The sequence below is a fragment of the Populus trichocarpa genome, chromosome 14, assembly GCF_000002775.5.
Source record: "Populus trichocarpa isolate Nisqually-1 chromosome 14, P.trichocarpa_v4.1, whole genome shotgun sequence".
NCBI classification, from domain to species: domain Eukaryota; kingdom Viridiplantae; phylum Streptophyta; class Magnoliopsida; order Malpighiales; family Salicaceae; genus Populus; species Populus trichocarpa.
Window position 1 is genome coordinate 908,261 of NC_037298.2, and position 60,824 is coordinate 969,084.

Consider the following 60,824-nt stretch of genomic DNA (forward strand, 5'->3'; position numbering starts at 1 on the left):
ATATTTAATTGTTTTTATTGAAAAAAAATTATTTGACCCGCAACGAAGTGGGGTCAAATAACTATTTGTTTTCTATTTCATTACAAGTATCATATGTAAACTAATCATTTTATTAATCAAAACTAAATTATATTTTCAGTAAAAAAATTTAGTTGTATCATCACAGCTAACTTTTATGAACGTATTGTATTAAATTCTAATTGATTAAATTCTTGGTGAAATCATGATCCTAAAAAATTACCTAATTTTAATTGTAAATTTTATAAAAAAAGGTCATTGCTCATTAAAAAAGTATTAGATAATTTTATTTATGCTTAGTTTTAGATTGAATAAAAATCTTTTTGATACAAAAGATAAAAACACTATCAATACATTTTCTAGCTTGAAGAATTTATTTTTTGAATATAAAAGTTGTCGCTTGTATTTGATCAAAAAATATATACATAAATAATTATATCCTTCATTTTTTTTAATGTTTTATATTGTGGTATTGTTTTTTTTAATCTTATCTTTCCACTATAATTTAAAACTTTATTTTATAAAACTAGATCACAGAAACATTAAAATAAACAAGAACAAAAAAAATATATATGAATCACATATTTAAGAACAAGATATTTTTATAAAAAAAAATTAATTAAGAAAATATTAATATTTTTTAATTTTTAATATTAACATATAAAATATATATAAAACAATTCCTAAAATACATATGAAATTTTTTTTTTAATCTTTAACCAGTACCACACAAGGCAGTATGAAAGACTCGCACATACATGTGCGTGCTCTGTCGGATTCAAAGCATATCATATATAAGCCTTGCTTGTTTGTAGGAAAATAATTTTATTTTGAAAAATAGTTTATTTGAAAAATGAATTTCAGAAAAGTAAATTATTTTTTTTATATTTGGTAATGTAATGAAAAATAAGTTGGAAAACACTTTTCAGTATTTGGTTATGTTATGGAAAATGAGCTGAAAAATAACTTATTAATGTTTTTTTTTTTAAGTTTATTAAAATAATAAGGAATAAATCTTATAAATTAAAAGGTTGAATAAGAATAGAATTGAAAAAAATCTAATTTATAAATTATTTTAAATAAAATAAATAATAATCAAGATAATAGATATCAAATCTAACAGATAAAAAAATTGAAAGATGATGAAATTAAAATAATAATAATTAAAATTTCATAAATTATTTTAAATAAAATAAGTCAAAATCAAAAGAATAAGAACTAAATTTGATAGATATAAAAATTTCAATTAAAAAAATATAAGAGAAAAATAAATAACAATCATAAAAATAATGGTCACAGTTAATATAAAATCAAATTAAATTAAATTTTAAGGGATAAAATTAAAAAAAATTCAAATAAAATATATAGCAATCAAAAGTTTGAGGACCAAATTTGACATAATCAACAAATAATATGATATTTTAAAAAATTTTATAATTTCTGAAAAGTGTTTTCTGCTCAAAATAAAAAAAAATATTTTTTTAGAAATTAAACTAAATTTTTTTTAATAATAAATTATATTTTATTGACCGGATAATATAATTTTTTTACTAACAAACAACAAACAGAAAAGAAAATTAAAAATGATTTTGCAAAAAACACTTTTCCAAAAACAAACGTAAACTATATAGATATAAACGGGGTTCAGCAAATAATTGCCATTTTCCCGTGGTTTTGCTCCTTCTTGATCCCTGCGCTTAACTGGTATCTATCTGTCTCTGAACCCTGATGTAAACGTACGTTCTCTACTACCAGCTCCTGTGCCGTCTAGGCTTTTCACCCGGGTTTTCTCTTAGCACAGATACGCCTGCATCAACTGCGATATTTTTATGGACAGAGTACTGATGAGATCGTACGGCCATTGTTGACGAATCTTTGATTCTTTTATGCACTGACGAGTGATGATTATGTGTGCGTAGGGGAAAGATCTTTTTACTTGGAGAGCGAGCCAGCCAACAAAGTAGTTCGATTTCAAACCACTCATTAATGTTTCAGAACATAGTAAATATATACAAGTGTCATTTCCCCAAGCAGCGGCAGTAGGAGAACATTACCTTAATGGGGTAGGTAGGACTGCGAGTTGAGCGATAGGTGGTGCCCTACCGACCTTCGTACCCTCTAGGATCTGCGTCCTGACTTCTTCTTTACCAAAATGATCATACTATGCATTGATAATATTCAGAAAGATATGTTTTTTTAGACTTTAGATTCACTGCATAGATTTAGGATGACGACGAGTCTCTAGTTGAGCAAGTTTTAAAATATTTAATGCAGAGAATGTGATGTTATTTTGAACACAATCTTTAATGATAAACATAGATTGTGTGTGTATATATTATTTTTTTTTGGTTCGGTTTTTATAAAAAAATAATTAAACTGAATTTTTTTTTTAAAAAAAAAACCGAAACCGAACCGAAACCGGGTCAAACCGACCGGTTTCTGTTCGGTTCGGTTTTTTAGGGCAAAAACCGGTTCAAACCGGTTTGACTCGGTTTTTTTGGTTTGGCTCGGTTTTTTTTTCGGTTTTTTGTCGGTTTCGATTCGGTTCAGTTTTTTTGGTTATAAAACCGAAACCAAACCGGCCAGTTTTTTCAAAAATTTAATCGGTTTGATTGGTTTTTTTTTTCGGTTCGGTTTTTTCGGTTATTTTTTTTTCGGTTTTCTCGGTTTAATCGGTTTTCCGGTTTTTTTGCTCACCCCTAATATATATATATATATATATATATATATATATATATATATATATATGTTTATTTTGTTATATTTTTAATTTTAGTTGTTTCATGTATTTTTTTTTACATGTTCAAAATATACATACAAAATTGTATTTTTAATATGATGGGGGCATCATAGCGGTTTTGTGTTAATTGGAAAAAAATTTAATGTGTTATTATAAAAATATCATAATAATAAAATATAAACAAAATTATATTATTAGTATTGAAATTATATATATCAGCAAGATAAAAAAAATTCAAAGAAATAAAAAAAAGTTCAAAAAATTATCATGAATTAAAAAAATATAATTATACTACTTATCATTGAAAAAAATTATAAAATTACCTTTTCTATGGTGTTTTACTATTTTTTTTTATATATTGTATAATCTCTCAGCGCCAATCACAAAACCAGCTTTTATTTTTACTTTCAAAACCATCCTTTTAATCATAGATAATACAACCTAATCCAAACTTTCTAACCCATTTTCACTTTCTCGAGCTCCTTCTCCTACTCTCGCTCCACTTTCTTGAACTACTCCTGATTTGGCTTCACATCCAGTTACATCCAGTTACATCTCAAGTAATAGCTCCAAATCAGATGTCAGTTCCTGACCCGACCCCAAACCCAACACAAGTTTATAAACCGACCCCAAACCCAGCTACCATAATTCCTACCATTAGTCTCATGCCTAATCTTATTTTACAACAAATAACGAGTTTTAGTATATACACCTATACCCATAGAGGAATTCATTGGCTACAGAACAAGGTGATGCTTGATTCAGAGGAATTGCATCAGTAGGAAACCTGCATGTTGCACAAAAACGAGCTTCAAAGAAATGAATGAAAGTACAAAGGTGTTCATTCAATATGAATGAAATGATAAACTGAAATAAATCAGCCTTGTAAGTTTAATAGAAGTACATTCCCCTACAAAAAATCAGTTTACTTCCAGAAAAACAAAATTTCAGAGATGGAAGGTGATCCTTTTGTATCAACATTATCTTCGGGTTTGCTTCCAGAAGATTTGTTCTTAGCAAACTGCACAGATTGATCGTGTAAAGATGAATTATGGAAGTTGGTTTATTCACTAAATTGTCAAACCCATAAAGCATTTAGAAAACACATTAACATGCAAATTCAGAAGAAGAATTCAACATATGATCCATCACAAGCAAAAGATCACAGCAGCAAGCGCAGAAAAAGATATTAAAACTTACTGGGTATCAGCTTCTTTGTTAGCCTTTTTCTTGTTCTTCCTCCTCTTTTTGGCTGAACTAGAACCAAAGTCAACACCCAGAGACTGTTCTGAAACAGGGTGCAGATCTGGTCTTGGTCTCTTGGAGTCCTGGTGGGAAGGATGCATTCCTGAAGCTGCAGGTGGAATTGCACTCACTGGTACAGCATCCCTAACAACAGCAGTGCTTACCTCTTGCTCTTGATCGACTGTGGCTTCAGAGCAATGTCCAACTCTTACTGCCACGGCTTGGGTCCTTGACCCTATCCAATGCAGCATAGGATTAGACATGAGACTAATGGTAGGAACTATGATAGCTGGGTTTGAGGTGGATTCATAAACTGGCGTTTGATTTGGAGCTATTACTTGAGATGTAACTGAATGTGGAGCCAAATCAGGAGTAGAAGGAGGTGGAGCCAGAGTTGGAGGAGCTGGAGAAGGTGAAGGTGGGTTAGAAAATTCGAATTAGATCATATTATCCATGGTTAAAAGAGAGTTTTGAAAGTACAAATAAAAACTGGTTTTGTGACTAGTGCTGGAAAGATTATATAATATATAAAAAAAACGGTAAAACACAATAGAAAAGGTAATTTTATAAATTTTTTCAATGATAAGTAGTAAAATTATATTTTTTTAATTTATGATAACTTTTTGAACTTTTTTTTATTTCTTTGAAATTTTTTTTCTTGCTGATATATATATATATATATAATTCCAATACTAATAATATAATTTTGTTTCTATTTTCTTATTATGATATTTTTATAATAACACATTAAAAAAAAATTTCAATTAACACAAAACCGCTATGATGCCCCCATCATGTTAAAAAATACAATTATATATATATATATATATATATATATATATATATATAATCTATGTTTATCATTAAAGATTGTGTTCAAAATAACATCACATTCTCTGCATTAAACTAGATACATAACCAGCTCTGCATTAAACTCAATGTGATGGGTTAATTTTTTTTTCGCATAAAAAATATTAATAAAAGTTAAGATCTAAAAATATTAGGTGTTTTTACAAAGTTATACCGAAGTGTTTTAGGTTTAGCTGCAACATCTGATGCAAGAGTAATATTTATAACATTAATAATAACATTAAATTTGTCTAACCTAAGTTTAAATAGGTCTGGATGCAATATCAGACCTAATAATCTTGGATATAGATTGTAGGTCTGGTTGCAAGGTCGTGTCATAAAAGTATGATAGTTAAATAGATTAATTAAAAAAATATATGATAATTAAATAGATTAACTAAAAAAAAAAACAACAGGAAAAAAAAACTAATTAAGAAAAAGGAAAAAAATCTAAATTAACTAGGTTAACCCTTCAAATCAGGTTAACCCGTCAAATCTTGGATTTGTGTCTTGAAAGTTTGATAACTAAATAGAAAAAAAAATGACGGGTTATCCCAGAATTAACTGGGCTAACCCGTCAAACCAGGTTAACTTGTCAAACTCGAGATCCTTGTCGTGAAAGTTTGATAACTAAATAGAAAAAAATTAAACATTAACAAACTAAATTAAACAAAAAAATTAATTAAAAAGGAAAAAAAACAAACAAAAGGCATCAATCTTTTCACCGCACTGTGCAGTCCATAGTTAAAGGCATAAAAACAGCAAAAAAGAAAAAAAACTAAAAGCATCAGCCCATAACTAAATAGAAAAAAAATTAATATTAATGAACTAAATTAAATAGAAAAAATATTAATTAAAAATAAAAAATAAAAAAAGCAAAAAAAACCTGAGATCCGTGTTATGAAAGTCTGATAACTAAATAGAAAAAAATTTAATATCAACAAACTAAATAAAAAAATTAATTAAAAAAAGCATCAGCCTTTTCACCGTGGACTGCACTATGCAGTCCAAAGTGAAAAGCATAAAAAGAAAAAAAAACAAAAAAAAAATTAAAGGCGTCAGCTCACTGTGGATTGTATACAATATTAAAAGATTAAACTGGAAGAAAAAAACTAGTGAGGAAAAAGAAAAAAAAATCTGAATCAACTAGGTTAACCTGTCAAACCTGAGATTCGTATCATGAAAGTGTGATAACTAAATAGAAAAAAGATTTAATATTAATGAACTAAATTAAAAAAAAAAGATTAATTAAAAAGAAAAAAACAAAGAGAAAAAAACCTACAGGAAGAAAAAAACTAATGAAAAAAAGAAAAAAAATCTGAATCAATTGGGTTAACCTGTTAAACCAGAGATTCGTATCATGAAAGTCTGATAATTAAACAAAAAAAATTTAATATTATGAAAGTAAATTAAAAAAAATAATTAAAAAACAAAAAAAACAAAGATAAAAGACAAAAAAAGAAATTAAAGGTATCAGTTTTTTCACTGTGGACTGCACTGTGCAGTCCACAGTAAAAGGCTTAAAAAAAACAAAAACAAAGACATATCCCATGGGTTAATTTTTTTTCTTGCATAAAAAATATTAAAAAAGGCTAAGATCTAAGAGTGTTAGGTCTTTCTGCAAAGATATACTCAAGAGCCTTGGGTCTAGCTGCAACGCTTGATCCAGGAATAATATTTATAATATTAATAATAATATTAAACTTACATGACTCAAGTTTAAGTGAGTCTGGTTGCAACACCAAACCCAAGAGTCTTGGATGTGGGTCTGACTGTAAGATTGTGTCATAAAACTGTGATAATTAAATATATTAATTAAATAGAAAAAAACAAAGAAAAAAAACCAACAGGAAGAAAAAAACTAATGAAGAAAAAAAATATATGAATTAACTGGGTTAACCCGTCAAGCCCGGGATAAGTGTCATGAAAGTTTGATAATTAAATAGAAAGAAATTTAACATTAACAAACTAAACCAAACGAAAAAAATTTATTAAAAAGAAAAAAAGCAAAAAAAAAAAATTCGGGTTAACTCGTCAAACCAGGTTAAACCGTCAAGCTCGGGATCCGTGTCATGAAAGTCTGATAACTAAATAAATAAAAAAATTAACATTAAAAACTAAATTAAACAAAAAAAATTCATTAAAAAAAAACACAAAAAAAAACCCAATAAAAACATCAAAAAAAAAATTAGCGTTTTAATATTAACTGCACTATACAATGTCTGATGCGTTTGTTTTAGTATATGTTATAATATAATATAATATTTTTAAAAATTCACAATATTCATCCTGATGTTTGGCTCCCAAATAATCAATTATTTTCTTATTCGCCCCTCCAACCTAATCTGAGGTTTCACCCCTAATTGTAATTATAGTAATAGAACCCGAAAGGGCTTGGGAAGTCGACTTGAGACGTGGCCGAACTAAAATGTAGATTAGTCAGAGTTAAAAAGTTAAAAAAAGAAAAAAACTTAATTAATCTTGTTAAAAATAAGAGTTGATTCTTTAATCCGATCTGAACTTGACTTCAAATCATCAACTCTTTTTATATTTTAAATCAACCTTCTGATTCATGATCCAAATGTAGACTAGTCAGAGTTAAATAAAGAAAAAAACTTAATTAATCTTGTTAAAAATAAGAGTTGATTCTTTAATCCGATCTGAACTTGACTTCAAACCATTAACTCTTTTTATATTTTAAATCAACCTTCTGATTCATGATCCAAGGCCCCGGTTTTGCAATGGTTGCAACTACTAACTATTCGTAATATTAAGAATGCCAACTTTGATGATGATGGCATCTGGGTGATTTGTTGGCAAATTTCCAGGTGTTGCCTTCGATTGGTAAGAGGGCAGAAAGAATGTAGTCGCTTCATGCCTGGCCCATTGCCATCCCTGGAGCCAAGCTGTAACTGATGAAGGAAGTTGGTTTCTTTCCTCCATGGCTCTATCTGGGACAGCAACAAGGTTAGCTGCTGATATAACACAGAAACTAGGATGATTGTGAAGGATATCATGATTTCATTACGCATGTTGTCAAAACTAAATTAAATATAATTATCAGACCGCGGTACGAGTCTTCATCCAAAAAAGAGAATTATGTTGGTGGATCATAGTTATCTTTCCGGATCATAAGTTCACCTGAATCTATTATTTTTGTTCAAAATAAAATCATTATAAAAAAAAAATCTTAAAAATTTCTGTAACCATGTTTAATAACTACAGAAACACATTTTCGGAACTGGTAAGCACAAATAAAAACTTGTTTTTTTATAGTATTTGACTGCGATGTTGGTGTGTTCTACAAAGAACTATTCTCTTTTCTTGTTAACCAATAACCGTAACACTTGTCTATTAGCCCGTTACCCGTGAGAGTGTCCCAAAAGCTGCAAACAGGTGTGTTCACAAAACAAGCTTTCAATAGCCATGGGTGCAGAATAATGTCGAGTCAACAGCTGGCGGGGATTCAAAAGCACACCGGCTGTATATTCCTAGTTTTACTTCTCTCCATTTGTCAGCTTCCCATCAGCTTATGCCAGTTTTTATTTAGGTAGCATCGAGAGCTACTCTCCAAATTAATCACTGTTCGTCCTCTTCGTTACTCCCTTTATGCTTTGTCATTGATCAAATAGCCCAGAGAACCTCCCATCCCAGCATACTATAAACTAGTAACCACTTGTCTTTTTCTCTGTCTGTGAATATCAAGCTCATTAATGGCACTCCATGAAGAGGATTCATTGATATCCGAGCTGAATTTAGCATGTTCTGATTTGAAAACACTGCTTCAAGCCTCTTCCAAGATCGAAGATACCTTAGAAAAAATAGATAAAAAGTTCGATGTTATAGATGAAAGTCTCTCAACATCCTCAAGAAGAGTAGCTCCTTTGCATTCTTTGGCCATGGCTGCAAAAGCCCTTGAAACCAGAATCAATAGAGCTGTCTCTCCCGCCCTTGCCCTCCTGGACAGCTTCAAGCTCTGTGAGTCTCTCCAACAGAAGCTCCTCGAGGTTTCCTCCCAATTATCTGCAGATAAAAATCCCAAGAAACGGCTAAAGCTCTTGCTTAAACTTGTTGATTGTGTTGATAAGCTAAATGCAGTCATAAACACAATTAGTGAAGATGGTGAGCCAGTGATTCAAAAGCTGCAAGAGGTGGTGGAATTCTTGAGCAGGACCAAAGCCACGGATCAGTACAGGGCGTATAGATTAAGAGAGACTTTGGTCACACTCAAGATTCTTTACGAGACAGAGATTGATGCAATGAAGTTTGATGGGTTGCTTGACGAGGCTTTACTCCATTTGCAAGATGAGCATGAGAGCATACTGCAGAAACTGAAGCACCATAATATTGATGAATCCCAGGGGGGTAATAAACTTGACATGGCTGATTCTGATCTGGGAACAGAGCTGGATATTGAAGTCCTCAGACGAATTTCAGAAACTCTAGCCGCCAATGATTGCCTGGACATATGCATTGATATCTACGTCAAGGTATGTGACGAATAAACTTCTTTTCTTAAAAAGGATATCTACGTCAAGGTATGTGACGAATAAACTTCTTTTCTTAAAAAGTTTGCTGACCTCTAGAAAGCATAGCAGAGAAATATGAAGCCATGCTTACTTCTAACTCGAACACATCAAATTCAAACAATTCGATGTTTTAATAAATCATTCATAAGATATCACGGTTTTAATATATAACGCAAATTGCTAAAGATCTAGCAACTGAAGTCTTATATATTTCTTCTTCTTCGATAGGTGAGATATGTAAGAGCAGCGAAAGCATTGATGCGGCTAAACCCAGATTATTTGAAGACATACACTCCTGAAGAAATTGATGAAATGGAGTGGGGGACTTTAGAGACAGCGATAAGCCTTTGGATTCAACATTTTGAACTTGCATTGAGAACAGTATTTGTGTCCGAAAAGAAGCTTTCAAACCAAATCCTGGGAGGGATTTTGGATGGAGCTGTCTGGCTAGAATGCTTTGTCAAGATTGCAGATAAAATCATGGCAGTCTTCTTTCGATTTGGAGAAGGTGTTGCAAGGAGCAATAAAGAGCCCCAGAAGCTTTTTAAGCTCTTAGACATGTTTGACTCCTTAGAAAAGCTTAAAACGGAGTTCTCTGAGATTTTTGAAGGCGAAGCTGGTGCTGATATATGTACAAGATTTAGGGAACTAGAAAAACTCCTCGTCCATTCTTCAAGCAAAGTGTTTTGGGAGTTTGGTCTCCAAATTGAAGGCAATTCAGATGGTTTCCCTCCACCACAAGATGGTTCAGTCCCAAAACTTGTAAGATATGCCATTAACTATCTTAAATACCTTGCCTCAGAAACTTATAGTGCACCTATGGCCAAAGTTCTCCTCACAGAAAAAATATGGAAAGCTGGAATTTTATCGAAACCCGAACCTGAAGAGAACTTACTCAGAGATGCAATTGCCAACATCATGGAGGCACTTCAAAGGAATGTCGAATCGAAAAAACTGCGTTACAAGGACAGAATCCTGCCCCAAGTATTTGCCATGAACACATATTGGTACATTTACATGAGAACAAGAAACACAGAACTTGGGAAGCTATTGGGAGAGCAGTACTTGAAAATGAATTACAAGGTTGTTGCCGAGGAATCAGCTTACATGTATCAAAGGCAAGCTTGGAAACCTCTTGTGAGATTGCTTGACAAGGAAGAATTGAAAAGAGAAAACAAAAGTGACAATGAGGATACGAGGGCTTTGATCAGAGAGAAAATGGAAGGTTTCTTGAAGGGCGTTAGCGAGGTTTCACATAGGCATAGATCAGGGTCTTACACAATTCATGATGTTGATCTGAGAGAGCAGATCAAAGAAGCCACTGTGAAGCTAGTGGTTCCTGCTTACATTGAGTTCTTGAATGCTTATTCAAGTGCTTTGCCATCTAAATCATATGTTAAACCTGAGGCAGTCCAGGGATTGTTGGATCAGATTTTCAACGGCAGCGATGGCAAATTGAAGCGTCGTGATTCAAAGCACTGGACACGTGGAGGGACTTCATCTTCCTTTGACGGTGAGAGCAAGGATTTGAGAAGGTTAAGGTCATACACTAGCGACATGTAGCTCTTTGTTGGGAATAGGATTCCCTTGTGTTCTGTTTTGAGTGTGAATTTATAGCATATTCAAACGTTAATGTACCAAAAAACACAAAAAAAAGCATATTAAAATATGAAGCACCATCTCTTACAACTGGAACTAGTCTCTAATTAAGAGATGTTCCGAGAAGAGTTGACCTGGTAAAGTGGGTGATTCGGTAGGTTAACTTTCATATTTTTTTTATTTTGTCTAAAATAATGTTTTTTAAGTTTTTTTTTTAAATTAAAATTATATTTTCTGGGTTAGAGCCGAGTTGAACTGCTAACCTATGAATTGACTTAACAAACACACGATCCAAGCTAGACCATGTCTGATAACTATGCAAAATAATTCTATGCTTTCTACGAATGTAAGGGAGCACTACAACGGCGCAGTTTGTTGCTATGCATTGCCGTTCGAAAGGAAATAACAATGCCATGTTTCAACGAAAGCACCAATCCATTATTTGTGGCCTTGTCAAGTAAAAGATTTGCCATTAGATAAAACTTCAATTTTGGAATCGAAGTTCAAGTTGAATGGGAAACTTGACCCAATTTGGTGTTGCTGGTTAGCCTAATTTTGATTTCTTTATGGTTGCGGTGATTGTGGTATGACCAATTGTCTTCCGTCCCTGCATTCCGCCATCTTTCAATTTGTTTCCTGCCATATTGCTTGGAAGATGATGGAGATACGAATGCTTTTCTCACAGCACTCTTCACATTCTCTCCTGCTTCTCACTGAAGGGAATTTGTGAGGACAGGAAGTTGGAATATTATCTTGTGGCATATGATGATACAGCATAATTGTAGTTGTGTGCTCAAATCCAGCTTTGCCAAATTATAAGCTTGATAGCGTTGTCTTTGCTAGCAGTTATACTGAATTGTCTTTGCTTTGCCCCCTAAATTCAAGTGATGAGACATGCATAAATGCGGGTGTTCAGTCAAGTCCAGCCTGACTTGGGAACCTTGCATCTAAATGGACAAAAACCAGCGATAACTAAGAGACTCTAGAGGGTCAAATAATGATGATCATCGGCATCTATTGGAAGTCAATAGATAGCAATAAGAATCCACAAATTACACGAGTTTAGCTCACCATATCACATACTATAACCATACAAGTCTTCTCATCTCATGCGAGCATCCATAATAGCATAACAAAATCCAAATACAACAACAAAAAAAAGCTCACACACTTCAATGAGAAATATGAAATATCATGATTTTAATCTAGCTCATAAGCATAAAGACATTTGGACTGCAGGGAAAGTGTGAACCATGAGGGTGACAGCAACATCATAAGGCAGGAAAATGCAGGATGAACATGTATCGTTCAGCAGATTATGACTCGGCAGCAACTTCTCTTCCATTAGTTTTGTTGTTCATGGAGTCCTTCTCAATATCACCCTCAAGTTGGCTCAAGTTTCCCTTTTCCTTGATAAGTTGGTTGTGGTGGTGTTTGCAGTAGAGGCGACCTTCATGTGCAATGTAGTTTGATGGGCTAATTGTACATCCTCCGTGGATGCATTTGAAGCAGCTTTTGTGGTAAGGAGTTCCATTCACCGAAACCTTTTAACGGAAAATTTTAGTACATGATGATTAAGAAAAAGAAAAGTATAGAACATGGAAATAAGTTGCGTCTGCTCGTTTTGTGAGTTGGGTATTTTTGAAATGTGGCAATCTTTACCTTCTCAGTTGGATAGACAGTGTTCTTGCAGCCGAAACACTTTTCTCTGGTTCCAGCGAACATGGTCGAGACTTTAGTTGACACAGGTTTCTGTTCAAGACAAATCATGTTCAAAACCAAAGAGAGGTGGTAGAAACTCAATTGTAAGCCATAGAAAGCATCTAAATGTCAGGAATATAGGCAAAAGAAATTACCTCACCATCAACAGGTTTCTCTGGCTTTACAATTTTTGGTGTCCCTGCAAAGGAAGTTAAATGCGAGTAAATCAGTTTGAATTCGAAAGGGAAATGAAGAACTTATGCAACACTGGCTTCCTAAAAGATTTTCTTTATCTTTTACCCTCAAAGCTTTTGTCAAGACTGCCAGTTCTTTTGAACAGTTGATCAAAATGTGGCCTGCAGTAGAGAACCCCTTCAAAGGAATTGTAGTTGCCAAGCTGCAAATAGAAACATCTGTCAACAGATTGCATATAAGAACTACAACTTGATTGATTATCTTCAACCATCTCTCTCTCAATAAGAACTGCTGACTTCGCTTAACAGTGGACAGATCAGTGAGAATGCATCAAAAGAAGAACAGCTGAAAGAAATCATGTCACTTCAGAACAGTAGAAAAATCAGTTCACTGTACCCTATAAGGAGCTCCTCCACCTGAAATGTTCGCTTCAGTGAATTGAATTTAGAATTGTTGGCTGATCTATTTTTGGCACTGTTAATTTCTGCAGGGTTTTGGTATCTAAAAGGTGATATCGCACTGCTCATAATATTGCAGGGGTTTGAATTTGAACATTAACATGATAATCCAGTCATCCATGATACAGGACAAGTCGAGGTCGGTATGCAATTATGAAGGGTGGATAGCTAAGACCGGGAGGACAAAACTAGAACCAAGAAGCTACAGAAATGCTGGTAATACATGGAGCTCAATCTGTATTTAGTAGAAACAACTAGGCATCCAACTTAATTAACATTTGCTAAAATACATGGATCTACCAAGTTTTTGATCTCTTATCAAAATTCTTACAGCTTACCTTGAGGGTTCCTTTGCAATGATGGCATCGGAAGCAAGCCTTATGGTACGCACGGTTATCGGCTGTTAACTTGTCGACAAGATAGACAGTCTTGTCACATGCCATACACTTCTGGGTTGTTCCTGCAAATGCCATGGCTTCAGAATTCTCACCCAGATGCAACTTTAGTCTCTATGCTTCTATCTCCTCCCTTTGTTTTGTTTCTGTTTAGGGACTAGTGTGGAAGAGTAGTGATGAGGGGAAGATGAGGAAGAGAAATGATGAACAGGTGTAGTGGGCTGCAGGATGCTGCTGAGACCAAAAGCAGTGTTGTATAATTGAAGTTAGTGGCAATTGGCAATCATTTTGTCCAACTTTGAAGCACCTAACTACCGCTGTCTATAGATTTTTTAATTTTTTAATTTTTTGCCTGTACTCTTAACACTCGTGAATAAACCGGTGAAAATCTGAAATCCTAACTTTGTTTTGGTGGTGTGGTTGGATTTTCTCCAAATGTTTACCCTCATTTGGTGAAATGTCTTGTCGAGATTTTCCTTTATTGTTTGTGATGTCAAAGGCATAATAGCCAAATGGCAATATTTAGCAAATAATTCATGAGCCGTATTGATATGCATTAATTAATGTAAGAAATTTATCACAAAAACATGTGTAATTATTAATTTTATTATTGGATCAGACTCATATTTTCTTAAAAAGTTTCATAAACTCAATTCTATGATGGGTCGAGATCATTTTCATGTTTAAATTAAGCTTAGAAATTGTTGCTTGGGATTTTTCTTATTCTTTCTAGTTATTTTCATATTTCTTTTCTAGTTAGGTTTTCAAATTTTAATTTAAGTTGATCTTAATTAGATAGATTAGTTTAGCACCCATTTAAATAATTTATAAATTATTTTTTAAATAGTTTTAATAAGCTACCGAATTCTAGAATATATCAAAAATAATTTTCTGCATCAATTTACTATAAACTAAAAAACCAAGGGATCTAACTCTAAGAGGTGTAACTCAACTGGTCAGATTCTAAGTTTGTCCTCAAGAGATCATCAATTCGAGTCCCACAAACCTCAGAATTCCTGGAGACTTGCATGGTCGTTAATTTCAGGGCTCGTGAGATTAGTTGAGATGCATATAGATTAGTTGAGATGCGTATAAGATGACCCGGAAATCCATGTTAATAAAAAAAAAGAAAAAAGAAGGGATCTGGTGTTATTAATGTGGTTAAAATGCACAAGCAAGGGTGTATGTGGGCTGTCATAAACTGTTCAACAGTAGACTTGCTGCATTATAAAAAATGTAAAATGCAAATTCAACGAGGCACGAAGTAGTATAGTATATACATGCACCAACCCACTTAGATGACCTTTAATTATTTGTTAGATGGATGGATGGATGGATGGATGATGTAATAGTTGGACTTCTTCCCTGCTAATATTATCCTACAAATATCCTTGCTGTCTTGCCGATATGAGCCACAGGATTAGGGTTTGGCTCTCCGTTTTAAATTTGAAAGCTAAAGGAGAGGGGACCATGAAAGCTGGAGTCTTGGACCGATCCTGCACGGTAGCATACAACTTTGTCGCATGCTGAAAATTCAAATTGATTTAAGAATTCAGGAGCCTATTTTGCTTGATTTTCCAGCGCTATTGACAATTGACCCAACAGGGAAAACAAAAGGGTGTGCTAATGGCTTTGCACTCTTGTTAAAGCACGATCCTCAAGTTCAAAAGAAACGTGTAGGTGTAGATATTTTTTTTTTAAATAATATTTTTTTATTTTTAAAAAATTATTTTTGATATTAACATATCAAAATTATTTAAAAATATTTTTTAATATTTTAATAAAAGTTTTATAAGAATTGAACTTAAACCTTCTCTTTTTTACCCTTGAAAGAAGAAATTATAATTATTTTTTTTGAATGGTTTAAAATTAGAATAATATCTCACTCTTTTAAGAAATTGGGGTTTGAAAAAAAAAAAACCTAGAAACTTCTATTCAAATACAATATTTTCCATCTAGAAAACTGGGATTTATATTAAGTTTTGAAAAACATATTTTAAAATTATTACATAATTTTCTTAGCAAATTTTGTACTATTTTTTAAAATAAAAAAACACCAACAATATAATTTTTTTATATATATTTTCCGCTACTCTTCTTTAAGGATTTAACTCAAACCTTCTCCTTTCCCCCCTTTAGAAGAAGAAACTAGAAGGTATTTGCTTTGTAGAATTAGAGGGTCCCACCTTCCAACTCCCAAGGCTTTCCCACGCCAGCACTTCACTATCAAATATCTAGCTGGATTTCTTGCATCTCACATTTTAATCCCTCTATTATATCGTCTGCGAATGTCTGAGCTTCTGAATAAGGTAGGCCTGAAGAAAAAATCCTGTACAAATATCTGTCGTAACCACGTTACGCTAATAAAAATGCTGTTAAATAATTAATGTATAGGTTGTTCTGGCTAGGTCCATCATTTGATTTAAAAAAATGTGCACCATAACAAAAACTTGAAAAATTACATGTAATATAATAATTATCACAAACCGTGAGAATTTCTCATGGTAACAAAATTTTAAAAATCTGTTTGATATTGTGATATTTTTAAAATATTTTTTTACTTAAAAATATATTAAATTAATATTTATTTTTTATTTTTTAAAATTAATTTTTATATTATAAATCAAACCAATATAAAAATATTAAAAAAATAATTTGAAATAATTTTTTTTAAGTTTTTTCAAAAACAATTTAAAATGAAAAAACAAACAAGTTTAAAACAATAAAAACAAGAGTTTAAGATATAGTTATAAAACCTAGTTGGGTATTGGAGTTTTATCTGAACTTAGATTTCAGTTTATTTTTTTTTTTCAAAAACATTTCGAAATTTATTGGACTGAATTTATAACTATGATCTAGATTTAAATTTATGGGTGTCGAGTCATAAAAGGGACTTCCCATGCCACGCAATCCCAAAATGCATGGATGCCCCCGCAGTCTTCTTCCCCAAGCTCTGCTTCAACTCCTCGTCCCACCAAGCCGAAATGATAGAAGCCCGCCTTCACACTGTGCTGCCAACGGGTAAAAAGTGGGCTAAAGATTTTAACTTGGTCCCAACTATCTATTTAGAAAAGAGTCGTTGAGTGCACTCACATGCACTCACGATTCACGAATCATATGACATCCAGTTAAGCTTGGTCCTCACAGAATAATTCCCATGTGAATACTTATCGAATAATTCTCATGTCTAATCACCGTGTGCCCTAAATAATCAGGTGGACCACTTTGATCTAAAGCTTAAACCAAGGTCCAGGTTGGTTCGGGGACCCATGCAGCCTTGGTTAAAAATCCTCATTACCTGTATTTGTAATTTGCAAACAAGTTGCACTAGTTTATTTTAGATTTGTATTTTCAGGATTATCAACTAACTTTGTAATTATTATTAGGGAAAATTTCTCTTATAATTTGATTCTTCTTTCGTCCTTGTTGTTACCGAAAATCTCAATTGAACTGTAGGTTCCAAATATCTAATATTAAGTCTTTGAGATGCTTCACAAATGGGCATTTGGTCTAGTGGTATGATTCTCGCTTTGGGTGCGAGAGGTCCCGAGTTCGATTCTCGGAATGCCCCGTTCTTTTGATTATTTATACATATTGCCCATATTTTATTTTATTTTTGAAAAAGACCTTTCTTTGGTAATTTTCAAGATAAAACCCTAACCCCCCAGAAGGAACGAAATCCTTCCTCTCTAATCCCATCTTCCTGTCCCCCGAGTAAGGTAATTTTCAAGCTAAAACCCTAACCCCAGAGGAGCAACGAAATCCTTATACTCCTTAACCCCATCTTCCTGTCCTCCGAGTAAATAAGCACAAAATAAATAAAAAGAATGGCGTTTGGGCAAGTGGTGATTGGTCCACCGGGATCAGGCAAAACCACCTACTGCAATGGCATGTCTCAATTCTTAAGCCTCATCGGAAGGTAGTTTTTGCGTTCAATTTTCCAATCGCTAGAAAAGAAACGGTGATGTTAATAATAGTGTTTTCTTCATGTTAATAACTTTATGCAGGAAGGTTGCTGTTATCAATTTGGATCCAGCAAACGATGCATTGCCGTAATCTTTCTTTCTTTGAAAACCCATTTACAATATTTCTTTCTGTTTTAGAAATACTTGGTCATTGCTATTTTCCTTTACAGGTATGATTGTGCTGTTAACATTGAAGATCTTATCAAACTAAGTGATGTAATGAACGAGCATTCCCTTGGTCCCAATGGAGGTCAGCCTGCTTATTTATTTCACACCCTTTGTCATTAATTTCTGCTAGTAATTGCTTAATGCTGATATCATTTGCTTTTTTTACCAGGTCTTGTTTATTGCATGGATTATTTGGAGAAGAATATTGACTGGTTGCAATCCAAATTGGAACCTCTGTTGAAAGGTTAATGCAGTACATTATAGGCGTCAGCCGTTCTGTTTTTTATGCTTTGCTTTGTTTAGGACATGTTTTAACTTTGAGGTTTTAAAACCCACTAGTTGAACCTTGTTTAGGACATGTTTGGTCTAGTTACAGTGTTGAAAATGTTGACTCTGTTGCAGATCACTACCTTCTTTTTGATTTTCCGGGCCAGGTGGAATTATTTTTTCTCCATTCGAATGCCAAGAATGTTATCATGAAACTCATTAAGAAGTTGAGCCTTAGGGTATGCTTTAATTTACAAGGCTTTCATATTATTTTAATTTGTTAACCGCTCCATGTGATCTTGATACTATAATTGAATTTCTCATCTTATGTAGTTGACTGCCGTGCATTTAGTTGATGCCCATCTTTGCAGTGATCCTGGAAAATATGTCAGCGCATTGCTTTTGTCACTATCAACAATGCTTCATCTGGAACTCCCACATATCAATGTCTTGTCTAAGATTGATCTAATTGAGAGCTATGGCAAGCTAGGTGTGGCTCTTTTCTTTCTTTCCTGTTTTTTGAATTATGTTATTTTAACAAAAAGTTGTAAGCATTGATTGTATGTCTTTTAATGTGCTGCAGCGTTTAACCTCGATTTCTATACAGACGTGCAAGACTTATCATATTTGCAGGACCAACTTGATCAGGATCCTCGTGCTGCTAAGTACAGGTCTATATTTCTAGAATCCATTTCCTGAATTATTCAAACCACTTATGCTTGGTGCATTGAATGTGTGAGTTTTACCTTGCCAGCAATCCTACCCTTTTGCTTTTTTGTCTACTTAGATTTTCATAATCTTCGACATTGTGGAAAATAGTGTGTGATTCTGTTGGTGGTATTTATTTTAAACATAAGATAATACCCATCAAAGAGTTTGATTCGACATATGGCCATGTGTTAAAATACATAAAATGGTGCTTTGTTGGAATAATTGTTCCTAATCTCAGACCCTAGTCTGTGAGATCATCAATCTATGTTAGGCTATTTGAAGGTCTATAAACTACCGCACCATTGACAGGAGAATACTGTCACTTCTGATAATCATATTGGTGTAAATACCTGTTTAGTTGTTAATGCAAGCTGTTAAAACTTCTTGTTGCAGGAAGCTTACAAAGGAGTTGTGTGATGTAGTACAAGACTTCAGTCTTGTCGATTTTACAACTTTAGACATTCAGGCATGGCAATTTCTCTCCACTACTTGAAGTCCGTATGAAATGCTCATAGCGTGTTCTTATTTGGACACTTCTTTTCAGGACAAAGAGAGTGTAGGGAATCTTGTGAAGTTGATAGACAGGACCAATGGGTACATCTTTGCTGGCGTGGAATCCAGTGCAGTTGAATTCAGCAAGATTGCAGTTCGCCCTGTTGATTGGGATTACTACAGATATCCTTATTGTTGTTAATGTTTATTGTATTAGATGCAGTTTTGTGACATGGGTATTGTTATTCTTGTTTAATTGTGCTTTCTATTAAGTGTTAGTGACCTGCCTTGTTTATATCATTAATTTTTACTGAAGCGTATCAACTTGTAGGCTCAAGTAAATTCCATGCATATTCATTATGTATATAATTGTGCTTCTCTATTTTAATAGTTCTTAGGAAATTTTCATATTTTATCGTTAACTATGATCTGGTCGCATCAATAATTCATAAGTTTTTGTTATGGCCTCAGTAATCAGTAAATTATTGACATAGAATGAGCATTTTTCCTTGACCAAGCAATCCACAGTTGCAGCAGTGCAAGAGAAGTACATGAAGGATGATGAAAATTTTGGCAATGACATCTGAAAACCTAGTTTGGTGAGATAATTATCTGCATATTGAATTTATCAGTCCCAATTTTATCTCGCTTGTGACTGTTTCTTATAGAAAGTTTTTGGCTGCTGTCACAGGTGCTTCAGGTTTATCAGTGGCTAAGCTACAATTCTTTTGTTTACTGACAGGAGATACATAAAACACAGGTCCAGGACGTTCACTTCCTCCTCCCTCCACTATCATCCATGCATGGTGTACATAATGAAAACTGGGAACTGACCTTTTGGTGGAATGTGCAATTTAATCCTCTGTTACATGCAGCAGCAGAACTCTGGCTTGGGAGTGTAAAAGGAACAATCTATGACGGTTGTCTTCACTATAAATATGTTCTTAGTCATTGAGATTGTAATGCTTTTGTTTTTGCTAGCAATTAGCAAGTAGTTCAACGTATTAAGAGTTAATTTAGCATGATTTTTGAATTATGATTTTTAACTTTTAAGTTGTAATTTAAAAATTGTTTTTCATAAATAATTTATGATAAAAATGAATTAAAATGTTAAAAACATGATTGATAAAAATGACTCGGAATGTAGTATAAGTTATAATTCATAAGTTAAAAGTTCAAAATTCTGAACTTTCATTAAATCAAAATTTTGCTTTAGTTCTGTAACAAATTTCTTAATCAAGTTAGAGTTATTTCTTGACAATTATACTTATAAATCTTTAATTTTTTAAGTTGAAATTAAAAAAAAAAGAAGCAATCTTAAAATGATTTATAAAAATCATATGAAACATAATCCAATTTAGAGTGAAGTATTATTTGTATGATTGACTTAATTCGTTTTCTTTAACCTATCACGAGGAACTGAACCCACAGCCTCCCTTTTCTAGACTAGTTTATTATTTACACTCTATACTAAAGTCATAAGCTTTTCACTGCTGATTTTCTCTCTTGATGGGCAAAATAGCATGCATTGGATTTAGAGGTATAATGTTATTTTTTATGGGTTACATTGCTTGTTATTTGAAAGGAAGAGGCTAGATGATATTTTGCATCTTCTTTGCACAGTGTGATTATTTAATGATGAAGGGATTTTTTAGTCTTTGATTTAATTTTTAAACAAGCTAAGTAATTTTATTACCCTTAAAACAATTGTCTTGATTTAGGAGCTTTTTGTCATTTACATATGGTCATTTGGTAGTTATTGAGTGTTCTTGAAAATGATAGGGTAATTTGATAAATAAATAAATTAAAAAACAAATTGAGTGAATAGTGTCAGCCATCTTTGGGCGGCATGTGTTGCGTCGTCCGGTGACCAAAACCATGATTCCAAGGCGACTTGCAAAGCATCTTGGCATCACTTTCACATATCAGCGATGCGTGTAGCACTATGATGATCAGTGCGGCGGATGTGCCTTTTTATTTTTTTTCCTCTCTTTTCTACTTGATTTTCGTGTTGGAATTAAAAAAAAAAAATTAGCCCCTAAAGTTTTTTATGGTTAAGATTTCATCCCCATTCTTTTTATTATAGTTTTTAAAATTTAGAATATTTTATGAAATAAAAGATTTTTTTCAATTTCATCATTTTCTTTGTTGCAATTTTATTATTTAGAATAGTTATTAAATTAAGAATTGTTTTCAATTTTGCTTCTTTAAAAGAAAATTTATTTTTTAATTAAATTAAATTTATTAATTTTATCATTTTGCATTTAATTTGAAGCAATATCTGAAAAAATTGTTTTTTTAATAAGTTTTTTAGAAATTGATATTTTTTGTTTTTTTATTTTTTTTATAAAATTATTTTGATATCATGTTTGGGGTGATGAATTCAATAGATTTCCAAGTTTGACTCTAACTCTCTTTTACTTTTTTTTTTTATTTTTTTTTTTCTGATTTTGAGTCAATAATCAGAACTTGATATTTTTTCTACAATAAAAAAATAATAAACCTGCGTCACAGTACGGAATATCTATGCAGTGATACTGCTATGAGCCCTAGGATGGCATAAACTATGATTGGTCTCCGGAAAAGCATACGCCATTTGCTAGAAGCTACTGTGAGATTCAAACCGTAGAGATGCGGTGCCAAAATGGCTTCCTCGTAAACTATTTTTTCTCTTTCGTTTAAGAATTTTCGTTTTCTAATTTATTTTTAATTTATATCCTCGTCGGTCAGCTTTTCGCAATAGACATCACATGTAAAACTGGACTTGCGATGATGATACAACGGCACTTTTTTATTTTTTATTTTTTATTTAAAAGTGTGATAATGATTGTTTTTTATATTTTTATTTAAAAATATATTAAAATAATAATTTTTTTATTTTTAAAAAATTATTTTTAAAATTAACACATCAAAATGATCTAAAAATATCAAAAAATATTAATTTAAAGTAAATAAAAAAATTTCAAATTTTTTCAAAACTATTTTTGAAATGCAAAAACAAACATACCTTAAGACTGTGTACGTTGCAGCTATTATACATAACAAAAATAATTCTATAATAATGTTAGGTTATTTTCTTGTGATAGAACTAAAAGATATAATTAAAAATAGAAAAAGATATACTAAGATATATTAATGGCTGGGATAAGAGATGCAGTTGAAGTAGATAATGATATATTAATTATTAATGACTGGGATAGAAAATACATGTCCATATATATATATATATATATATATATATATATATATATATATAATTCCAAAAAGAATAAATTTATTTTGATATATCTTTTCTATTCTAAAATAAATATGTTTATTTTTATATTTTTAATTTCATTCCTTAGTCAAACATGTTCCTGTTTTTATGTTTATCCATTCTTTATGAGTGTTTGGGAGCATTTTTATTGTTGTTTTATTTGTTTTTTAAAAGTGTTTTTGGTTTGAAAATAAAATAAAATTGATATTTTTTAAATTTTTTTTATGGTTTTGATATTGTGTTGATGTAAAAAATTAAAAAAATATTTTAAAATAAAAAAATATTATACATGACGAATCACAAATCTATCCTCATACTAACTAAACACAATTTATGTGTATCTTTCCAGGAGATAATACATCGTATCTGTAAGAAGTTTCTGCCTCGTCGTTCAAGTTATCTAAAGCGCGTGGATTTAACGTTATTTGTGGTCCCTAAAGCGCGTGGATTTGTTTTCTTCGAAATTTGATACACGGGTTCCTTCTAGAGAGAGCGCGTGGATTTGTTTTCTTTGAAATTTGATACACGGGCTCCTTCTAGAGAGAGTACAAAAAATGACGAAGCAAAAAATTTCCAATGGCAAGCTAGCCTTGACATTTTGAACGTACTAGGACACAGCTTACAAACCGTCATGTAGACCTTTTTTTTACAATTTTTTTTTTTTAATATTTTCAGATCAATATTTTTTTTGTAGGATTATCTTTTTTTTTTACAAGTCACTTGTATAATTGAAATGGAAATCCATATAATCTCATATGATTATATTTTTTTTCAAAAATAATATTTGTTTATTTTGAATAATCAAAACAATACTATTTACTAAATAAACAGGTCCATTTGTGAGTTGATTTAGCTGACTCGTGACTCCAACTTCGAACCGGATTAGACCCGAAGACAAGTGAGGTACCAAAACAGGTCAGAAAATCAATTTTGGGTTGAAAATGATGTTGGAGCTAACTATATGTTTCCTGTCATTATTTGGCAATTAATTAGTGGGCCAAAGTAGGCAGCACAGGCTGCTAGCAAACAAAGCGTCGTTGTTCTTGTTTATATCTCTCAAAACGTTTTTCTCCGTTGTCGTATTGTCTTGACGATAACGTGAAAGTCATTTCCGTCCCGTGACCGGCCTTTCAAGTCTATCTTAACTTTTCACCCTTTTTTCTTTCTTTCTTTTTTTCTTTTTAATGCTGTCTAATATATACCTTAATATATGCTTAATAGATTTTTTATGGCCAGTTATTGATAAGAAAACGAGAGGATAAAATAAGCAATTAGAGAGTCTAGAGGGGCTTGAACCCTCACAATTCATAAAGTCAACAATTTTTCCATACTTGAACCCTAAAACTTTATTTAGCAAGTACTTTTCAAGAGAGGGAAGGGAATGAGAGGGTTTGCGGGGGGATTTGGGAACATAAAAATTTATTTATTAATTAAATATTATTTAGTTGGATCGAACAAAAATATTATTTAATTGAGACTATTAATTTATTAAGGTATATTATAGCTCATATTTTAGTAATCACAAAATTAAACCTTACATTTCTTTCTCTGGCCAAACAAATACGGGGTTTATAATTTTCATTTTCTTTCATTTATATTCAGATAAAAAATATGGTTAATATCCCACCTTTACTTCCCCTTCCGTACCTTACCTTTACTTACCCTCTCCTATCCTTTTCTCACCAAACCAAACAGTATTAGGGCAGCGATGGTTACCTCCTAAGAACTATTGTAAAGCCTGGACCAATTTGGTAGGTTCAATAAAAAATATGAGTTGATTCAATAAAATTTAATTAATAAACATTTTGATTTTTTTAAAAAATATTATAAAATAATATTACTTTCATCTGCTTGTTACAAAATAAAAAATGTTTTTTTATTTGAGCCTACCTTTGTTTCAAATTAATAATTTGTTTGTAAGTGTGGTTGCTGTTGTTTTTTAAAGTGTTTTTTATTTAGAAATATATTAAAATAATATTTTTTTTAAAAAAAATTATTTTTAAAATCAATGCATTAAAATGATCTAAAAACACCAAAAAATATTAATTTGAAGCAAAAAAAATAAAATAAATAAATTTTTTTCAAAAACACTTTTAAAACGTAAAAACAAACAGGGCCCTAGAATAAATTCAATCTTCAAACCATGATCTTTTCTCTCGATAAATTAATTACAATTTCTTTGGAATACAATCTAAATTGATTCTTAATAATAATCCGGTTATATATCAAAGGGGAATCATGTAGATGGTTCACTAATTATAATTATCCATCCATCCAGTAGTATTATACTATTATAGCCCTACTTAGCTTCATATTGATCACGAGGATCATGTATTTATGATATTTTCTACTCCCACAGCAATTTGATGCAACTGATTACGCCAACGCAGCAAGGATCTTATGAAAGTGATTGAACCTTTTTTTTTTTTTTTTTTTATTAAACACATATAAAGAGTTTCACGGCTTTCTAACAAAGTTGTTAGCCGGGCATATAAAACTCGGGATTCAGTTGAAAAATTTAGTCTAGGTTAGCTGGGTTAACTATAATCAATTCAAAATAACATTGTTTTAATATATTTTTTTAAAAACTAAAATTTTATTTTTTTATTTTTTTTAAATAAAATAATAATCAAATTTAATTTTGACTGATCACTCATGTTTGATAAAGTTAACTCCCATCTTTTTTTTTAACTTGGCACAAACTATATCCCGAGTTAATTTACTAAATCACATCGAGTTAGTTTAATAACCCTTTAAAAACCAAGATGTCTTAATTTTCTATCACAATAAATAAAATTCTTTTTATACATGTCTAGGTTACCAAAAAATTATACCAAATGAGATTCCAAGCATATTACAAGAATTAATCCATTTAAAACAAGCATCACTTCTCTGACCATTCGCTTCTAATTGCTTTTATTTATAAAGGGTTTCTTGCATTCCCATATATTTTTCACCAGCAAGAACATAGAAGTTTGCAAATGTCAGACTATATATTTATACACCAGTACTACACACATGTGAAGAAGCTAAGTCCAGCTTGATGGATATTACAAATATTTACATATACAATTAGAGAAGTTCGATGAGTTTTATTTGACATGTTGACTAAACCGTATGCTTCTTTCTCAAGTAATCCATCTTAATTTCTTATTAATTCTCATATCATGAGATTAGTGGGGATTTAACCTTGAGACTCCCATGCTTACCAAAGATATCACGTCATGTGGGCCAATGTATATATTAATTAGCAGCTATATATTGATTGATTAATTAATAAACCTGAAAAATCAGGCAGCTAGCTCGCATTAGGAATCAGGATGGTTTAAACTACGAAAGCGTTGATTGAAACTTCTGTGGCGCATATTGATCTTGAATTGTGGAGAAAGAAACTCTTGATAATTGAGGTGATGATGCTAGCAACGTTGACTATAATTAACAAGGCCGGGTGAGGAGATATTTTGAAGGTGTATAACGCGCGTGTAGTAGTTGAAATGAGATAAGCAATTAACATGAGAGAACAAGTAAAAAAATAAAAAATAAAAATCAATGTTACAATAATGATAAATAAAAGCATAATCCAATTCCACACTAAGTTCAATGTTTTTCGTTGTTAATAATTTCATTACTCTAATATTTTATATTTTCTCCTTGTCAATTCATAGTTGTTGTTCGACTAACAATGCTGTAGCATTCCATGGAGAAGATAATATATATTTTTAGTTAGGTAATGTTTTGGGAATGTTGTTGAATTTATATTTTTAAAAAATTTATATTTTTTTATTAAAATTAATGTGAAAATTAAAATTTTAAAAATAATAAAAATTATTTTAATGCATTTTAAAAAAATTAAACCATAATCACCTTCACACAGCCAGATATATATATATATATATATATATATATATATATATATATATATCACATTCTGTCATGTTTCTAATAATGTACCTAGAATTCAATCTCCCTTTCCCCCAAGCAATGTTTTAACCATTCATATTATATTTTTCAAACCCTACCCAGAAAGGGTTCATCTTATTGGATTGTATAGATTATTAAGTTAATTTACAGATCATGGAATTAATTTAAATCTATTATTTTTATTTAAAATAATATTTTTTAAAATTGATTTTAATCTAATTGGATTTCTTAGTGTTAACTTCCATCATATTATTTAGTCTAGTCATGTCAATATTAAAATCAATTGATCAAATATATAAAACAAGGTATTAGTTAAACTCGAATTCATTGGATTAACCCACCGGAATCATCAAGGTAGAATTCAATATATATATACCTCTCTTTCAGACGACATTTTCTCCATCCTGCTTTGGAAGGAATAAATTATAACTCATGCGTTACCCCCTCTCCACGAAGTCAAACGACACGAAATTAAACGATCAAGGAAGCTTCTGTGGGGCTTTGTTTTGTTCAAACCTTTTAATTGACTAATGGCATGGCTAGCAGCTTGGATCTGGTCCTCTTTAACATCCCTTTAACTATATACGACACCTTCTTTCTCCACTACAATCCACATAAAATATAGCCAATCCAAAGCTTACCTCTCAATCTAAAACACACCTTGTATACCAAAACAGGATTCAGAATTTATGATCAGATGTTGAGCTCATTCATCTGTGGCAGTTTTAAGAATCAATTGGAGGTAGAAGAGGAATCATGGAACAGCCCTTCTTCAACACCAGAAAGATCAAGCCCTTCTGCAACACCAGAAAGATCAAGCCCTTCTGCAACACCAAGAAAATCAAGAAAGAGTTCCAAGACTAGCAAGAATAGCAAGAACCCATATTCGTCCCGTGGCCTTGACAAGTTCTCTGCACTTCTAGCGGAACTTGAAGAGAAAAAGCAGAAGATATATTCACAGATGGGGCCTGAAGATGTACCCATGGTTCGTTTCGTCTACTCAAGTTCAAATGATTGTATTCCTCTTATAATCAAGGTTAAAGATCAAAAGCAAGACAAACCCAGGATCGGTAGCGCTAATGATATCAAAGAAAACCCCAACACTCGCAACAATGAAGGCTTGGATAAGTTGCCAATAGAGGCACCAGTTGAAGAGAAACAAGTCGAGCAACCAAGATTGGAAACTGCTAAAAAGACTGAGAATAAATCTTTTACATGGAACATGAAGTTGCACCGATGGCGAAGACCTTATTATTATATGCCAGTTGCTCTCATCTTGATTTTGTTATTGGTGGTTCTGTTTGGGCGATCAGTTGCTATATTATTGACCTCTCTTGCCTGGTATATAGTCCCTGCATTGAGTACAAAAAAGCCATCACAGAAGAAAGATTATGTCAGAAGATTAAGTGAGCCGGCCAAGATGATGATTAATCATGGGGTATCTTCTCCAGCGAGAAAGAGTACTGGCTCTACGGCCGATAAATGGCCTCGACGACATGGGCAGCGAAAAAGCTTCTGAAGATGGTTCGGTTCGATCGATCAACCTCATCTCTCCATTTTTTCTTTTATTTGCCTTTTGGGTTTAGATTTTGCTTCTTTTGTTAATAGATGCACAGAATTTTTGGTTCCAATGTTAGATGTGTTTGGAAGTTAATTTCAAACCCTCCTTGGAATTTTCCATAATTGTAAATTAATTACACTAGTATTATATAAGGGTTAGGTTGATGAAAATGTAGAGCTCCCATACCGCATGTTTCTTTGTATTTGGATTGCATGGTGTTGTACGTACTTCTATACACATGGGCATCTCCACTTTTAACTTAAACCATAGGTTTGATTTTCATTCAAGCAAAAATCACTGCTTTGTAGAGACATTGATCATCAATACTGCAACATTGACACTCACTCAAAGGACCAGAGACTTGAGGGCTGATCTTGTTAGCAAACGGGTCTGCAATCTGTTCTGTTAATTTCAATTTCTAGCTAAATCAGGCCATGAAAATGCCTTTTTTTTTTCTGAATTCTTGAATCTCGAAGTCGGTTGTTTAATATTTTTTATTAGATTGAAGATGTAAGTTTAATCAAAGTATGAGCAAACTAGCTACAGTACTATAACACCTAACTATTAAATTAGAGAAAAAAATTAAAAGTTGTTTAGAAATAGAATATATAATACTTTAATTGAAACTTCATATTCAAATATAATATTTTAATTCATTCATAACACTGAAAAACTAGTTTTTCAAATTCATACTAAATTTAGAAATTATATTTTTAGATTTTCTCCACAGTTTTTCTTTAAAGATTTTTCACTGTTTTTTAATTGAAGAAAATACATATACAAGCAATTTTTAGCTAGCAATATGAAAAATCAATATTATTTTTTTAAAATTTTCATGTTTAGTTAGTGTCATAGATTTATTTATTTTTTTATAAATCTAATATAATGATTTCTTAGTTAAACACGTTTCTCATTTTTTCTCAATAATAAATAAACATATTTCTCTTTTTTTTTATTGCGAAAGAAAAACCAGAAAAGAAATGAAAGAAAACTAGAAATGAAAACAGACCCAGAGGACCATGATAAGAGATCCCGAAGATGGCATGAGGCTGTTTATCACTTCTAGAAATAAATGATCAGCTGGCTATTGGATCAAGTCACTGCGTACAGCCATCAATTACATTTATGAAACCAGTTAGCTAGCTAGGCCAAACTAACTCTGTGTTGCCTCGTCAAAGAATCCCCCGCGCGCAGAAGAGTTCAAACTTCTTGTTCTCTCTCGATCAGTTGAAGTTAAACATGGGACCTCCATTGACGATCTCTCAAAAGCACAATACCTGATTTTGAGCCGTTTTCTGCGTATTTTCTTCGGAGAAATAACGGTCTTCCAATTTTGTGAGGTGCAGACACGGTTCCTTGTAGCCAAAGCTTTCCCTGGTCTGGAAGGATTGATTTAGCCTAGGTGACAAGTCATTGCAAAACACTTGACCCGAACGATCGAGTATTTAAATGAAACTAATCAAATTATTAATTCCAATCTTCTTCGTATACTAGTGGTCGTGGCTAAGGTCAAAAGGACTAAGTCATTCTAAAAATAAAATAAAAAAGTCAAGCGGCTGTTCTTTAGGTTATTCTTCTTTCAGCTTTTTACCCAGCGGGTTGCGAATCAATTCCCCTTTCATCCTTGTCATAAGCTGAATTTGATCGGGTTTTGATTAAATGAATTAGATCGTAGATTGGTTGATGAGTTGATCTCAGTTATACCTAACCAATTTTTATTTGGCTTAAGTTGAAACTTGATCGGGATTGCTATATTTATTTCTATAAAATTATTAAATTTATTGTCATTCAATTTTAAATAATCACAGCGTTTACTTTTTAAAATAATTTTTTATTTAGAAATATATTAAAATAATATTATTTTTATTTTTTAAAATTTATTTATTTTATTAACCCAACAAAACAATTTAAAAACACTAAAAATATAAATTTAAAATAAAAAATATTTTTAAAACACTAACAAAATCTGGCTTAGCGTCACATATATGCTCAAAAACAATTATTTCTCTTCCTTGTATAATAATTCGGATCTATCGCTACGTATCCTAAAAGATTAGACTGTTAGGCCAGGCATCAGACGTGATAAAGGGCTTGGCTTGCTAGCCAATGCACGTGGGCCCATAGCGGAGTAGCCTAGGTGCTCTTTTCTTTTTAATATTTTATTTTATTTTAAATTCTCCTCGTAAAATCGTATACAATACATATTTTTGGCCACTTGAGGCATTATGTTGGAGAATTTTAAAAATAATATTGAAATCAAAAGATTGGGATTTAGCATGCAAATTAAACTTAATATTTTTGGGTTGGATTTGGATTAAATAAAACATAATGTTTAAATGAATGAAAATGGTTGAGTCACACGAGGCTTGAAGCTGCCAAATTAAGTAATCTTATTTTATTTTTATAAATTACACATGATAATCATAAAAGATCTTAATTTAAAAAAAAAAATTATAATTTTTTAATTTAAAGAACTTCCATGCTTTTAAAATATTGACAACAAAAAGTTTCATGTTCATATTCTGCTACCAGTCTATCCTATGAATTAAATGAATGTTACTAAAAAAAACTATTAATCTCTTTTAAAAACTCGAAAATTAATAATTTATTTATTACTAATTTAATGTCAAATTCATTAACTTTTTTTTTTCATAATAAAAAAATTTATCAAGTTTTATTTCAATTCATTGGAACTTTAATTTGAGTGAATTAAAAAAATTAAAATAAATTTAGTAAGTAAAATCATAGTAACATGATAGCTCACTTAATAGTGTATGTGAACTCTAGTTATAAAATTCAGATCATCCCTTGACCTTCAACTTGAATCTTGGGTTAATTGATTTTCAGTACAAATCTGATCTTATAACCATGGTACAAATCTGATCTTATAACCATGGTGTTAACTGTGCGTAAAGCAAATTGGGTTTATGTTTTATTTTTAGTTGTTATTTAAAAATATTTTTGGCTTGAAAAAATATAATGTAAAAGAAATATATATATATATATATAAATAAAAAATTATTTTTAAAAAATAATGCAATTCCAAATAACAATTACATGGTACAAATATATTGGAGAAGGGAACAAAAACTTATAAATTCTTGATATGACGATGCTAGTTCTCTACCCGATATGTAGATATTTTTCAACGTTAGGCGTCCCCATTACTCCTGCACTGACTTTGATTGCAGCTACAGTTAAGGGACTTAAAGTTTTATGAAAGGAAGTCAACGTTATTATATTAGCCAGTGGAGCAAAATATTCCGATATTAATTATTAGCGTAAGTCACTCTAGAGAACCATTAATTCATACAGCCAATAACAGAGTTGTTGTTCTCTGACCTTGAACCTCTTCCGGCGTGTATCATCATCAGCTCTGAATTGAGACATGTGAAGTTCATGCCTGGGAGCTCCATTTCTGTAGTGTCCCCTTGCTGCCGCCGCCGCCCCCTTAATTTCTACTTTCTTGTACTTGACTTCTTGAATTCCGGAAGAAGCCATCCTTGCCCAGGTGATCTCATAATCGACCCTCGATCGAGATCCCTGCTGAACAAAAAGTGTGGCATGTTACAGAAAAGGTGACGACATTCCATCAGGAGTGCTTTTTGAGAACCAAAAGAAGCAATAATTCAACTCAAACTGATAATTTAACTTGAAAAACAGTTCCACCTCCATTATCATGTTCTAGAAGATGAACAAATAAAAGTTCTGTGCGCAGAACAAAAAAAAAAGAGAGGATGCATGTGGGAAACGTATATGAGTGAAATACGATCTCAAATTATCTCATTGATGTTTTTTCACTTTGCCCAAATTTGTCAAATGCAGTTCCAACCATTGCAATATGTACGCCACAAGTCCAACCATTAAATTTAATAATTTTTTTTATTATATGATAAAAATATGTGGTCACAAAATTGAACACTAACCTAAAAATAAAAATTTACTTGAGAAAATAATAACTCTAAAGAAAGCAAAAACAAAAAAATTATGTATTTTATTTCTTAACCAATTCAATATTAAAAAATAAAATCAATTAAAAACAATTAACCGATCAAAAACCAAAAAACCATATCCTGCCAGTAGGTGAACTCATTAAACTTATGAATTGGGTAATACAAGCTAGCACATCAAACCTATAAACCGACTTATGGACTCTAGTGGGATTAAATAATTTTTTTCAAAACTATTTTTTATTTAACTACAATAATAATAAAAAATATACAATCACAAAACAAAATACAAACCTCTAATACTAAGATGCTGTAAAAAATTAAGCAACAAATAAAGATCAAAATATTTAACATCACTACTTAGGTAATTTATCTTATTATGTTTAATGAATTTCTCTATCAAAATAATTTATAATAGAAAAACACATAAAAATCTAATAGAAACAGAAAAACACATAAAATTTATTGAATAAAAAACAAAAAAAATGCAAGGATGTCTATATAAAAAATCTTATAAAAAAATCAATATAAAAAAACATAAATTTAATTTATATAAAATTTAAAAAAATCACAAACGGATCATTCCTACCTCTTTAAAACTAAACACAATTAATATCATTAAAAAAATATCACAAAATAATTAAAATATAAACTCAAAATTTATTTGAAAAAATATCAACTAATGCATTATTTTTTTTAAAATAAATAAAAGGAATCAAGTCAAGCTTAGCGCCCGACCCAATCAAGCAACGGCCCGCGTGGAAGCTTATATTTTTTTAAGTTTAATGGGGAGGACGACACGGCATCCTCCCCATGCATCAGAAAAATAAATTGAGGCATCGTTTATTTATCCCCTGAATCCGAGCAATGTGGTGGCTGGAAAAACAAGATCCTTTGTTTTTTTTTATCTAAAAACTCATTTTCAGCATTTTGTTTTCTAAAACACTTAGGAAGTACCCTAGAGACCTTGTTAAACCAATTTATGGCCACAAAAAACATTAAAAAATTACCCTAAAACCTGAAATCCACCCAAAATAAAAAAAATATTTTCCGAGCTCAGATCTGATTTGTTAGGTGTTTTCAAGGTAAAAAAAACACATAATCTTAACTTCCCTCATCATATAGAACCATTTGACACGAAAAAAAAACAATTGTTTTGGTGGCTAAATTCCTTACCATAAACATTTTTTCTCTCTAAACCGGAATCCGATGACCTCTTCTCTCTCGTCCAACCATAAAAAGATTGAAAAATGAGTAAAATGAAGCTCGATACTAAAATTGAATTTTTTAAATATCCAAGGACCAGTAACCCAATAGATAAAAAATATAGAGGACTCAAATGAATTTTTAACAAAAATTCTCAATGTGTCATCTACGTTTCCTGTTTTTTTCACTTCAGTCCCTTTTCTTTCAACTCAACTCTCCCTTATGAAAAAAATACATGCAATCGGGTTCTAGTTTGGTTTCAAAATAATTTAATTATGCAAAAGAAAAGATTCGAAGATCAAATTGAGAATTTTTAAAAATTCACTATAGTAATTCACAGTAAAATATGAAAGGGTGAATAGTGTTTTTGACAATAAAAATGATATATATATAAAACTACGATACTAAACCCAACCATAAAACACCATTTCAGGTTGGTTGGGTTTAGTATCCGTAGTTAAATTTGTCATCCCTCTTTCTCATACGTGATTTTGCCTCTCTTGTTTTTTATAGTGCTTTTTTATTGCCTAAAAAATGCACCGTTTCGGTACTCTATAAATGGGCTAACGCCGGGCTTAATCAGCCCAATTAAGGTGACGACAAGTAAACGTGTGAGTGAACCTGGTAACTATATGAAAAGACAAGGAGGTCCCTTGTTAAAAACGCGGCACGCGGTGATTGCCTGTAAAAGCCTGAATAAAAATAGTCTTATCCGCAATCTACAAAGAAGGGCGAAAACTGTAAAAACACAGTGACATTGGGTTCGGCAGAGAGGGAGGGGAGAGATGGGGCTATCGTGCTTCGCCTGCTTCGACGGAGGAAACAAGAAACAGAGACGAGAAGAAGAGAGATTGGCCTCTGAAGAAGCTCGTGCTAAAGCAGCCGAAGCTGCCCAGAAACGGTAATCTCAACTGATCCTATTGGATACATACTGTTTGGTAATCGTTGGATCCTCGACTCCATTTTTTAATCTTCTTTTTTATCTCGTTTCAATGAACAACTTGCATAAAATTTGGCTGGTTTTGGTGGATTTTATATGTAATTTAGATGCTTTAATTAATTTTTCAATTGCAAGTAGTGGGCTATTAATGCCAATTCAAAATTTTTCCTATGAATTTATGCTTAAAGCTCAGAAATTTGTACTAGTTCCTGTATTCAGATTCTGAGTTGGACTCTAAATCAGGTGGTATAAAACAATGGGGGGTTGTATTTTAGGATTTGAAGCCGGAGTTTTGTTTTAAATAATAATAAAAAAAGTGTTGTTGGCCAAAAATATGGATTGCTTTGGGCTATTTCTGATCTATGCAATGCTTCAATTGAGTGTGTTGCTTTGTGACAATAGTAAAGACTTAATCTTGTTTGATTTAGCGCTTCCAATCATTGGTAACTAGTTGGCACATGAGGGTAGGATTTTCTCTAGGATGTTGTGATTATCCATACTATTGGAAGGCAAGTTTTTTGCTGCTTGGAAAACAATGGTGATAATCTCACTAAGAAATGAACTTGAAGCAATTCAAATGATCTTAGAAGGGTATTTTTCCTTCGTTTATAACATTTAGATTATTACCTTGTTAGCAGGCAAGAGCAATTTGAAAAATCTGCAGCAGGAAGAGCTGCACGGGCGCAGCTACAGGGGATGGCAAAGCAATCTGCAAATTCTAACAAAGGCGAACCGGTTCTAAAGGTTTTATGTTTGAAATGTTTTTCATTTTCTTGGTTGGTTGTAATAAATGGCAGTAATGCTATAGCAGTTAAATTTCAAAAACCCCTAACAGAGACATTGAGGAATTTGATGCTTCCCCTTTTAATGCCATTGTTTCTTAATCTGTAGCCAAGATGCACTTGCTCTTTGATATGGAATCTTTAAATGGGTTCTTAACCCAGTTGATATAATTCTATTTTGTCAAGGGAACTAACACAACATGAAAGTTTGACCATCTCATTGGTTGGTGATAATGATGCAGTGGCAGATGAGTTGAAGCTAGAATCTGTCCTTGGTACAGCTGCGGTTTTTTTCCGTAAGTAAGTCAATTCTAACTTTGAAGGTTTTAAGGGACATTTTTATGAATATAAACATTTTATGTTTGATCTTTCCTCATATAGATGAATTTTTGTTTCCTTGGCATGCATCATTCATTAATACAAGTCTAAGTCACGGGCAATCTATGAAGACAAGTCTCAGAATTGGGGAGTTAAATGGTGATAATATGGACCTGAGCAAGGCCTGTTTAGAATTTCTGATTTTGATGTTTACCTGTGACTAGCATGTTATCCTCCATCCCTAAGAAATTCTTAGTCCATGAGAGCATACTGGCTGCAGTTTTATAAAATCTTCTCTAGAGCATATCACCTCAATTATTTCTATTAGATAGCATTTAGTTATTGTCAAAAGATGGAGATAGAGGAGACAGAGAGGACATGTCTCTTGTACTTTCTTTTGAAAGTAGAAATTTACTTCAAAATTATCTTGAAATTCACTTCAAAACTATTTCAGGGACATGTTTATTTATGTTTTTTTGTCTCTTCAACCACACGTTTCTGTCTCTTTTGTATCTACTCATGTCTTGGAACATTAACCAAGCACAATCTTAGTTACTCCTTTGTTTTTTTACAAAACGAGGAGTTTCTCTTTATAGTTCTGGAAATTGATTCCTAGTTTCTCATCAGTGTTTTCAACCGTGCAGTTCATTTGATAGAATTCAACCACATTCTCTGCCTTCCCAGTTTCTCACCTTCTGAAGGCGCTTTGTCAATAACTTTGCAACAGATGCTGCATCCCAAATGTCAATATTTATCGCCAGTTTTTTTTTTTTTTTTACTGTTCTGATGATGACATATGTTGTACAGAAGTAATGTGGAATGGTCCGATTATACCATGATAGTAGATCATCCGTGATGTTTATGTTGTTATATCGGATAACAAAAAAATTTTTTCCCCTTTTCTGAAGAACATAACAGTTAGTTGAGCTCTTATTGGAGTATAATGGGTTTGTTTTTGCTTGAAATCTTGAGTATAATGTCTTCATGCCATTGAATATTTTAGTTTCCTCATTGAGATTTTTGCTTTTCAATTTTTGTCATTATGACTTGGTCCAATTTATGGTGGAGGGTTAATTTGATCAAATTCACATGGTAAAGGGGAAATTTTTAGCCATGTATTCTCATTCCTCTGAACCGCTGGAAGTCATTATTAGATAAACTTTGCTATAAACAAAGTCGCTCGAGGATCCAGCAGGATTGCTATACAATTTAATCAAATGGGTTGATAACTAAACTATGAGTGGAATAAGCGCTAGGCATGAGTCGCTAGGCCAGTGTGCCCTTGTCCAGATATGCTGCATAAAATAATTGAAATAGACATCACAGAAAGCTTTGAATGGGAGCTGACAGCTTGAGTTCATGTGCAGCTTGAAAAAATTCTGCCGCTTGTTTTAAAGAGCCTTCCATTTTTGAAATCAACCCAAGATTTAACCATGCTTCGTGATTTGTGGGGTCCAATCTCAACGCATGCATTAAAAAGCTTCTGGCAATGGAAAATGACTGAGTACCAGGCTTCATCAAGACTTCTGCTGTTGCAACAATGCTTGGTATATAATCCGGTTCCACCGACAATGCAACCGAGAAGGAAACAAGGGCTTCTTTGTGCAGTGATTGAGCTTCAAATAACATTCCTGCAAAATCATGAGAAATCGATTTTTTTAAAGCTACCATGTTTAAGGACATTCTTTGTGTAGACAGACGTCTATAGAAAGTTTTGCTTGACGTGCCTAAGTTACAGAGACAGTAACCAACCTGTCACGTGCCAACTTCTAGGAGAGTGAAGCTCCATTAACTTGGCTTTGTCCACACAAATTTTGGCATCACTCCATGAGCCAATTTTTGTGTAAATGTCTGCCAAATCTTGCCATGCTGCCAGTTCCAAGTTTCTTTCTGCAAGTACCTGCAAAGGAGGACAACATTCAGCACATTTTTCCTCCAGAGTTGTTGGTTGCCTAAAATTGTAGCATCACTAAAGCTAGTGAAATTGATGTCAGGATGATTTGAGATAAATCTTCAAAGTTGACATATGGCACAAACTAACATTATCTATGCATATTCAAAACTTGGTATACTACTGCTAAATTTGTGACATTTATATTTCTTAAATTCATCCGACCTTAAATATTAAACCTGGCTCATGACTATAGATGAGAGATGAGAGATGACAAAGGACATAAGAAGACATACCTCAGAATTAAAGATATGCGCTTGTTCAGGGTTCTTGGCTTGGCTATCCCGCTGTGCTTGAATAAGAGACAGCAATATTCTATATGTTTCTATTGCTTGCTTGGGCTGTTCCTGAGCAATTTGTAGTATAGCCTTCAACCTCAGAAGTTCAAATTGATCTATCCTCCCAGCCTCATCCAAAGCAATCTCCACAACTGTTTGAGCATCTCTGAACCGTTGCTCCGCGGAAACTACAAGGGCCAGTAACTTCCAACCTTTTACTGAGTTTCCAGCCATCATTTCAGTGCACACAATTGCATTTTCAAAGGCAGCACCCAGGTTCCTCTGCAGCATGTTTTCCAGCCCAAGGTTGTACATCACTTCTGGATCCTCCTTCCTATTTAATGCTGCATTATTTAGAGAGTTCAAAGACTCTTTATGTAAAAGAACTCTTTCAGAATCAGACAAGGAAATTCTTGCAGCATTCCCATGGCAAACACCAAGGAGCATGTGTGCCTGACCAATGAAATGTTGATTTTGATGATCAGCCAAGTCAAGAACCTTACGCGCAAAATTTATGCCTTCATGGGCATGCTTTGAGTCTTGGGAACACAACTTCGCTCCCAACAAAAAGGAAGGGATATGTGGTTTGTTCTTTGATTCTGAACAACCAGAAACTTTCTTTAGCAGGTTCAGAGCTGCTTCGTTCTGACCTGCAGCACTGTAACAAAGAGCAAGAAGGTACCATCTCTCAGCTCGGTTATAGATACCTGGAAGGGCCTGCTCCACATGTTCAGCTAATAACTCAAATTGCCCCACAATTGAGAGTGCATAAGTCAGATGGTCCATGATTTCTTCATCCCGCTTTATTTCCCCACAAGCCACCTTACTCATGAGTACTAATAACAAGAGAATTGCTTCCTCTATGTTACTCTGGGGGCTAGCAAGACCCCATAGCTGTAACTGAGGGGGAAGTGTTGCTTCAACAGCACTATAAAGTAACATAGAAGCTAATTCCTTCTGCACTCCAGCCAACTTCTGTGGGTTCAAATTCCATGGCCTGATGAGAACCCTACGATATGAAGCAATAGCTTGGTCGAGCAAGCCCGCCTTTGTCCACAGAGCAGGTAGCAACTCTAATGCTTTGTGAAACATCTCCTCCAGCTTGCAGTCTTCACCAATGCCTTCAGGAATGCCATTGGGCAGTGCTGATTCAACTATGTCCAAAATAATTCCGCATTCCTTTGCAGCCTCTAATGAATGGAACTAGTATCAGAACCATTTGAGTTTTTGGATTGTAAATACAAACATTCCATCAATATCAAGCCAGTGAAGTCCCATGTGTGGGGTCAAGATATGTTTTATGCCAAAAACAAGTTATGTAAAGACAAAGCATCCAATAATTCAAATTGCATAGCTTAGCCCATCCAAATTTTCCCATTTGAGATATAACATTAGCTTGCTAACAAGATTAAAAACAACAAAAAAAATTATACCTCTATACTGCGCAAGTTCCTCGAGTGATTTAGCTTTTAGCAAGATTGCTTCAACAAGAAGACTCACTGAATGCATAGACATCACACTTGGAGGCACAATTTCACCTTTGGAACGCGGCTTTCTATACTGAATTCTTTCAACAATTGCCTTAATCATTTTGGGGGTCAAAACACTGATGTCAATACCCTGGAATACCTGAAGGGCTGCATCAAAGTTCCCTCTCTGATATTCAAGTCTCCCTAACAATGCCCTTGCTTCCTATATTACATTCAAAGATGAGAACATTAAAAGAGAAATTTTGTATTATTGGTGGAAGTCATTGTTAAAAGTTATAATACACGCACCTCATAATTCAATGAGAGAGCCTCTTTGAGAGTAGATTCAGCTTCATCCACTTGGAAATCCTCAAGTTTAGACTCCCGGTCTCCGGTTGTCCTCGACGAAAGCCCACTCGCCGAGAAATCCCTTGTTGCCAGCGACTCCGGTGACTGCGGTGGTTCATCAAGTTTGAATTGCTCTCCTGAGCAAGCACACAACATCTTCTCCAAATCCAACGGCGAAATTCAAATTTCTTTTGGCTAAGTTGAAGAAAAAAATCAGTCCTCACCCAATTCTTTCAAACATAAAACACACTATTCAAGCTATAACCATGCCATTTATGGCACACGACATTACGTCTCTCTCAAACAACAATGCATACATATCCTTAGCAAACAAAGATGACCCATTCAGTAACAGATCCCCAACAACACAAAGCAATACAAAAGAAGCCCCAAATGCTCCCAAAAGGACAGAGAAAGCATTGAACGAGACAAGCAAGAATGAGACCAGTGCATATAAAAAACAACAAAAAATTAAATACAGAAGAAGGAAATGAAAGGGGCGAGGCATACAAGAGGGCAGAGCTTTGAACTTACCAATAAACAGAATCAATCCAGTGATGTTTGTTCATTTGCAGCCTTCATTTCAAAGCTGCAGCTATTTTTATACCATAGTTAATTTAGGCCTGTTTGTCCATGCCAACGTGAAACTGTGGTTGGAATCATCAATTTTTTTATGCCTTTTCATTTTGACCATTCTTCAAGTGCATGTTTGAAAGCAAAATAAATATTATTTTTCAAAATATTTAAAAAAATATATCAAAAATGCATTTCAATTATAATTTCAAACCAAGGTCATAATAATTGAGTAGACCAACCCCTGTCAATTTAAAAATAAAATTTAAAACCAGATCATTTTAAGAAAATATCAACAAGTTTTTGGCAAGTTTTAACACGGAGAACCTGGATTTCTAACATAATCACATCAGGTTAACTCTGTTCTATTCATTGTGAAATCTGGGGATGAACAAGTTCTAAATCGAATTGGCAATGAGTTAGATATGTCAAGTCAAGTTGCTCCTATTTTCTTTAATAAATCAAGTTTTTTTTTTTTTTTGACTAGTAGTATTTGTTTATTCTGCTGAGGTTGATAGGTGTTACGGTTACAGGTTGATTTTGGCATTGCAGGTATGGGCCAATAGACCTGTATTGCAGGGGCATCGTTAGTGGCAGGGGTGCAGGTTCTTCATAGATTCTCTCTTCATTGTATTTTATTTTATTTGTGTTTTTATTTTTATATATATTTAATATTATGATATAAAGTGTTTTTTTAAAAAACAATTCTTAAAAATATATTAAAAAAACTTATATTTTTTGTTATTTTTTATATTAGCATTGTGAAATAAAAAAAAAATATTAATATTTTTTTAAATAAAATATATTTTTAAAACACGTATAAATACAATTCTTTTAAAAACAAAAATAAACGTTGCTTCCGTGGACAGGGATTGGGAGCACTCCTTGATCTGGGGAAATACATCCCACGAAACTCCAAACATGCCCTTATTGTGTCTTTTCTGGAAAGAGTCCTCTTTAACAATAAAATTGAGGGAAAGTTTTCATGCCCGAGCAACAAAAAAGAAATATTTTTTCAAAGAAAAAATTGTGTTCTATCAGTTATGGGATACGAGGTATTTTTTTCTAAAATGATTTTTAATTAAAATAATATTTTTATATGTATTTTCATCTTTTATATCAATGTATAAAATTAATGAAATGTATTTAAAAAAATATTAATTATATTTTTTAGATAAAAGATATCTTAAAAAATAAGTTAACCGCCAAACAGAACACAAAATCCACATGCAATTTTGAATTCAAACAGTTTTGGCGTTTTTTATTTGTTTTGACTCTGACAAAACGTGCACTTCTATAATGACTGGGCCCCGGAACACCCTTCGCTGATGATGTTTCGGAGAGTTGCGGGGTTTGATTTTTAAAGTATTTTTATTAAAAATATATATTAAAATAATATTTTTTTATTTTTAAAAATAATTTTTTATATTAAAAAAATAATTTTTTTTAAATCAAAATATAAATAAAATTAATTTTAACCGCGTTTCCCAACAAACAACTTCTTATCAACTGACCAAAAAGTCGTCTTTTTAATTAATAATAAAACGACCCGCTAATGACCCTACAATCCGAGTACTATCATCGATTCGTGGTTGGAAGTGGTCTCCAGTTCACCATTCGAGATTGGAGGTTTTGTTTTAGCCGAGATAATGCTATATTACTTGTAATGCTAGCTTTGAACAGTGCGATAATATATAGTTTTGAACAGGAAAAAATAATTGGTCTAATATATATATATATATAACACCTATATTACTAGCTTTTGCTTTGGTGACCTGTTTCAGCAGCAAGGGACAAACATTCCAAAAACTTTACTGTACAGAAGAAATTCGCTGAGAACAAGGTTATAAGATCTCGACTAGATTACTTACGGGATTGAATGGTTTGAGTTAAAGAAAAAATTAAAATAAATTTTGTTAATTCGATTAAAAATTTAGACTGATGCAGTTGAATTCGATCTGATTTTATTTTAAAAATTGGTTATGAATCGTTAATTTTTTATCAAAATAATATTATTTTGATTTTTTAAAAATATAAAATCAACTTGAGTTAATTTTGAAATATTTTTTAACAACATGTGACCTGATTAGATCCAAAACTAAATTTTATAATTATGCAACAAGCTACTAGCAAGCTATGCACTTTGGATTTTTTTTTAAATCTACTAGTTTAGGTGGTAGTGTCGCCCCTTTTTTGAGTGGTTTCAAAAGCATTATTCTGCCTCAAAATTCCAAGTCAATCGGTAATCACTCTAGCACCTCCACGGTGCTCAAGAAATTGGCAGGGAACTAATCCGAATGTCAAGCAGCATGATTGGCGGATTAGTGAAAGCATGTTTTTACTATTCTATTCCATCTCATGTCTTATTTGAAAAATTTCAATCATCTAATGATAGGAGCTATAATCATAGTTATCATCATGTCAATCCAAATTAATATCATCATGAATAAGAATAAAAATAATATCATATTAAATAAAAAAATCTCAAAATTAACTTGTTTAGATTTTGATTAAGTCATTCAAATCTAATCATGTTAATATTTCATCAAGGTTAAAATATCGTCTTTGAATCTTACGGTTAGTTTTACGGTTTAATAATTGATTTTTTTTAATGAATTTATATAATATGTTGAGCATGGATTCAAATTAATCTAATCTGATTAATTAACCCCATCAACATACATTGAGCACTTCTAGGTGCATTTTGTGTCGCACTGTGAGAGAGGGCGGATTGTGGGAATTTTGATATCCATAGCGATTAGTTTTCAAATACTTGACAAGCGCAGCCAATGACAAAGGATGATCGGAGATGTAGAGCCACTCTTTGGAAGGAAGTCGGAAACTTAGAGGAGTATTGACACATAGTAAACGGAAATCTGCGATGCCACAGTATTCAACACCAAGTTAATTCAAGAAACTTGGCATTTCAAACCCGATCTAACTTAGATTTCTAATGAACTGTACCAGATCTTGACTCGATAGGACTAGATCGCTAACACCAGATTATGGTGATTTCAATGACTGAGCACAGCTCACGAGTCATAACTGCATGCAACAGCACATACATTCATCTGAGAAAAATGGTCCATAGATGTACTTTGACAGGCTTTAAACATTTTCGCAGAAATGGCCTGAAAGCTTCAAGACGATTTGTGCGAAAGCTTGGGAAAGCCTTTGGATCAGTGACGTTGCGAGATTAGAAAGACAAAGTAAAAGGCAGATCGGTTCAGAAAGGAACAAACAGATCACGTGCTCTCCCTCTCTCTGTCAATAAGTTTCAGTGGGACTGATGGGAAGCAGGAGCACAGATGTTTGTGATGCCTTTTGTTGTCATGTTGTGCATTTTTAATTCAGGAATTCCTGTCAAGATTGAGCCATGGCCTAGAGGGTATCTGACCTCTCTCTCCCAATATTTCTTCCATCTGCAGGTTCTGAGGAAGTCCTTCACTTTTTAAAGAAAAAAAAGAAAGAAAAGGAAAGTCGTCGTCGTCCGCTCCCAAGTCACACATCATCTTATGTCACCTCGAATATTAATTTCCCACCGTGTATAATCCTTCAGCTAATTAATATTTTTTAAAGGGTGTGTTTAGACGCGGTGTAATTTTATTTTTTTTATATAAAAAGTATTGTTTAAATTTTTTTTTATATTTTCAGGTATTTAATGTATTAATGTTAAAAATAATTTTTAAAAATAAAAAATTTTATTTTAATATATCTTTAAATAAAAAAGTACCTTTCAACCATAAATCCACAATTAATGGCTGATTTGACCACCCAACCTCTTCCATGCCTCCCCTGGACAGATTGTAAAGCCTGAATTAAAGCTTGGAAGGCACAGACACGACGTTTTTCATTAGTATTGGAGAGGGGGGGAAATGCATTGTTATATAACCCGGTCTGGTTTTGTAGGTTAATTATGACTTATGGTTTGGTTAAGATAGATTAAAAACAATGTGGTTCTATTTTATTTGTTTTTAACCTTGAGCAACATATAAAAAAAATCTAAAATGATATTGTTTTATAATTATTATTTTTAAAAAATAAAATATAAAATAAATTTGTTAGCCCACAAATCAACTCTAAATCCACTCGATCCTGTCTTGAAACCGAATCGCACTCGAGTCAGGTCTATAACAATGAAAAAAAAAGGAGCCATGTTGACCTGGGAGATTGGGGGATCCTTGATAGCACGTGAGCTTAGAAATAACAATTGTAATTTTTTTTTTTAGTTTAACGTGGGTGTCCGGGCCAGCTTGCACGCATCTCGACTAATCCCACGGGCCCTGAAGTTAACGACCATGTAAGCCTCCAGTGGCTATCATATGAGCAACCACAGAGCTCGAACCTGAGACCACAAAGAGAGCAAATCTCTTGGTCACAGACTCTTATCACTAGGCCACCACCTAGATGGTTAATAACAATTGTAATAGAAGTTAAGATGGATTCCACCAAGATATATAGGTGACATTAAATGAAATTCAAATTAAATTGCAACTAATTAAGTAGAATGCATTATGTTGGGTTTTAATTTAAATTGGTTTAATATTAACACGATTAAATTTAAATAACTTAGTGGATTGGCTCTTCCCGAATTGATTGGCCATAAATTAAAGCCGGTAATTTTTTTTTAAAAAAATAAATAATATCATTCTAATAAAAAAAATAATTGATTTTTGTTAACCTAGTTATTCATAAATTAACCTAATGACGCAAATCTTTTACCGAGTCAGACAGCTATGGTCTCCATCATCCCAGTGCCTCATCGATCTTTCCAATCTCCCCCCTGATCCATTCATGTTGATAAACATATACCATTAAGCTTTTCCAAGTCGGAATTGTTTTACCACTATTTAAGGCCTGCAAGCAAGAAAAGGCCAACAGAATGGCCAACTCGGGTTCTTACAAGCCCAAACCTCGAATTGATTATAAAAGCCATTGCCGCCCCATGACCTCTCCTCAAGGGCAACAACCTCGGTGAGGCCAACAGCGAAGTGGATGCCCATTTTCACAACTGGGCTACTACATGTCCAAAACCAAGCCACTGGATAATCTTCCTTTCCACCCAGATACAACTCCACGCCACGCTACTGTTCAGCAAACAACTTGGACAACCAACAGTTAGGAGTAATATTCTGTCCCCCTCTTTGCAACTGGGACTTTAATTTTTTCGAAGATTCAACTAAATTATAAAGCAAGAAGCTTCGAAGGTAGAAAGCAAGAAAGGCCGTACTTTTTTAGGCCGAAGATATGCTTCGAGAATGTGGAGGGAAATCAGAGACAGAGAAGCGGGCAAAACCCGCCCCAATTCATTCAAGAACCGGGTCAGTTCCTCCAGGATCTCTAATCTTCAACTCTCCAATTACAAAGACGTTGTCTCCCCTCACAGAGGTTCCATCAACTCTCTTCAGGTACTTACCACACCCGAAATTTCTTTCTCTTTTTAACCAATTAATTTCTATGATATAGTGTTATTCTTGGAGGAAGCTGCTGCAGCATGTTTTTGTTTTGATAAATGAAAAATCAGGTTGATTTGACAGAGGGGAGATACTTATTATCCGGGGCATCAGATGCATCAGCTTCTGTTTTTGATATTCAACATGCCACGGATTTTGAAGGGGGAGGAGAAGGAGCTCTGATTGCCAAGCACAAGTCTTTAATTACTATTGACAAGCAACATCAAAATGGTCATAAATTTGCCATATCTTCTGCTATTTGGTATCCAATTGACACGGGCCTATTTGTTACTGGTTCTTATGATCATTATATTAAAGTTTGGGATACAAATTCCACCCAGGTATATTGTGCTAGTGCCAAACGCTTGAGCTTGATTGTTTTTGTTATGATTATGAGGTTTTGAATTGTTGTATTTGATGTTGGTATAGATGGTTATCAATTTCAAATTGCCTGGAAAGGTGTATAGAACTGCAATGTCTCCGTTGGCAACTTCTCATATGTTAATAGCCGCTGGAACTGAAGATGTTCAAGTTCGACTCTGTGATATTGCTTCGGGGGCATTTGCGCATACGCTATCTGGTCATCGTGGTATGTTTACCAGTTTATGGTTTGTGATTTGTCTGGTTTTTTTATGTATCTGTGCTGTATGAATTCAATTTATTTTGATTATGTCATGCATACTTTATGTGCTTCTTTGTTATTTTCCTTAATGGCAGATGGTGTTATGACAGTGGAATGGTCTACTTCAAGTGAATGGGTTCTGGTTACTGGGGGATGTGACGGTGCCATACGGTTTTGGGATATCAGGCGTGCTGGATGTTTTCTTGTTTTGGATCAGTCCCAGTCTCAGCTTGGCAGACGGCCACCTGTGCTTGCACGATCTGCCGTGAGTAAGGTTGTTTTCTTGTGCTCTTCTTTAGATTCTCCAAAAACAAATCCTTAGTTGACAAAGCTTTTTCATGCTGCAAGCTATCGTCCACTCAACTTCATTAATATTTCTTTCCATATGTTCTGGACACTCACGTCGCGCTACCAAGAAAACTCAATACAGGGTTGTAATTCTTGCACGTGTTCTGATTGTCGATGAAGCGTTTTCTCGTCTTTTCTTCTCTTTTTCCCCATCTGTAAATAATTGTTTGCAACAGGAAAACCCTTTGACTAATGTCTCTGCCTGTTCTTCTATTAACAATATCTTGGTGTTATCACTCAGGTTTCAACTTCAAAGGCACTATCTAAAGGCCAAAATCTCCTTGGAAAACCAAGGATGCCTCAAAAGAAATCTGGTGGTGGGAATGGAATAAAGCATTCACCTCTTGGTCAAGTTCCAGCCAAGGGATATCTAAAGCAACGATTACATCCAGGGATGTTGTCAAGTCAGGATCGTGCCACTGCACATTATGGTGCTGTTACTGGTTTAAAAATAACTGAAGATGGCATGTATCTTCTAAGTGCAGGTTGAGTTGTGTTATTTACCTAAAGTTAATAACAGACCATTTTGTGATATGGTTTTATTTTTTAAAAGTGAGAGTTTACATTAAATTTGAACTTGTACATGTTGAGTATAAGGTAGCTTGCAAACGTTGATATATTTGTGGGATTTGGTTATAGCTTGTACTACTAATGGGCTGCTTGAAAATTAAGATCCGTGTAGAACTCATGCTTCATGAAATTTGAACCTGTACATGTTGAGTATAAGGCAGCTTGCTTCATGAAATTTGAACCTGTACATTTTGAGTATAAGGTAGCTTGCATTCGTTGATATAATTGTGGGATTTGGTTATAACTTGTACTGCTAATTGGCTGCTTGAAATTTGAGAAAGATCCACGTAGAACTCATGCCTTGATTATGATGCTGCAGATAGGAGATATAAAGTCATGGGTCTAATAATTTGTCCAATAGAAGTTGTCCAAATCAGGGAATTGAGCAATATTGTTTGTGTCATAATGACTGCCCCTTCAAGATTTCCTCAAGTTGTCTAAAGTATTTTAACATATCTGTTTTGATGGGTGGCTGAAGAAGGTGTTTGTGTTGACTCAATGAGCTAAAATAGGATGCATCTTCTTGAAAGTCACTGAAGAAGTTTCTTTGGAAAATGATCTTAGTATTTGCAAAATTATTAAACTAAAAAAATTTCTGCGAACGAGTTATTAAGGATCAATTAAGGCTCCTTTACCCATGCTGGACATTTTATTAATACTGGTAACCAATCACTCTTATGAGTTTTTTTTTTTTTTCTTATGTACATGTCAAGTTATCTTTTTTCTTTTAATTATTATCTGACTCCATCTTTCTCTCCATGATGCTTCTGGATTGCAGGATCAGATTCAAGAATAAGGTTGTGGGATGTCGAATCAGGCCGCAATACCCTTGTGAACTTTGAAACTGCACGCTTACAAACTAGCAAGCCAATTCAGTTGGCCACAGCTCAGGATTCAAATCTCGTTTTTGTTCCATGCATGACCTCTGTGAAAGTAAACATTCCTGATGTACCTTGTGTTTTCTATTTAATTGTGAATGTGAATGTGACGCTGCCCTTTATTGAAACCTAATATATTCCATTGAATTTTTTAGGCATTTGATGTTTGGTCGGGTAAGACGTATGTGACATTTCGTGGCCATTACGAGCATGTGAACTGTTGCTGGTTTAGTTCTCAAGATCAGGTTTCATCCTATTCTTGTACATTTTCCCAAGGTTTTTCTAGTTATCACTTTATCAGCTTAATTATCATGCTACCAGTTAGATTTTTCATGCAGTCATAGTATCCAGAAGTCAAAATGAGTAGTTTAAGCATTACATGTTCCAAGTATTCTGAGACTAGGGAGAGACTTGTGCGTGCTCATATCAGGTTAGCAGGGTTTCTAATATTGGAGAACGACAAGGTAGTGATAGACTGCATAAGATTGTAGCACAGCTCTCTCTTAAAAAATAGAAAAACAAAATTTCATCTGGAAACATGGAATGTGTTGATACCTGATTTCTCGCTTGCTATTAAAACTTTGAAAAAACTTCATGTGCCTTGCATTCCTAGTACAATACAATGCTGCAGGATCTTGTTGGATTTTACATGTAAGAAATGCACTTCACTGGTCATTTATATATTACAACAGCACCTACTTGATTGGTGATTCATTGTTCCAGGAACTGTACACAGGTGGCAATGATAGACAAATTCTAGTTTGGTCCCCGGCCAGATTGATTCCCAACGAGGTTATAGACCTTCTGAACTGATTTAGTTTGTATGGATTAAGTTATCAACTATTGCTTCAGATCAAGGGTTATATTGATATTAAGCATTTGTTGCTGCTTTCTCACTGAGTTTTGACATGGACATGCAGGATGCAAGTCCAGCTGAGGATCAAGATAACTGGAGCGATTGACATCTGCTGCTGCATCGATTTGTACTGGATATCTGACCTTTATGTATTTTGCACGTGCCCTAGTTTATCTTCCTCTAGTGACTTTTCTTTTGTTTCGTTAGTACCTTCTTTAGTGGCTTTGTATATTGACTCCTGAGTTAAAATTGTACATGAATTGAGGAACAGTTGAAACAATAGAAACTTATACCCTAGTTATGAGACTTGGCTGGCAGGTCTCGGCTCGGTCTTGGCTCTGGTAGCAGCGCATGGCCCATTGTCAAACACAGTAGATATGCATATGGCCGAGTGGACGGTCCCATTTTTAGGAGAGAAAAAGGAAGGTCATGAAGATGGGTGAAAGCGTCAAGGAGTGTCCTCGCTAATATGGTCAATAGTAGGTGCTCTTCTTTATCTACAAATGCTCAATCTGTAAGCAAAGAGTGGACCGATTCTATCTGCAAAATTAGAGAGCCAACTTGCCAGTAAAACACCCACTTGTTGGTTCAACCAATCCTTTACCTTTACCACTGTGCTTCAAATTGATCAGAACAATGACTATGAACAGCTTAGTTTGTCAATGGGTTTTATCCCTGTCTGTTTTTAGTCTATGGCTTTTACTCTTCTCTTTCTTGCCTGCCGAAGCAGCCAAAGACACTAATTGAACACGCCACGCGCACATCTAGAAGACAGCTTTTATGAGCTTTTGGAAGTCCCTATACTATTGGTTTTAGCTCAATAAGGTCCTACAGTTTTGAAATCTCTCCCTTATATTAGTCGCTCGCCATCAATCAATGGTGTTATTTAATCATTTAGGTGTATTGTTTGATTTAGAATATAATTTTATATATTTGAAAAAAATTAAGAAATAAGAAATAGACGAAGAATAATAATAAAAAAAAGCTTTAATCATCAAATATATATATAAAGAAACCAAATAAAAAAGCAAGTCCATAGATTTTTTTTCTTTACTTGATGTATAATTACATCTTTATTTATTATAAATTTATATAAAAAAATAATTATTAAATTGAGTGGAAGGAAATAAAAAAAATAATTAAATAAAAAAAATAATCATCGCTGCTACAATCTGCATTATCACACCTCCATCTCCATAACAAAATTTAAAATTTTAGTTTGAAAAAAAATAAGAAACTCAATTAAATCCTAAATAAATTTTCAAACACTAGCACAACGATAGTAGATCTCTTCATTATCGAACCACCATCTCTATAAAAGATCAAATAGAAAAATAACTAAAAACTACATAATGAATTTGAGTTTTTTAAATCAAAGACATAAGAATCTGTGTTCTTGGTTTGTAATAGTCTGGTTTGCATGAAAAATATGGATACAAAAATCTATATATGTTTTTTTATTACTTTTTTAATGTAAATTGATTATACTATTAATGTTATGTTTTTATTAGTTTAATCTTATAATTGCATGTGAGAGGAAAGAATCATTGGTAAGACATAATTTTTAAGATTTTGTTGTTATGCTTTATTATAATTATATATATTCATTTCTTATTTTTATGAATTTTTTCAAGTATCAAATATTATATTTCAAATTGAATGGGTAAATAACGTTGTTAATGACAGAGACTAAAGATATGAACAAAGAAATAGTAAAAGGATTAGATTAAAAAGAAAATTTAGAAAAATGAGGGATCTCATTGACAGTACAGAGACCTCGGAGCACACTAACCTGCTTATGTACCTGTCTTTAACCCACGTTTTAGTTCAGAAGGCCAAAACAGCTGGGATTAGGTTGCTAGCTACCTCTGGTAAAGATCTGACACCAGCCCATGATGCCAAAGAGTCTACAGTCTCCATCAAGATTACCAGAGATGGATCCAGCAATCTGGAGCCGTCTACCGGAGGAGCTACTGGAGCATGTTCTATCTTTCTTACCTTTAAAAATGTTCTTGAATTTGAGATCAACTAGTAAGCATTTCAAGTCTCTTCTGTTTTCTCCCTCTTTCATGTCCAAACACACAGCTTCTGGCTCTCCTTTCTCTTCTTTTCTCTTGCTTTCTCACCCTCAGTTTTTCCAGCAATTCCCTCTGTATGATTCTATTGTTGGCTCCTGGCGCAACTTAGCTTTATCACTCTCTCTTTTGTTACCTGGTACTGGTTCTAATGCTTCACCATCTTGTACACTTCTTTCATCATCTAACGGGCTCATTTGTTTCTCTCTTCCTAGTTCATGTTCATTACTTGTGTGCAACTTCATGGCTAAATCTTCAAGGATTGTGGAATTCCCAAGTCATCCTTTTACTTTTGAGTCATTTGTTTTCGTGTCCATGTCATTTGGGTACAAGATTTTTGTGCTATGTTCGAAGTTCTCTTCAAATTCTGTTTTTGTTTATGATTCAAAAGTCCACTCTTGGCAAAAGTTCGATCGCTTTGAGCCAATTTTAGGTGACAATTATCGTCAAGAAGGCGTGTTCTTTAATGGGTCGTTGTATTTTACCACCTCAGAGCCATTTTCTATAGTGTGCTTTGATTTGGAGAGTGGAAGGTGGGGGCGATTAGACAATGAATTGCCAGGGGACGTTACATTTGTTAGGTTGGTGAGTGATGGTGAGAAGAAGCTCTATTTGATTGGTGGAGTTGGGAGAAATGGGATTTCAAGAAGCATGAAATTGTGGGAATTGGATGGTGAAAGGAATTGGATCGAAGTAGAAAGTTTGCCTGAAATGATGTGTAAGAAGTTTTTATCAGTTTGTTACCACAACTACGAGCGTGTTTACTGCTTTTTGCATGAGGGGATGATCTGTATTTGCTGCTATACATGGCCAGAGATATTGTATTACAAGGTGTCAAGGAGGACTTGGCATTGGCTCCCTAAATGTCCTTCATTGCCTGAGAAGTGGAGCTGTGGCTTCAGGTGGTTTTCTTTTGTTCCAGAGCTGTATGCTCTAGTTTGAAGCATTTGTCGGTGTTTCTTTGTCTCTGTGTGAGGCTCTTTTTTTTTTTTTTTAATCTTTCTGGAATTGTATTTTCTTTTATTACTTGTCAGATCCTGCTTGTGTGTGCATAAAGTTTGTGCCAATGAGACTTGTTCTGTTGGGATTTTGTTCTTGTTTCTGCTCAGGAATCTGATTTTTGGATTGGATTGTTGTTAAATGGCTGTTATTGATACTGGCTATTAAGTTCGTTAAAACCTGTGTGGGATAACGATTATAATAAGTGTACATGAGCTTGCTTAGCCAGGCACTAACGTTGCCCAACTACATTGTACAGCAGTTAAAGTCGGCTACGGGCATTTGCTGCCCGCATTTGAAGCACTGGGCTTTCCTTGCTACCTAGTGCTCATATGATAATGCGACCTAGTGCCCATATTTAGAAAAGGGTTTAGGTTATTGGTAATCACTGGATTACCTGTTTTTATTGAAATATTTTGTTTAATAACTATGAGCCGAAGTAATACTCACTTGAAACAGCTAATTTTGTCATCAAAATGGAGTTATTGTTTTGGTGTTTTGTTGATGATTTCAGGCATAGATTCAACCTTGAAATGTTGAGTTATTGTTTTACTGTTTTATGCGATTGGCGTTGGTGATTGTGCTACTCGTGCCTTGGAAAATTCCAAGGATGAAGACACATCTAGATATCAAGAGAGTTCAAAATATCTTTTGTTTTTTTGTTGCATTTTCAATCATAGTTTCACCATGTCTCAACTGTGCATAGACGGCTGCAACTGTCTGCACTTAAGGACCACTGAGATTTTAAATCCTTAAAATCGTGTGAAACACCATTTTGTCAACGAGGTTTTTGTCAGGACCCAGTCTAATAAAACAAGAAACACTGTGCAGTCTGTCATAGTCATTGGAATTATTTTTATATCTGCCAAAATCACTGCCATCAATGGAGCCGAGAATTGTTTTTTGAAAGTACTTATTCCTCTCTCCCTAATTTAATGTAAGATCCCTCGAGACATTTATCTGGGAATTATTAGAAGCGAGTAAAGGACAGAACTTACAAGTCAAAGCAAGATATTGTATTGGTGTGCATACTTGTTCAACTCAGCAATAAATTCAAGACTTAAAAGCTTATATAATTCTAGTTGAATTAAATTAAATATCAATTTAATAAAAGTTGATTAACGTGATCATAAAAAAAAAGAATAAAACGATATTATTTTATAAAATCTGATTGCATAAGTTGATTTAATGACTTGCAAGTTAATCCATCCAATAATCTTAGGTTCTTCTGGGTGAGTTCTGAAATTGATTAAGTTGGTGTGATGTCTTCGATGCGGATGAGATGAAGCAAATAATTGTATTTTAAAAGTACTTTATTCCAATCTGCATAATTTAATGATAGATCACTAGAGACGCCTATCCAGGCATTATTGGAAGCAAGTAAAGGAGAGAACTCGAATTTAAAACAAGATATTATATTGGTGTGCGTTCTTGTTAAACTCGGCAAGATACTCAAGACTTGAAGTTTGATATAATTCGAGTTGAACTCAATTAGATGATAATTTAATAAAATTTAATTGTACAAACAATTAAGTTTATTTCAAATTTAATTGGATGAACGTAAAAAAAAAACGATATTTTTTAATAGAAATAATTAATTTATATTGATTCAATCACTTGTAAATTAACTTGTATAGTAACCTAAGGTTTTTTTTTTTTTTTTTAATCAACCTTCAAATCAAATCTGAAAACTATGATGATAAGTTGTCTCGGTGCAGACGAGATGACCAAAAAATTGACCATAACGATATTACATCAGTATTACATCAGTATTACATCAGATGAAGCTGGCTCAGATTTTAAGGGAACGAACTGCTAAACCCGCTGCCGAATTGGTCAATTTTGTGCGTTTTGAAAGTTTTACAATAATGACTATAAATGCCCGATCCCAAAGCAGATTACCATAGTTCCCTCGACAACTTTCATTACAGGGACGTATACAAAATATATGGCAACCTGTACTTGCTAACATGATACATGCATCTCTTGAAGGCAATCTGTAGCTGCTGGGGGCATCCGGGACGGGGCAGTTCTTGTCGTCACCTTTACCAAAAGTTGCATTTTTCAACAGATAACACTAGGAAGATCAAGTTAGCCATAATCTACAGAAGAAAATAGCTCAGATGAGCTATCTACCTCTGGCCGTGATCATGTTGTGCAATGGCCATCCCTACCCGTTTCTTCATAATCTATTCGTTTAACCCTTCGAGAGTTCAGGAAGAGTATAATCTATCAGTATATAACAGGAATGATTCAAACTATCCACAGCCTTCTATCATATTTTATACCTAGTCAACTTGAGTAGGTGGAATATAGAAAGACGGAGCCCGCTCGTTACTATATACAATGAGGGATTAATATAGTGAAATCACTGCAAAATATTAAGTACTATTCTAAAAGACGTGAGTTTCACTGTATGAGGTTTAATTATTCATTCTCTCACACGTTGCTATGGATCACTTGTGCAAGATTTTATATTTTTTTATCAATTTGATTCTTAAATTTTTTGTTTCAGTGATTTAGTTCTAATTGAAAACCAATTAATTTTTATTTTTTATAAAAAAATAGGATTGAAAGAATAGGAAATGAAATGAAAATGACGTCAAACATGAGTGACGTGCCATAAGTTTCATAAAAAATACATTTTAGTCCTTAAACTTTAAAAATCATGCAAATTTATACCATCAAAATAGACGATATTTGTGTCAAATGGTTCCATTTGATGATGAGAGTTCATATTAAGTATTTTTACCTATAAAATTCATGAAAAAACATATATGAGATCGGGTTGATTTTTGAATTCGGGTTAATTTTAGTTTTTAAAGCCGTAATAAATAGATTTATCATAGTTTTTATGATGTTTTATAGGTGTTTTTGGTAAAAAATAGATTGAAAAATAGATTTTTAGGTAAAAAAATTAAACCCTAATTCTAGACAAATTAGACGACGCGTCATCAAAAAAAATTTTCAAAAATTTTTTTTCAATTGCGTGGGCCTGCCAGGGCAAGGCCGCGCGCGAGCCCTAACAAAATGGACCAGGCGTGTTGGCCTAGTTTGTCAGGCCCAACATCGCCCGACCTTTGCTTTTTTATTTCAAAATTTTTTTTCAATTAATGATTCTTTTATGGTTTTTTCTCTATTTTTTTAATTTATATTTAAATTAGTATGTTTTATATCTTTCATTTTGTTTGAAGAGTCTCTTTTGAATGACAATTACTTTTTAAGTTATACATTTAAATTTAAAGAGTTTTTTCTTATTCATCTGTATTTTTTTTTTATCTTTAGTATGGATGAATTTTATTTTTGAAAACAAAAAAACATATTCAGATAATATTTTTAATATGTGCAGTCCTGCATGATGTTTTTTTTCCCTTTATTTTTTTCTATCAATTTAATTTGTGTCTCTATTTTTATTATTGTTTGCTTAAATAAAAAAATTATTTTAACAAACAAATTTAGCAAATACAACCGGATAAATATCTCGTCTTTCAAAATTAAATATCTTAATCTCAATCTACATGTCTCTCAATTTTTCAAGTTTTATTTTTAAGTATCATTGATGACTTTTATGTATTTATTAATACACATAATTCTCGATTTATTTAATTACATGTATGCATGAAAAATTTAATTTGAACTTAGATTTTTTGAACTACAGAAACACGTTGAAAAAACTTGCATATACAATTTTTTTATACGAAATAAAAATATCTGATCCGCAGCAGAGCACGAGTCACATAACTAGTATTCTAAATATTACTTGAAACTTCGGGGACTCCTGAAATGGAGATACATTGATTTAGTGGTTACACTATATTGTTGTCTTGTGTTTCGCAACGGGTCGAATTAATTTTTTTAATATAAAAAATATATATAGGCATTGCTCATATATTTTTATTAGAAAAGTTATCAAAAAACATGTGAGAATTGACCCGATGTGCCCTGGTCAATTTGACGGGTCCAAAAACAACTTAGATGACCAGTAAAAAACATAATTTGACTGAAAATAAATATTCAAGATGAGATTTGTTTTATAAATATTGAGACAACAACATATTGGATCGATTCAGATCAACCCAGGTTAACCTGTCAATCAGCATGTCGAATCATAAGACCATAAAAACCCATAGAAAGTAAATCAAAAGAAATTATGAAGCTCAATTTCTAATAAATTCAATGTTGAAAGATGAAATTAAAAAAAAACAATTAAAAAAAACCTAAGTCAACCCGAGTTAATGTACCAAACTCGGGAACTAGGTTATGAGATCGGAATAACCCAGTAGAAATAAAATTAAAACAAAATATGAAGTTCAATTTCCAATCAATCAAATGTTGAAATATGAGTTCAAAAAAAAGATTTAATTAAAAAATAACATAAAAAAATAACTTGAATCAATCTAGATTAAATCGCTAAACATATAACCTGAGTCATGAGACGAGGATAACCTAATAAAAAGTAAATCAAAACAAATCATGTAACCTAATTCTCAATCAACTCGATATTAAATGATAAAATTGAAAAAAAAACTAGAAAAAAGAAAAGGAAAATCAACTAGTTAATTTATCAAACTTGCAGTTTGAATCATGAGATTAGGATAACATCATAAAAAATAAATTATAAAAAATTACAAAACTTAATCTCTAATAAACTAATATTAAAAAAAGAAATTAAAATTAAAAAAAAAAAAACAAGATATTATTTCAATAAATAGTGTTTTGTCAAGAGAGTTCAGTAAAATCCTCTTCTTTTGAAAAAATTTTTTGTTGATATTAAAGAAAGAAATTGAAATTAAAAAAGAAGGAAGAAAAAATTATTTTAATAAATAATATTTTATGAAAAGAGATATAGTAAAATCCTCTCCTCTTGTAGTTTTTTTTTTTATTTTTTTTAATGTTAATAATGTTAATGGTAAGCCAGGTTCAACCACCGCTTAAGGCAAAGGTTGCATGAAAAGAAAAGGGCTACAATAGATATAAGTATGGACTCAACCAGTCACCTAAAAATATGCGCAACACTCTAGAGGAAAGCAATCTGCAGCTAATTTTTTTCTATAGCAAAATATGCTATCCAAAAGGTAGAAAAGTGAGGAGAGAAATTAAGAGTTCTACAAAAGAAATTGATCGTATCATGTCTACCATTAAACAAAAATGGCCGATCAAGGCTTAAGAGACAGTGCCAACCCAAACTTGGGAGTATTCTGCAAGGCTTTGGTATCAAAGGCACCAGAAATTGTCAGGAAGGACTTGGGCATGAGCTCATGTTGTACAAGAGCCCCCAGATTGCCATGGTTGTTGAGCTTTGCCTTCAGCAGTGTCTGTGGATCAACTACATATGAACATCCGACAGTTAATGTGTTCTCATTAGTAGAGAACCTACGACTCATCTCTCCCACCACAGCTCCTCCATTCAGCTGATTTAGGTTACGTAAATAGGAAAACCTTATTGAGTCTCCTTTGTCAGCCCTGCCAAAAGAAAAGAAAACACTTCACTGATGTTGCCTTGTTTCAAGCTTGAAAATATCCTTGCCGTTGTTTCGTGGTGTTTCCCTTTTATACTCCAACAAACTATTGAGTACTGATGCATCTTGGTGTAACAAATCTAAATTCCAAGGTATAAGATGTACCATGTAAGAATAGTAAAAGATAGATAAGAAAGCGAAAGCCATTTCATAAGCATACAGAGAGCCGAGAAAATCATTTCTCTTAATCTGTAAAATGTTGGGGAACAAGATTCCTTTATAGGAACAATTTTGATTTTTGCGATTTGCACATCTTCATTTTCTCTCCACTCGAAGTGTATCTCAAAATGTTCTTCTTTTCTGTTAATGAACATAAAAATTGAGACTTACAGAATCACTGAAGCATTGGAATCTGGCTTTGTCAAGCTCACACCGGTGTTGTACTTTGCAAATTCACCAGAAGCTGTTATATAGGTTGCCTCTGCACCAAAAGCAATGCTAGGAGTACCAATGGCTGCTGAAAAATCAACAGCGGGGGACTTGTTCAGACCCAAAGCTCCAGTGAAACTAGCATGTTGATGTAGATATTGCACCTCAAACTGTGATAGAAAAGGACAGACAGCTTAATAATAATAAGCAATAAACATTTACGAGATCATGTTTACGTCCAATATAAACCATGTGAACTTTAGTACCTTGCCAGAATTGTAATCAGGCAGTTTAATTGAAGCAATAGCTTTTGTGGATGGCAGAAAATCTGTGACACTGAGAGTTGTTACAATCTGTTATGTGAAACAGAGTATTGTTAGAAAAACGATATTGTGAAACTTGGATTTTGGAAAGAAATAGTGTGGGGGTTACATTTGATTCTGTTTCCAGTTTAACATCAAATTCAGCATTCTCGTATTTGTAACATGCTCCCACGTCTCCAGAAGACAGGCCTCCTTTATTGGCCACATTTGAAGTAAGAGCCTGAAGATAAAAGATATAATATCATTGCTCTTTTACTCACAGAGAAAGGAAAGGACAAGCCCCAGTCAATTGTCATTTAACATTGGCAACGCATGGTAACACCTTGGAGACACACAAGTAAAACTATAAATTTGGGCGTTGGCATCAGCACGAATATGTGATTTGGAAAGAAAGATCTTCAACCAAACTTTACACTAAGAAGAAGGAAAAAAGAAAAGCAAATGTTCCTGAATATATTGTTCCAAAGTAATTCCCAGGATGGTTTTCGAACTTGCCTAATGCTAATTTGAAAGAGCATTCTGTCTCCTACAATGGAGGAAAAGGGCAGATGACATAGAACCATCAGATGATCCTATCCATCAACAAGAAAACACAAGGCAGTATACCGATTTGCAGAAAACCTAATCCATTTTATGCACACAAACAACTACATTTTAGTGTCTGCCATCTTTATTTCACAGATATTTTCTGTTCATTATCATGCGAGATATTTCCAGTCACGCAATCCATTAGATACTAAATCCTACAGTTACTCCTCTATGAAAAAAAAATTTGACACTTTCTTTTATTTTTTAAAAAATATCATGAAAAATCTCAATGTTGCTGATTTATCAAGCTAGTTGGCTATTCCAAACGTGTCATATCAAGTTACTTTACGAGTTTACAAACTACATCCTTAGTCAGTTAGTTGCCATGCTAGAACAGCTGACAGTATATAGTCCCTCCAACTCATTACACAGCATTGACTCTCCTTGCTCGATTTAGCAAATCGTAAACATTTACTGCCTTGTGATGAACAGCAAGCATAGCAGTACACAACAACACTGACAAGCATATGACTACAAATGTAACACTACAATGAGATTAATCTTTAAAAAATGTGATGAGATTAAACATCAATGAAAGAAGCACAATAATCGTAGGCCTAATCAAAGAAAAAAAATCCAAGAACTTAGCGGAAACTAAATAAGTCGTGCAAGCATTCAACATACAGAGCTGGATCCAAGCAGCAAGAAAAAAAAAACAATAATAGACTGCTAATGCTCGTCCAAGTTGAGAGATGAGAGAAAAGATTGCAGAGGGATGAGAAAACGAACCACCCCAGAGAAACTAGAAGAATAGATTGTTATCTTCTGGTCGGGGCTGTAGTCCTTGTTGAGCAAATCTGCAGAACAGTACAATATAAGAAGCTTAATTTGAAAGAGAAAGAGGGGGGTGAGATCTACCTTTGGCTTTCTTGCCGAAATCAGAGAAAAGTCCAGGTCCCTTGCTCATGATTGCTGATAAGCAGACAGAGAGAGGAGCGAATTGGGGAGGAAGAACGGAAATGAGAGGGGGTTTTGACGAGAGAAGACTGGGGTTTATAAGAGCCTCCTACGCCCACCAGACACTATATTTTTGTTTGGATTCTGCAATAAGCCAGGAAAGGCCCTCTTCTTGCAAGCCTCCGATATTTTTGCTCTTGGGCCCCAAGAAAAGAAATAGAGAATGCAAATAAAACCAATGGGAATAGTAGGAGTAGCGGCTCGCAGAGGTGAGTACTGAGTACGGGTCTAAACAGATTTGTTTAAATTAAAATATTTAATTGGATTGAGTTTTTTTTTAAAAAATCAGTTTGAATTAATTTTACATTTTTAAGAATCAAATAATTTTATTTAAATTCATGATTTTTTTTAGCTTGGCTATTTTTGATAGGTTTAAGGGAATGTTTGAAAATGTGATAGTTTTTGTTTTTTTATGTTTTAAAACATGTGTTTCATTTGAAAAAAGTATTAAATTGATGATTTTTTAGTATTTTTTATAATTTTAATATATTAATTTCGAAAATAAAAAAAATTATTTTAGTATGTTTTTAAATAAAAACCACTTTTAAAATATACCTTACACTACAGTATCAAACATACATTAATTTGATTGGTATTCATTTTATTATGGATTCTTCCCTTGTTTAGTTTTATTTAGTTATTTGATTTTAGTTTCTAAAACTAAAATCAAATGGCATAAAAAAAATTAAAAAATATATATTTAAAAATGTTTAATAAATTCAGAAAATCATTCAATTCTGGCAACAACTATTTTCGATTATTTTATTAACCCCTAAAATTAGTTAAAGAAATGCTCTCTTTTAGATTTGATATTTAGACCAGATTCCTTTACTTGACATTGGCCAGCACCACGATGCCTATGATATCAGAATCAAGTGATGGTTCAGTTAATTTTATAATCAAATCGATTTGGTCTTGGCAATTTGAATTTATAATGAAACAATAGAAATATGTATTCTAATCACCCGCGTCAATTAATTTCAAACTGGACGAGCCCTCTGAAAAGGCTTATTATAATGACTATCATTGATTTTTCACTCCTCTCATTGTGATCCCGTGTTTATTTATGAGTGTGGTATAAATTATGTTTTAAAGTTTTTTTTATTTAAAAATATATTAAAATAATATATTTTTTATTATTTAAAATTTATTTTTCACATTGCAAATCAAAACAATATAAATAAATAATTTATTTTTTTTTTAAATCACAATTGAACCGTAATGTCGTCTTTATTCAATCTAGACAATCAGGACTAGATCACTACAATTGACAATGTTATTGAATTAGTTATTATTAATATTTTTCAGGTTTCAGCGTTGATCTAAATATAAATTAAGATTCTAAAATTATATATTATTTTAATATTTTATTTTTAAAAACC

At 33.0% G+C, this 60,824-nt stretch overlaps 10 protein-coding genes and 1 non-coding gene across 16 annotated transcripts; 7 read left to right on the forward strand and 4 right to left on the reverse strand.

Annotated features, from left to right (window-relative positions):
• Nucleotides 1-3,136: 3,136 nt before the first annotated feature.
• LOC7488863 (uncharacterized) lies at nucleotides 3,137-4,448 on the reverse strand. Its single transcript, XM_002320650.3, has 2 exons — nucleotides 3,959-4,448; nucleotides 3,137-3,545 (listed from the first exon to the last, which is right to left on the reverse strand). Exons 1-2 carry the CDS (start codon nucleotides 4,264-4,266, stop codon nucleotides 3,458-3,460), a joined length of 396 nt encoding a protein of 131 aa, XP_002320686.1. The 5' UTR covers nucleotides 4,267-4,448; the 3' UTR covers nucleotides 3,137-3,457.
• Nucleotides 4,449-8,135: 3,687 nt separating this feature from the next.
• Nucleotides 8,136-11,222, forward strand: LOC7497325 (exocyst complex component EXO70I). The gene is made up of 2 exons (XM_002319990.4): nucleotides 8,136-9,342; nucleotides 9,610-11,222. Exons 1-2 carry the CDS (start codon nucleotides 8,566-8,568, stop codon nucleotides 10,942-10,944), a joined length of 2,112 nt encoding a protein of 703 aa, XP_002320026.3. The 5' UTR covers nucleotides 8,136-8,565; the 3' UTR covers nucleotides 10,945-11,222.
• A 750-nt stretch (nucleotides 11,223-11,972) lies between these two features.
• LOC7488864 (LIM domain-containing protein WLIM1) lies at nucleotides 11,973-14,118 on the reverse strand. Its single transcript, XM_002320651.4, has 5 exons — nucleotides 13,673-14,118; nucleotides 12,982-13,078; nucleotides 12,837-12,880; nucleotides 12,643-12,732; nucleotides 11,973-12,524 (listed from the first exon to the last, which is right to left on the reverse strand). Exons 1-5 carry the CDS (start codon nucleotides 13,805-13,807, stop codon nucleotides 12,297-12,299), a joined length of 594 nt encoding a protein of 197 aa, XP_002320687.1. The 5' UTR covers nucleotides 13,808-14,118; the 3' UTR covers nucleotides 11,973-12,296.
• Nucleotides 14,119-17,228: 3,110 nt separating this feature from the next.
• On the forward strand, nucleotides 17,229-17,300 carry TRNAP-UGG (transfer RNA proline (anticodon UGG)). Its single transcript has one exon. It is a non-coding gene; the product is annotated as a tRNA-Pro (tRNA).
• A 40-nt stretch (nucleotides 17,301-17,340) lies between these two features.
• LOC7497326 (GPN-loop GTPase QQT1) lies at nucleotides 17,341-20,378 on the forward strand. Of its 2 annotated transcripts, none has more exons than XM_024584597.2 (11): nucleotides 17,341-17,648; nucleotides 17,737-17,781; nucleotides 17,865-17,944; nucleotides 18,032-18,106; nucleotides 18,265-18,368; nucleotides 18,463-18,619; nucleotides 18,713-18,800; nucleotides 19,234-19,306; nucleotides 19,385-19,515; nucleotides 19,859-19,931; nucleotides 20,075-20,378. In XM_024584597.2, the coding sequence occupies exons 1-10, from the start codon at nucleotides 17,557-17,559 to the stop codon at nucleotides 19,917-19,919; spliced, it is 906 nt and encodes a 301-aa protein (XP_024440365.1). In that variant the 5' UTR covers nucleotides 17,341-17,556; the 3' UTR covers nucleotides 19,920-19,931; nucleotides 20,075-20,378. The 2 variants fall into 2 exon arrangements, with proteins under 2 accessions (XP_024440365.1, XP_002320027.1); XM_002319991.4 differs by having other exon boundaries at nucleotides 17,342-17,648; nucleotides 20,024-20,378.
• A 6,532-nt stretch (nucleotides 20,379-26,910) lies between these two features.
• LOC7488865 (uncharacterized) lies at nucleotides 26,911-28,334 on the forward strand. The gene has a single exon (XM_002319992.4). It carries the CDS (start codon nucleotides 27,207-27,209, stop codon nucleotides 28,026-28,028), a length of 822 nt encoding a protein of 273 aa, XP_002320028.4. The 5' UTR covers nucleotides 26,911-27,206; the 3' UTR covers nucleotides 28,029-28,334.
• A 5,601-nt stretch (nucleotides 28,335-33,935) lies between these two features.
• LOC127904289 (uncharacterized) lies at nucleotides 33,936-36,231 on the forward strand. 4 transcript variants are annotated; one of them, XR_008057299.1, is made up of 4 exons: nucleotides 34,084-34,127; nucleotides 34,805-34,910; nucleotides 35,191-35,248; nucleotides 35,911-36,231. XR_008057299.1 is itself a non-coding variant. In XM_052447049.1 (3 exons), the coding sequence occupies exons 1-3, from the start codon at nucleotides 34,012-34,014 to the stop codon at nucleotides 35,091-35,093; spliced, it is 258 nt and encodes an 85-aa protein (XP_052303009.1). In that variant the 5' UTR covers nucleotides 33,937-34,011; the 3' UTR covers nucleotides 35,094-35,189. The 4 variants fall into 4 exon arrangements, 2 of the variants coding, with proteins under 2 accessions (XP_052303008.1, XP_052303009.1); XR_008057300.1 differs by having other exon boundaries at nucleotides 35,191-35,244; XM_052447049.1 differs by lacking the exons at nucleotides 35,191-35,248; nucleotides 35,911-36,231 and adding an exon at nucleotides 35,058-35,189 and having other exon boundaries at nucleotides 33,937-34,127.
• Nucleotides 36,232-36,359: 128 nt separating this feature from the next.
• On the reverse strand, nucleotides 36,360-40,213 carry LOC7488867 (protein NPGR1). Its single transcript, XM_002320652.4, has 6 exons — nucleotides 39,847-40,213; nucleotides 39,274-39,507; nucleotides 38,929-39,187; nucleotides 37,454-38,685; nucleotides 37,019-37,166; nucleotides 36,360-36,897 (listed from the first exon to the last, which is right to left on the reverse strand). Exons 2-6 carry the CDS (start codon nucleotides 39,466-39,468, stop codon nucleotides 36,587-36,589), a joined length of 2,145 nt encoding a protein of 714 aa, XP_002320688.1. The 5' UTR covers nucleotides 39,469-39,507; nucleotides 39,847-40,213; the 3' UTR covers nucleotides 36,360-36,586.
• Nucleotides 40,214-44,873: 4,660 nt separating this feature from the next.
• On the forward strand, nucleotides 44,874-49,318 carry LOC7497327 (WD repeat-containing protein ATCSA-1). 2 transcript variants are annotated; one of them, XM_024584218.2, is made up of 9 exons: nucleotides 44,874-45,293; nucleotides 45,410-45,679; nucleotides 45,768-45,927; nucleotides 46,071-46,234; nucleotides 46,550-46,793; nucleotides 47,657-47,811; nucleotides 47,912-48,001; nucleotides 48,480-48,548; nucleotides 48,677-49,318. In XM_024584218.2, exons 1-9 carry the CDS (start codon nucleotides 45,144-45,146, stop codon nucleotides 48,716-48,718), a joined length of 1,344 nt encoding a protein of 447 aa, XP_024439986.1. In that variant the 5' UTR covers nucleotides 44,874-45,143; the 3' UTR covers nucleotides 48,719-49,318. The 2 variants fall into 2 exon arrangements, with proteins under 2 accessions (XP_024439986.1, XP_024439985.1); XM_024584217.2 differs by having other exon boundaries at nucleotides 44,878-45,293; nucleotides 46,056-46,234.
• Nucleotides 49,319-50,334: 1,016 nt separating this feature from the next.
• Nucleotides 50,335-51,777, forward strand: LOC7488868 (F-box/kelch-repeat protein At5g43190). The gene has a single exon (XM_002319995.4). The coding sequence runs from the start codon at nucleotides 50,505-50,507 to the stop codon at nucleotides 51,627-51,629; it is 1,125 nt and encodes a 374-aa protein (XP_002320031.2). The 5' UTR covers nucleotides 50,335-50,504; the 3' UTR covers nucleotides 51,630-51,777.
• A 4,852-nt stretch (nucleotides 51,778-56,629) lies between these two features.
• Nucleotides 56,630-59,518, reverse strand: LOC7488869 (mitochondrial outer membrane protein porin 2). Its single transcript, XM_002320653.4, has 6 exons — nucleotides 59,344-59,518; nucleotides 59,215-59,282; nucleotides 58,007-58,117; nucleotides 57,841-57,927; nucleotides 57,536-57,744; nucleotides 56,630-57,149 (listed from the first exon to the last, which is right to left on the reverse strand). Exons 1-6 carry the CDS (start codon nucleotides 59,390-59,392, stop codon nucleotides 56,843-56,845), a joined length of 831 nt encoding a protein of 276 aa, XP_002320689.3. The 5' UTR covers nucleotides 59,393-59,518; the 3' UTR covers nucleotides 56,630-56,842.
• Between the last annotated feature and the right edge of the window lie 1,306 nt (nucleotides 59,519-60,824).

Excerpts from the sequence above, each read along its gene's own strand:
- LOC7488865 (XM_002319992.4), top strand. The coding sequence starts at position 27,207 with ATGTTGAGCTCATTCATCTGTGGCAGTTTTAAGAATCAATTGGAGGTA.
- LOC7497326 (XM_024584597.2), top strand. The coding sequence starts at position 17,557 with ATGGCGTTTGGGCAAGTGGTGATTGGTCCACCGGGATCAGGCAAAACC. Across the intron at positions 17,945-18,031 it reads TTCCCTTGGTCCCAATGGAG|GTCTTGTTTATTGCATGGAT; the intron begins GTCAGCCTGCTT and ends TTTTTTTACCAG. Across the intron at positions 18,107-18,264 it reads ATTGGAACCTCTGTTGAAAG|ATCACTACCTTCTTTTTGAT; the intron begins GTTAATGCAGTA and ends ACTCTGTTGCAG.
- LOC7488868 (XM_002319995.4), top strand. The coding sequence starts at position 50,505 with ATGATGCCAAAGAGTCTACAGTCTCCATCAAGATTACCAGAGATGGAT.
- LOC7488864 (XM_002320651.4), bottom strand. The coding sequence starts at position 13,807 with ATGGCATTTGCAGGAACAACCCAGAAGTGTATGGCATGTGACAAGACT. Across the intron at positions 12,881-12,981 it reads TCTTGACAAAAGCTTTGAGG|GGACACCAAAAATTGTAAAG; the intron begins GTAAAAGATAAA and ends CTTCCTTTGCAG. Across the intron at positions 12,525-12,642 it reads CTGTCTATCCAACTGAGAAG|GTTTCGGTGAATGGAACTCC; the intron begins GTAAAGATTGCC and ends TTCCGTTAAAAG.
- LOC7488863 (XM_002320650.3), bottom strand. The coding sequence starts at position 4,266 with ATGTCTAATCCTATGCTGCATTGGATAGGGTCAAGGACCCAAGCCGTG. Across the intron at positions 3,546-3,958 it reads AACAAAGAAGCTGATACCCA|GTTTCCTACTGATGCAATTC; the intron begins GTAAGTTTTAAT and ends TGCAACATGCAG.
- LOC7497325 (XM_002319990.4), top strand. The coding sequence starts at position 8,566 with ATGGCACTCCATGAAGAGGATTCATTGATATCCGAGCTGAATTTAGCA. Across the intron at positions 9,343-9,609 it reads GCATTGATATCTACGTCAAG|GTGAGATATGTAAGAGCAGC; the intron begins GTATGTGACGAA and ends CTTCTTCGATAG.
- LOC127904289 (XM_052447048.1), top strand. The coding sequence starts at position 34,012 with ATGGGGCTATCGTGCTTCGCCTGCTTCGACGGAGGAAACAAGAAACAG. Across the intron at positions 34,128-34,804 it reads GCCGAAGCTGCCCAGAAACG|GCAAGAGCAATTTGAAAAAT; the intron begins GTAATCTCAACT and ends CCTTGTTAGCAG.
- LOC7488869 (XM_002320653.4), bottom strand. The coding sequence starts at position 59,392 with ATGAGCAAGGGACCTGGACTTTTCTCTGATTTCGGCAAGAAAGCCAAA. Across the intron at positions 57,745-57,840 it reads CTGATTACAATTCTGGCAAG|TTTGAGGTGCAATATCTACA; the intron begins GTACTAAAGTTC and ends TTTCTATCACAG. Across the intron at positions 57,150-57,535 it reads TCCAATGCTTCAGTGATTCT|GGCTGACAAAGGAGACTCAA; the intron begins GTAAGTCTCAAT and ends TTCTTTTGGCAG.
- LOC7497327 (XM_024584217.2), top strand. The coding sequence starts at position 45,144 with ATGTGGAGGGAAATCAGAGACAGAGAAGCGGGCAAAACCCGCCCCAAT. Across the intron at positions 48,002-48,479 it reads GGTTTAGTTCTCAAGATCAG|GAACTGTACACAGGTGGCAA; the intron begins GTTTCATCCTAT and ends TCATTGTTCCAG. Across the intron at positions 48,549-48,676 it reads CCAGATTGATTCCCAACGAG|GATGCAAGTCCAGCTGAGGA; the intron begins GTTATAGACCTT and ends ATGGACATGCAG.
- LOC7488867 (XM_002320652.4), bottom strand. The coding sequence starts at position 39,468 with ATGTTGTGTGCTTGCTCAGGAGAGCAATTCAAACTTGATGAACCACCG. Across the intron at positions 39,188-39,273 it reads CTCTCTCATTGAATTATGAG|GAAGCAAGGGCATTGTTAGG; the intron begins GTGCGTGTATTA and ends AATGTAATATAG. Across the intron at positions 36,898-37,018 it reads TAGAAGTTGGCACGTGACAG|GAATGTTATTTGAAGCTCAA; the intron begins GTTGGTTACTGT and ends ATGATTTTGCAG.